The sequence below is a fragment of the Delphinus delphis genome, chromosome 16, assembly GCF_949987515.2.
Source record: "Delphinus delphis chromosome 16, mDelDel1.2, whole genome shotgun sequence".
NCBI classification, from domain to species: domain Eukaryota; kingdom Metazoa; phylum Chordata; class Mammalia; order Artiodactyla; family Delphinidae; genus Delphinus; species Delphinus delphis.
In genome coordinates this window covers 14,148,201-14,220,289 of record NC_082698.1, presented here as the reverse complement: position 1 = coordinate 14,220,289, position 72,089 = coordinate 14,148,201, and the positions used below count along the sequence as shown (strand labels likewise).

Sequence of the window (72,089 nt, the reverse complement as noted above, 5' to 3'; positions counted from 1 at the left end):
GAAAAGCTTCTCGGGTAATTCTAATGATCATCTTGGTTTGGGAACTGTGGTAGACTGAATAGTGGACCTAAATGTCCTAATCGTTGGAACCTGTGAATGTTGCAAAAGGGAGGTTACAGATATAATTAAATTAAGATTCTTGAAATGGGGAGATTAGCCTGGATTATCTGGGTAGGCTGTGAATGTAATCGCAAGTGTCCTTAGAAGAGGGAGACAGGGAGATTTGACTAGAGAAGAAAGAGAGAAAATGATGATAGAGGCAAGATGCCAGGCCTCTGGCTTTGAAGATGGAGAAAGGGGCCGAGGGCCAATGCATGCAGGTGGGCACTGGAAATGGGAAAGGACAAGGAAAGAGATTCTCCCCGACAGCCTCCAGAAGGAGCAAGCCCTGCTGGCATCTTGACTTCAGCCCAGTGAAACAGATTTTAAACTTTTGACCTTAAAAACTGTAAAAGAATAAATTTGTGTTGTTTTAAGTCACTATGTGTGGTAATTTGTTACAGTAGCTATAGGAAACGAATACAGGAGAAACCACTGCCCCGAACCATATCAATTTTAATAGTCCTTTGTTGCTAAACACAACTCTTTGAGCCACAGCTTCAAGGCCCTAGGATTTACCCTGTTCCCAAGGGTAGACGGACACAAAAGCAGCCTTGTCTCTAGAAAATACTACTGCCCCATCTGCGTTGAGCACTTTGCTCACAGTCACATTCCCTTGAGGATGCCATGGCTGCCCAAGAGAAAAGGCAGCAGTGTGGGACCCTGGCCAATAACTGTATCCCTCAAGCTTGGACATCAAGCCACAAGGATCCATCACACCCCTCCTGTGTGCTCAGCATTCTGCTGGCCACCGTGGGGAATGCAGAGAATCACGAGAGGTTACTCCCCATTCTCCTGCTGAGTAGAGACATTGCAGAATGATTACGAACACTTAGGTTGCATTTTCCAGGAATCTCAAAGCTGGGCTCCCCTGGCTACAAAGGATATTGTCTCATTTGGGGTTAGGACAAATGCATCACATTTAGAGGAAAAAAGATGATGTCAAAGCGTGGGCTTCCCAGATGTACTCTGATTAGAAGACCTGGAAATCAAGTCAGTTTTCCATAGTTAAAGTTTTCCATAGTTTTCCAGTTTTCCATAGTTGGTCCACTGCGGGATGTATTAATGAATTATCTGTGCAACATTTGAAATGTGGGTCTATTTTCCAAGGTAGGTGAGTGTGTCGGGGGAGGGGGAATCTCTATATTTTATCAGTACTTGTTCCTATCAGAACTCCACACAGTGAAAGAAAAAAAAATGGCAGCTGCATAGAGCTGGGATAGCATCTCGTTTCTATGACAACAGTGCCTGCTCTGCTCCCAAGCTCCATCTGGTATTTTCAGGCCTAACAGCCAGGTAGCATCTAAAATGCCTAGTGGAAAAAAGAAAGGCTTCGATAGAGATTCCTCAGATCTGGCACAAATGAACACAGCAACACCATGACCTTTTTAAGAAAAACAGTGAATTACTTCACCGGCAGCTGAGCATTATGAAAACAGACCACTTAGTACATAGGACATGCTCAACTCTATCGCATAGTATAAGCAAGCACAACATGCACATAAAATTAAAGTTGCTGTTGGGGCTGATGAGGGTGTTTTTCCTAAAGGCAATCTAATGAAACCCGCACAGGGTGATTCCGTTTTTCTCTCTTGCTCTTTCCCGGCCCCGCTTGGTCCTGCTTTGTGGAGCTGTGTGTGCTTTAGGTAATATGGATGCAGCAGCTCTTACCTGCCTCACTGACCTTCCCTCTAGATTTTATCCGTGTTGATTACCGTTCCCTGGTAGCTCTGCAGAATTTATGAGAAGCTGAATTTCAGCCCTCCTCCACGGGCACGTGCTCACAGACAAGCATGCTTTTAAAACACTACAGTGCAACACAGCCTTCTATCCCCATTTTGAACACAATCTAGTGAAAGCACTTCCTTTTCCTTCCTTAATAATACCGCCATTAAGAGCATAACGTCTTTACAAAATTACAATGTATCTAAAATATGATACAATATGACTTTATAGCTAGATTTATCTATAAATCTATATCATATACATATCTATAATATGTCATACAATATTTGGGACACACTTATGCTAAAAAATTGTTCATTGTTTATCAGACATTTACATTTAACTGGGCACCTGGTATTTTTATTTGCTAAATCTGGCAACCGTATTTATAGACAGGAATATAGGCCTGTCATTCATTTGATCACTTAGGTTCTGATACAATGCATCAAAATGTCAATACATTGAATTGAGTATTGGTTTCCAGCATTTTCTGGTTATTAAAAAGAATGTTTACATGTTCATTGCCTATGCAAAAAAAAAAAGAAAACCTGTTGTTTACACCAAAACTTTTCATACATTCATTTTTCTTTTATTCATCTAACACAGAGTTACTGGGTACCTGCTCTTTGCCTGGCACTGTTCCAAAATCTGGGAATCGGTGGTGACAAGACCAACAGGTGCTTCTTCATGGAGCTAACGGTCTGTTGTGGCTCCTGGATTTTATTTCAGGATGCTTGCTCTCACCGCATACAAGGCATTTCGATATACAAAGACCCACCAGATATGGTTCTGCCCTCTAAGATCAGTTGTCCCTTACCCGTCTTCAAATTTCCCCAAACCTCATCAAACCAATCCCATGTAGTTCCATGGGCATTAAATCACAGGGGAAATGTAAATTGTCATTTTTTCACTTGCTTTGTGCCTGAGTATGCAAGATGGAGAGACAATTGACCCTGGACGGATTGGCAATTACCTGGTGCGATCCCACCATCGGTTTCTGGGGTCTCCTCTTGCCCTCGCTGGGATCCATTCACTTGGGGGTCCTTACTCTTCCCCTCCTCAGTCCTTACAGGAGATCTGGACACACAAGCAATATTTGTATTCTTTCTCCCTCTTCCTTACTCCATCTTTCTATATTGCCCTCAACTCTTCTTTTCCTTTTAACTATTTCATCTCTTTGATACTGAGAACTACTAAACCAGATAGGAAAATTAAAGGTCTGCAGTATTTCAGAAAGTTCTTGAGATATGGACCCACGTTCCATTTTTCCTATATGATAGATTCTCTCCACTCGCATCTCAGTTTTTGACTATGACACACTCAGTTTTATTTTATGAGCATTCTAAGGTAACTTATTATTATATGATATTTTAAATATCTAACCACTGTGATCGTCAGAATAATGGCCTCCGAGGATATCTGCATCCAATCCCCGAAACCTCTATGTCATTTTACATGGCAAGAGGGACTTTGAAGATGTGATTTAAGCTAAAGATTTTGAGATAGTGAGATCATCTTAACTTTTCAGGTAGGCCCAAGGGAATTACAAGTGTCCTTGTAAGAGAACAGCAGGGAGGTCAGAGAAGGAGAGAGATTTGAGGATGCATTACTGCCTTGCATATGGAGGAAGGGGCCAGGAGCCGTAAGATGCAGGCAACTTCTACAAGCTGGAAAAGGCAAGGAAACAAATTTCCTTCTAGAGCCTCCAGAAGGATTGCTGAGTATTCCTTTGTTTGTTTGTTTGTGTGTTTTAGCCCATTAAGACCGGCTTTGGACTTCTGATCTCCAGAACTGTAAGATAACAAATTTGTATTTTACACCACTGAGTTTGTGGTGATCTGTTATAACAGCAATAGGACAATACGCCTATAGGTCCAGGCACTAAAAAATCAGAAATGACACTGAGCAGGTTCCTTGAGACACTTTGCTAAGCCAGGTGTCAACCTTTAGTTGCCAGATTGTGGAAGACATGCATGGTCCTTGTGGTGGGAGTTGACACTGGAGGGCTGGGGTCATGGTTATTTACCAGCCACTGTGGGAGTATTTCAATGTTTTTGCAGTTGGAACATGTGTGCCAGTGAATTTTTGCTGTGCATACACTTACGTACAACTAAATCTAAAGGATATAGAGTAGATTCTAGCATCATTCTTGAATTTTTCTTCCCTAGGGCCCTGATATTAACCCTTAACCAAAGGAACCAAGGCAATGATTCTAACAGATTTCTAGATTCTTTTCTATGTATCCTCCGTGGGGTTTTTCCTGAGTGTGGACTGAGATGCTTTAAGTCTTGCTTTAAGGCTTTTATTACTGAATTCTCAGTTGTTTGTTATTTCAATTCACTGTCTGAAATTTTCATCTGTAAGCATTGAGGTTTTCTTTTTTTAATCTCTCCTGTTTCCTTCTCTCTTTTACTCTGCCTCTCTATCCCCATTTGAAAACAAGTGAATAAGGGGGAAAGAGAGTCAGTGACTTTCTCAAGGTCACATCACTACTGATGTGTGTTATCAGCCAAATGGGCCCTGCACCCGGGTCAGCAGTCTCCATTTCCATCCAGTGATGTTTAGTCACTCCTCCACCAAGGCAACAGTGCTTAATGGTCATCTTCTTATTCATAAAATGCAATCATTCCCCTGCAGAGCCCTTTAATGGCCGTCCACCGCATTTTGAATAAAATCTGAACTCCTTCCATTGCCTTGAAGGCCCGGCAGGATTGCGCCCTGACCATTTCACCAACCCCATCTGTGATGTGATCCCACTGGCTTCCTCTCTGTTCTCCAGATGCCAGCTCTGTCCAGCCTGAGGGACTTGATGAAGCATAAATGTTCTGTCCACAGCCTGTAGAGGGTCTGTGTCCCACAGTCCCACACTGATAGGTTTTACACCATCGCTCACTCTGTGGGTATGGAGCTAATGAATGTGTGTCCTTTGCTTCCTGTGGCCCCTATGGGCGCATGCGTGCAGAGAGCTCATTCGTCCTCTCACTGTTTGTGGCAGAGCCTCGTACATAGTAGTTATTCAGTGAACACTTAGTGAATGACGTTTGTGGTCACTCCTCATGGCCTCATCCTAAAGTCCTGCCACCACGCGCAAGCCACAGAATTCCTAGTCCACCATGTAAACCACTGAGACAGGCTGCCAATCAGACACCTGGACTGAATAAAGGAAAGACAAGATGTCTGGTCAGTTATAGAAAATATCATAGCTCGTACTGAAAGGAAGTGGAAACTAGCTTTCTGACCCCTGCGGTAATCAGTTTACACTGTGAAGTAGGAGATTTGCATCCCCTTATCTACTTCTAGATGAGAATATTAGGTTTCATTCACAGCTACAGCCTTGTGGACTGAAATAGCATATTTTATGAGTAATAGCATCTGTAAGTAAGATAAAAGACATCAAAAGAAGAAAATGAAAGCATTTAAAATACAACAATTACCAAAATAAAATCATCTTTAGGACATGCTTCTCACAAGTTCTCTTAGGCTTTATTGATTTCTTCTAAGAATATCCCCAGGAATCTGTTTTCTGAGTGTTTGGATCCTGTGTGCACAATGCTTGCATTTATTCCCTTGAGGCTAAGGCACAACAGAGTGCAGGAGCTCGGCTGTTTCCTGCTTTTCTCTGTGTTAACACCTTCAGAAAGAAAATGGTAAAGGTAGATTATCCAACGGTTTAGGAGACCCGTGCATGTACGCGTTTTATAAGTAGAATAATGAGATATAACAAGTACAGAATTACAAGACTGTCAAATTTCAAATGAGGATATATACACAACTTCAGTAATTCTAATATTTTGCAATATTTCCTTATTTGTTTTCAGATATTTAAATTCCTTTCACTCTCTTTATTCATCTCCTTCAATTCTATTCCAGAACTGCTTACTATCACCTGTTACATCATCAGCTTATTCTCTGTTTAAAATGTTTCTTAGGGAGCTCTTTTATTTAAATGCTAATTAATTGTTTCCTTTAACCATCTTACACAGTTTCCGAATCCTATCATCGACGCACCTGCAATGTCAAACAAAAGATAAGGTTTCTGAGCCGTGTTAACAATGATAAAACTTTCCGAACTGTCTGTGGCATCCTGAAGGGAAAATAATGGCAGTGTTTGGCTTTTAAAATGTAATATTATTGCACTAAGGCCACTAAATTCATTTTAAACATTGGAAACATCAAGTAATTTTATCCTGATAAATGAGCAGTTTTTCAAATTATTTTAAGAAGATATAGGGTTTATGGTTCACTCTACCTACACATGTACAATATATGTATATATGTACATTTTTTCCAAACTTTCCAAAGAGTCACTGTGAATAATTCATAAAAAGTAGTAGAAATATTGAAATTTATGCCACATTTCCAAATAGTCACTATGATTAACTCACTGAAATTAATAGAAATTTTCATAAAAATTGTAAAAAGAGATTAGAGTAGAATATATTGATTGTTGGTTTAAATTTCGGCTTAATAACTAAAGAGTCAATTACTTACTAAGTAGCCATGCACTTAGTAGGTAGGCAAAGAATACATTAATGACTAAAGTAACTGGTAAGAAAACTAACAAGCAAGCAAACAAAAAGTCTTACATTTATCTTTTAATTCTTCCTACGTAATCCCTGGCCACTTAAATTTATTGTCATGGAAACTACAACTTGATAAAACCAGATTTCAAGCCCCTTGTTTATTCTTCTTTGCAATCCCAAATTCTTACTTGCCTCACGTGTATACCCAGTAAATATTTATTAAAGAAATGAATTGTACAAGGTGGAGAACAGTGGTTTCTAACTTTTGTTTTATTTTCATTTCCTGGGCCTGACAGTCTAATCTCTTGGGTAGGGCACATGGAGTAGCCCTCCTGGGCCTTGTGCTGGGCTCTGGGCTCTGACAATGTGAAAATCAAGTTCACTGCCTAAACTACAGCTTTCTTCTTCCAAAGACTTTGGTATTGAATGACTCCTAATGTGTTAATGGAATTTTTTCATGCAATATATTTTACAACCAAAGAAAAAAGTTTGCTTTTCTTAATCAGTAATTAAGAATTGACAGTTTACTTTCATTTCTATTGTAGAAGTGTCTGAAAATAAAATTCACACCTTTGAGCATTTATATTATATGTATATGATTTTATCATATATATGTGAATATCTATATATGTATGTATGTCTGCATATGTGTTTTCTCTACATCTATCTACCTATCTCTGTGTGTGTCTGTCTCTGTCTCTCTGTCTCTTTCCCTGTATCTATCTATCTATCTATCTATCTAATCTCCTTAATGGAGTGGAACTCTTGCAGTAGTTAAATTGCCTGAGGCCTGCTCTGTACCCTAGTTGTTATATCTTTTCTTCAAATTCTTACTAGAAAGTTCAATACAGAAAAAAGATAAAAGAGGAGTTGTTTTAACTGAAGTAGTTGAAAGCCACTGGTGAACAAAAAAGATCTTTTGTTGCAGCAGAAGGAATTAGGAGGGAGTTCTAGAATTAGCTCTGACATTAACTGTCTGTGCAATGTTGGGGAAATCCATCATCCTCCAGGCCTCAGTGTTAACGTCTAAAAAATAAAAGAACTGTGCAAGATATTTTCTAAAGTCCATTAAACCACTAAAAATGCTTTGATTGTAATATCAATAGAAATAAATCTTAAAATTAAAAAAAATCATAACTCTTTCCCACGACTTAACTTTTAAGGTTTGTTACAGTTTGAATTGTGATCCCCAATAAGATACGTGAAGTCCTAACCCCCCAGTAACTTAGAATGTGACCTTATTTGAAAATAGGGTCGTTAGAGATGGAATTAGCTAAGATAAGGTCATACTGAAGTAGGGTAGGCCCTTTGTCAAATATGACTGGTATCCTTATAAGGAGAGGAGAACAGACACAGAGGCAGAGACACAGCAAGAACGCCAAGGAAAAATAGAGGCAGGGATAGGAGCGATGCCTCTGTCAAAGGTTTTGGAATGCCAAAGATTACCAGTAAGGACAATAAGCTAAGAAGAGGCACAGAAAAGATGCTCCCGCAGAGGGCCCAGAAGGAACCAACTCTGCTGACGCTGATTTCAGACCTTCTGGCCTCCAGAACCGGGAATGGATAAATTTCTGTGGTTTTTAAACGATCCAGTTGTAGTACTTTGTTATAGCAGCCCTAGGAATCTAATAAAAATAATAAGAAACTAATACGGTACTTTGTATACTAATATGTAGCTGGTTAAATAAGCATTTACAACAAGGCATGATCCATTTTCAATTATTTTTCTTTATATCACACTTGATTTTAATTTGTTAAAGATACATTGTTACTAATCCAAATTCTAGAAATCTGAAAATGTCTTTAAAAAAGACCTTAATGTGTTGGTAATAAACTTTTTTAGGAAATGTATCTGTCTTGAAATATAACACAGCTGCTGAAATAGTCTCATTTTCTCCAGCCTCTTGCTTTCGGAGGCAGTAGATGAAGTGGTTAAGGGTTTGCCTTAAGAGACTATCAGGGTTCAAATCCTGATTCTGCCACTTCTTAGCTAGTATATGTGACCTTGGACAAGTTACTGAGCTCCCTCTGCCTCGGTTCTCTAATTGTAACGTGGAAATAATAAAAACATTGATCTTATTGGACTGTTGGATTGATTAAAATAATGAAGACATGTCAAGGTCTCAGGCAGTGGTTGGAACATAGTTATTAACAGATGTTAGCTGTTAGTCTCTTTGTTTCTAGTGTTTCTAACCCATTGCCAGACGACTGCATAAAGCAATTCTGACATGCCACTCACCAGCTAGCAAACATTACATGAATCCCCATCATATGCATAAAAATGTTAAACACTCCAAAAATTGGCGTCATCTGACTTTCTGCTTTTTTTCTCCCTTACTTGCTATGCTGAAGTTTCACTCTCTTTTAAAATCCAGCTCATGTTTTATCCCCTCCTGAAAAGCCTTCCCAGATTACCTACATCAAACTAGCTCTTTCTCCCCCTGCCATATCTCCATAGCACCAGCGTAAAGCTCTTATACACAGCCCACTAGGAGTCGTGCATGCTCTGTCTCATTTGGTAGATTATGACCTCCGGGAGGGCAGGACCTGTATCTTTCAATTTTGTATCCTCCATAGTACGTACCAGAGATTTTACGCTTAGTAGCTACTCAATAAGTGGTTGTTAACCTGGTTGAACCCACATTTCTTTTTTCTTTTTGGCAGATGCCCTAAGAAAATCATAAAATAAATGAATTACTTTTCTTCTTTTCATTGCAATATATATGCCCTGGGCTAGTGGGTATTTGTAAGCCTGGTTTAGAATTTAGGGAAGTCATCAATCTAAGAAAGGAAAGGAAATGCATTTTAAATCACAAGAGCAATATAGCCTTATATAAGGCCTTCTAGCAAAGCAATTATCGACGGCTCAATAACCCAGGTGCTAGTGTTATTATGAACAAAAATACGAGGTTGAGAGACAGTGAATGATCTCAACTTTTGTATTCCATGGGTACACAGTTCAATGAAACATGTACAGACGGAAAGTTTCGATCTGAGAATCATGTGGGTATCATAATGCAAATAATTGGCTTTCTTTCTAAAGAACATCTGTTGAAACTCTGAAAACAGTTGTTTATACTGCTGCCAAAATGCTGAAAAATATAATAATTCTCCAATGAGGTTAGAAATATCTGGAGGAAGAAAAATACTTTTTATGTAGTTTTGTTTTTATTAAATCCTGTTGTTGTTTCTCTAATATGGCACATAGGAGATGCTCAATAATATTTGTTGAATGAACAGCAGACACTCGTTAAACAGTTGTTGAATGAAGCATCTTTTTTGAGGCTTATAAGATACATTTTCAAAAAATAGAATGCCCTAGTTTTACCATGTCTTGTAGCATTTTTATTTGGCATAAATTTAAGTAATGTTACTCTTGCTCTGAACATTATAGAATATAATCAGCATGTATATCTATAAGAAAAAAATATCTTAACACTACAGAAAATGTATGCATAAAGCTAGATATATGATAGCAACATCTTAATATATTAATACGTTACTTTTACTATTATGAAACGCTTTTAAAATTTGAATTGTGACCTTGCATAAACATGTTTGCTTCTATAAATAAAATAAAAAATCCTGCTAATGCCTATAGTTGTGGTACCTCTAAGAAGACTCAAACTTGGGATTTAAAAGCACCGAAATATTGTGGGACGTGGAGAAGACTACGGAAGATGAAGAAGCCATTTTTCCCATGCCCCGTTCCCAGAATTCCCAGCAGCATTCTCTTCCATACTCCTGTGTGAGTGAGGCAACCGGGCTCCCTAAAGGCTGCCCAAATTTCACTCTGCCAAGTTTCAGTACAGAAAGAGCATGCTAAATAATAAATGTGAGTTTGAGCGTAACTAATAAAATTGGAATGTTAAAGAGCTGCATGCTTTTGAAAACCAGCCTCCTTGTGAGGATGCTCCCTGTGCAAGTCCACGGGAAATAATTCTGAAAGGAGTAATATTAATTAGTAATATAATTTATCTTCTGGAAGCTGTTTCCTTTGATGGCTGCTGTGGCACAGTTCATAAGCCTCCAAACGAGTGCTCAAAGAGAAAGGTTCACACCACAATTTCAGCTTTGTTTCCCAATCCTGAACGGATAAAAGAGTCAAATTTATTTCAACATATCTGAATTTTACATATGCATCCATATGATGGAGGATTATGAAGTTACAAAAATGTATTAATGAAGAGTTTTCAATGAGATGGTAAAACGCTTGTGATATATTAAGAGTGAAAAAGAGCAGAATCCAAAATCAAATCCATGGCCTCTGATCTCAGATTTCTTCATTTCAAATCCTGTTCTGCCACATACTAGATAGGCAACCTTGGCAAGATACTTAACTTCTGTGCCTCAGTTTCCTCAACTATGCTATGAAGGTTATAGTAAAAATCATCTCAAAAGGGCTTACAGTGTTCAGAATAGTACCTGGCAAATAAAATAACTACCGTTATTATTTATTTGCAATATATTCACAATATATTTGTAAAGAAAAAATGCAAGATGAGGAGAATTACCTGAAGGCAACAACCAAAATGTTATTACTATTTGCTTCTGAATGATATATTTATGGGCAACTCTTTTCTACTTCATTACACTTTTCAGTATGCATTCTTTTATAATAAAGTTTAAAAATTAAGTTTTATGCGTACATGGCTTGATGGAAATTTAGGTGGAAATTTGGAAAAGGTTAGCATTTATAACCGACTATACTACAGCATTAATGAAATATTAATTAAGTTTATTATACAGATGATGTAACAGAATTTACATTTACTATTTATTTTACTTAATACTAAATGTATTTTTAAAGTTTAGCCAATTTCAATTTAACATTCAGATATATAGTCAAATGTTTATTATAATCTTAATATTTTGACCTGCTAAAAATTAAAAATATTTTATTTTTTAATTAAAAAAATCCCATACCAAAGTCCCAAAGGTGCCTTTCATGTTTAAGCTTTAATTAGCAACCAGTTTGGTCTCTGACACATCCTGTGCAGATACTGAAGTGTTACTATTACTGCAGCTTGATTACAAAAGGCAATGATTAATTTTAAAGCAGACAAAAAAGATATGCCCTGATTACAAAGAAATGATTAAGGCGAATGTCAGACATTGCACATTTATAGCAGTCTTTCCCATCGTCAAAGGATAAGACTTTGCAAAAGTTTATATTTAGGATCACGGGTACTTTGTACTTTATTATAACACTGCGTTCATGCCTTGGCGATAGATTCCCGCCCAGCTCCAAGCACGACCTAAAGACCTTTGGGGGCCACATGGCCAGAGCAAAACAAAGCAAAACCCCCGAGCGCAGAATGGACCCAAGGAGACGCCGTAGTGTCACTTCCCACCAGACCCACACCCGGCGACCGAGGCGGTGGCTGCGGCTTTCCGCAAGCTCTGCAGCCCACAGAATTGTTTCAAGTACATGTTCTGCAGAGATAAAGTGCACTTTGAGGACCTTCTCCTCGAACAGGGGGGCATGGCGGGGGTGGAATGAGAGGAAAAGGCCGACCGCAGAAAGGGCAGGGTTGCTGCCCTTATGAAACCGCTCCCAAGCGGAGGCCTCAGGGCCTCCATTTTTTTTCCCCTGCCACCAAAACGAAAAAGAACCCGCATAGGGGCCAAGGCCTCGTCTAAGGGGAGCTGCGCTCAGCCAGGGGAAAAAGGCAGTCTGAGACAGGTCACAGGAGAAACGAGGGCGCCGGGGAGAACAAAGCGGGTTTGCCCTTCGTAACGGAAGCCACGGAGGCCCGGATCGCGGCTCGCGGCGCCCGGAGCCTCGGGGCCTCACCTCACCCCGCGTGGGCCCAGTCCTTGGTGTGGGCGGGGGACAGGCCGCTGGAGGCCGAGCTAGGAGTGGTCCTGGAATAAGCCTTTATTGTGCGTTTCAGGATCCTCAGACTCCGTTATAAAATATTTAAGCCCAGCCCGAGATGAGTCTGGAGTCCCTGTTTCAGCACATCATCTTCTCCGAGCACCTGGCGGAGGAGAATCGCCGCTTGATGCGACAAGGTCGGGCGCTCGCGGGGGCCTCTGGGCTTGGAGGCGGAGGGAATCAGGAGGCAGTGGGCCGAGCGGGGAGGGCAGGCGGCTTTCCACGTGGACGGAAGGACAGCTGAAAGGTGTCTTATCACAGGCCCCAGAAACGGGGACTCCAGAAAGATGGACGTGTTTAAGCATTTAATTTGTCTTACAGTCAGGTCGGAAATAAACAGATGTCGTGAAAACATTAAGAAAGCAGCAGAGGAGCTGAATGAAGAGAAAATCAAGTTGGAATCGAAGGTATTGACATGTAGAGCATGCTCATTATCACTTGAAAAAGTGTTTTCGCTTGACTTTTGGAGGATGCGTTGCTATTGATATTTAACTAGTTGTCCGTCAGTTACGAAGCACGCTATTGTGTTAGTGAGTGTAGTTCCATGTTGGCTGGTAATATTTAAAGCTCTGAATCTGGTGACGCCTTCCATCCTAACATGAATTTGTCCTAAAGAAACCAGTTTAAGTAATGAAGAATTCATTGACCGTGTTGTGGGATGGTTAACGTTTCAAAAGAGCGCAATGCCATTGGAAAAAGAATTATTCAATTAAGTAGTAGGTGCGGGAAATAAATTTTGAATAATAAATAATTTAAGAAGTGTTCTGTGTTGATATAACAGTTGAATGTAACTTTCAAACGAGTCTCTGCCATCTGTTTTTCAGTCTTCTACCACATTTTGGACGTGGCCTTCGTCCAAAAGGATCGTTTTTCCACTAGTACTTCACTTTTTATGCAGCATTTGTAAAGTTCTGTTATTTTACGTAGAAATAAGGGAATCTGATGGCTTCTTGAAGGAGGATTTTGAAGTGTAGGTAGAATTTTTTGAGAAGCAAAAAGAAGTAGTAGGAGAAAAGTATTTGGGGCACCGGGAGAATATGAACAAAAGGGAGGCGTAGCCAAGGCATATTGGGAAGAGAAAGCTCCCAAAGCAGAGGGCTGATACCTAGGTATTAATAGGAGGAAACCATTGCAGGTTTTTGACAATGGAATGGTGTGATAAAAGGGGTTTAGGAAAATCTCTCTGAGCTGTGGGAGGATGGGAGCTAAGAACGTTATGCAGGTATGTCACAATGAAGGTCTAGCTATGGGTGGCAGCAGACAGCCATACAAAAATATTTATTCAACTCCTAAAGATAAACGATGCGAGCAGTGTACAGTGGGAAATCTGTTTGAGGAAGTCTCTTTGCTAAAATAAGTCAAATAGACTTACCACTGTGAGAAATTTCCAGTTCTCTTTTTGGATAAAATAATCATAGATTCTTTCTCCACCTTGCAAGCTTCTTCTGTTCTTCCTTCCAAGTCTTGTTCAAACATGACCTGTGAGCCCTCCCTTGTACATCTTGGAAAATTTGTTTTATCATAGCATTTGGATACCACCTTACAATTAAACAACAGTACGTGCTTGTGTTTGTGTTTGTATCCCTCACTATTTTGTGAGCAATGTATTTGGAATTCTTTTCTTAACCATCTTTTATTCCCACAGCCTGTATTCCATGCCTAGCACACAGTATACATTAGTGTTTTGAATGAATTAATGAGTACTAATAGGGAGATAATAGGGAGAGTGCTGTCTTTTAAAATATCAATAGAATTTGGAAATATTCAGTGAGACCTTAGGTCTTGTTTTGCCTGTGAGTAGCAGATAAACTAGCTGGTAAAAACAATGCTAAAAGCTGATGGCATGGGCAAAGCATTAAGAATGTCATGATGTAGCTTAAATTTTTCTTTAAAAAGAATTAAGATACTTTCGGAATTGGTAACTAGAAGTTAATATAAGTAATAGGCAAAACATAGGCAGTTAGGTAATGCATAGCTAACACTTACTGAACATTTACTGTGTGCTGGGCACTGTTCTGAGTGCTTCATTTGTATTAACTCTTTTAATCCTGCCAGGGATCCTGGGATGAGGCACCATTGTTAATTCCCCTTTTTGGGGGAGGAAAATGAGAGGTTAAATGACTTGTCCATGGTATTATAATCTAAAAACAAACGGCAGTAATGAAAGTAACAGTTGAGTAACGACAGCATATTTTATTAAAACAGATTTTGGGGGCTCATCTTAAACTTTTTTCTTCATGAAATTCACATATAATAGTGTCTCTGAAGCTTTTGCCTCTAGTCAAGGGCAGTATTTCTAAAAGTGCAGTTATGTAAGTTTTTGTGCAAATGTATTTTCCCCAGATTGATGAAGATACTGACCTGATAGATAACAAATGTTAAAAAAAAAAAAGGTTTACTCTTCCGAATATCTTCTTTGGAAAAAAGTAGCTTTACTCTTTGTAATATTTTCTCAGTTAACAGTCTGTCTTCCTGAAAATGGAAATGTAGTCTGTTGATATATACATATACATAAAAAAGCTGATTCAAATAGTTATACTTAAGAGAAGACATAACAAATCCCTAGCATTGTTTAAAACATTTGCTGAAATTACTAATTAATATAGGCTCATAAAATGCACATATATGTGCATATTTGTGCATTTAATCAGCTCATATATGTGGTTAGTAATACAATTGCTTTCTACTAATAAAATTTACATGTGGAGGTTCACAGTTCATACAGTACTAATTTGTAATTGAAATAATTTGATTTATAATATAGTCAACATGGGGTGTGTGTGTGTGTGTGTGTGTGTGTGTGTGTGTATAAAGATTTTTAAAGTGGAGCCACAATTACAGTGTAACTGACTAATGAGAAGAACTGAAGAAGTAATCATAAATTGATTTCTTGTTTCTTTTATTCTCAGAGTTAATTATATGTCTGCCAATAACAATGAAAATATATTTACTGGAATATTTGACTTGGCATTTATTGACCAATTTATCAAGTAGAAGCAGCATAGGGAGAAGCTAGAACATAATTTGAATAGGCCAGTGCTTGAGCTATCTGCACAATGATACATTCAGAAAATAATTTGGGGCATTTATTTTGGAAGTGGCTCATGGTCAAAAAATGTATTCAGGAAGTACAGTATTTTTTTCTGTTCTGTAAAACCCAGGTAGCATGTAATTAGAACTTAAATGATAGCATTTGCCTTTCAGGGCTCAATGAGCCCTTTAAAATATATGGTTGCAAAAGTCTCAGATTATACAGTATGAGTACTTTGTGAATTAGAGAGCTATAGTATACCTGGTTAGGTTTGGTAATATGAAAACAGAAAGACAAGAACATGCTCAGGATTTACGTTAATGCTTACCAATATACCTAAAGCTTCTGATCATCAAGGAAAGGTTTTATAGTATCAGTGACAGAGAAAATCAAAATTAAGGACTCACAGAACATTTGTTGTTTCTTTTTAGCATCTAAAAGAGTTTTTTCCTTTTTTTTTTTTTCCCATACGCGGGCCTCTCACTGCTGTGGCCTCTCCCGCTCGGGACACGCAGGCTCAGCGGCCATGGCCCACAGGCCCAGCCGCTCCGCGGCATGTGGGATCTTCCCGGACCGGGGCACGAACCCGTGTCCCCTGCATCGGCAGGCGGACTCTCAACCACTGTGCCACCAGGGAAGCCCGGGTTTTTTCTTTTTAAAAATAGTAGCATATAGTTAAAATTGGGGCATTTAATCTTTATAAACATAAAACCTAACATAAAGCCGTACTCCCACAGAAGAAGTAAATGGAGGAAAGTCTGAGGCTGTTTTATTTTTTTTCTTCTCCAGTTTTAAACTATTGCATAAACATCATAACACTAATGAAATCATATTCCATGAATTTTTAAAGGAAAGTGATATTGAAATAAATAAGTAACTTAAGGTGGCTTCATTTACTTCTTTACTTCAAAATATACTCATTCATTTCTTTTTTAATTAATAAAAGTTAGGAACCCTCCCAGAACAGCAGGCAAAGTCATATCCGTTAGTACTCTATTACCCAATTCGGGAAAGAACAAAATCACAAATTATTATCATTTTAATATTGAAATAGAGCTTTGTAATTGAGATTTTTTCCTTTTTTTAAAGTTTAATCAAAGAAAAATTTATGTCCTACTTGAGTTTAATTTTACTGTTGATTAAAAGTTACATAAAAACATAGATAAAAGAAAGGCATTTTTCGGCTTCTCTGGTGGCGCGGTGGTTGAGAGTCCGCCTGCCGATGCAGGGGACATGGGTTCGTACCCCGGTCCGGGAAGATCCCACATGCTGCGGAGCGGCTGGGCCTCTGAGCCATGGCTGCTGAGCCTGCGCATCCGGAGCTATTATGAGTAATACTGCTGTGAACATTTGTGTACAAGTTTTTGTAGAACATATGTTTCAATTCTCTTGGGTATTCCACCTAGGAGTAGAATTTCTTGGTCATATGGTTCATTCCAGGTTTAACTTTTTGAGGAAATACCAGACTCTTTCTATAACAGCAGCAGCGTTTTACATTCCCACCAGCAATATGCAAGGATTCCAGTTTCTCTATATCCTCACCAACACTTATTTTCTTGGGGGTTTTGGTTGGTTGGTTTGTTCTTTTGATAGCCATCTTAGTGGATGGGAGGTGGTATCTCGTTGTGGTTTATATTTCCAATTCCCCAATGAGATTAATGTTGAACACCTTTTTAGATGCTTATTGGCCATTTGGCACATCTATTCTTAACATGAGCTACTTAATTATTGGTCATATAATTGGTTGCAATTCTTTTACGGTGGGGCCTTGTCTCTGAGAAGTAGTAATCTCTCTTCATATTAGTAGAACTGAAATTATTGTATTTCCAAATTAAGTAAAAAATTATTACATATAGCATTTGTTGGACTCCTTTTTCTCAAATTTGTTTTTATGATCTTAAGAAAATAAATCTGAAGAACATTTCATGGTAATAGCGTTTAGAGCAAACTGTGTAACAGTATGCCAGATAGGCTTTCTATATGCGAGTGCTTATAAATCACAAAAGTTGCACACTTCCTGGCTTGAATCCACACAGTGGAAAATCTACTGCACTGTTTCTAATTGTTAAATCTACTAGTTTGCCTCTATTCCTTTTTTTAAAAGAGCTACTGTAAATAAATTGTTTACCCTAAAATGTTAGAAAAGTTTTGAACAGAAAAAAAAAAAGCTTCCTTTCCAGGAACTGAGAGAATGGTCTTTTAATTAAGGACAGTAAGTTTGCAGCTCAGTATGCAGAAAGCATGAGATTAACATTTAGTTTGCTAGCCTCGTAAGAATATGCAGCACAGAAGAATGCCTTTTTAAAAGTTTACCTTTTGATTTGTGATTTCTTGGAAAATCAGTTAGCTATGTTCTCTTCTCCTATTCATTCACTCAACAAACATTCGTTGAGCAACTCCTAAACAACACCAAGAGTAATTGGCAAATAAATTATATAACAAGTTTCTGCCTTAGAGAGTTGACATCAAGCAACTTCAACTATATAAACCTAACTGTGAACTCAAAATTCTTGATGTTCTCACTTTTTTAAAATTGTGTAATTACTTTAAACTTCCTCTATGTAATTCTACAAAGAAAGCCTTATCACATTATCTAAAATGTGGAAATAGATGAGTTCATCATATATTTTCTGAGTGTAGCACTGGGCATTTTCTAGTAGCCCACCTGACTGGGGATAATCTGATTTTCTAGGGTGTGTACCTTTGCAGTGGGTTCTTTTATTCTTGAATATACCAACCATTATTTGACCTCAGGGCCTTTGCAGTTGCTCTTTCCTCTGCCTGAAATGTTTCTTCCCTCAGCTGTTAGTGTTTTATACACACTCACTTCTTTTAGCTCTCTCCCAGCAGGGTGGCCAACCATTCTAGTAGAACGTGAGACTTTCATTTCTAACACTGGGACAGTCCCATGCAAATTTTGATGGTTGGTTACCTTACATCTAGGCTCAATTGCCACTTTAGAGCTGTAGTTCTTAAAGTGTGATCTGTGATCCACGGGCGTCCCCAAGACTCTTATACGAGTTTTGTGAGGTCAAGCTATTTTCTTAATAATACAAAGCTATTATTTTGCCATTTTCACTGTGCTGATATGTACGTTGATGGTGCAGTGGCAATAGTGAGTAAAACTGTTGGCACCTTAGCACAAATTAAGGCAGTGGAAACAAACTACTAGTAGTCATTGTATCCTTCATTGCCACACACTCACACTAAAAAAGCAAAACCCACCAGTTTCACTGTATGCCCTTGATTAAAGTGTAAAAAATATTGTTTTGAAACTGACCATGGTGTGTATGTGATTTTAATATTGTGTGTTGAAATGGAAAGTTCACATAAAGTACTATATTCCAAAGTACAGTGATGGTCTCAAGGGAGAGTGTTTGTATGATTGTCTGAGTTGCAGTATATGAACTAGCTATTCTTTTTCTGGAATACCATTTTTACTTGAATAGTTGACAGATAAGTGTAGTTATTTAAACTTGAGTATTTGGCAAAATTTTCTCAAAACTGAATGAAATGACCCTGACATTTCAAGGCAAAAGACTGATATTATTATTTTGCCAATGATAATATTCAACCTTTCAAACAAAAATTAGAGTTTTGGAAGACTCAGATTTGTCATTGTAAGCTTGACAGTTTCCCAGTACTGAAAGACTTTTCTAATGAGTTTGTTGGTGATATTAATAAGTGTTATTTTTTAGTATTGTATTAAGAAGTGTATCAACATTTGGAGAATCTGAATAGTTCAGTGAAGGAATATTTTCCAAATAACCAGCACATAATTTTACAGAACTGTGCATGGATAAAAGATCCACTCAAAGCACAAAATAGACCAATTGTTTTTATTGTAACAGAGTATGAAAAATTTATTGAAGTGGTTTCAGATTCCACATTGCAACCAACCTTTCAGGAACTAACACTTATAAAGTTCCTTAAGAATATGCGTAATTGTTTGGAAGGGGCATTATTAAAATAACCCCCCCATTTCCAACTATACATCTATGTGAGGTCAGGTTTTTTTCATATGCTTCAACCAAGAAACATATTGCAAAAGGTTGAATAAAGAAGCAGATATGAGAACCCAACTGTCTTTTGTTAGAAGAGATCTGCAAAAAATGTAAATGCAACTCTTCTTTTTTTTGTTTGTTTTGGAAAATATTTTTTCATAAAAATATATTTTAACATACAATGGATTTATTGTTATTCTTAAATGAATTAAGTGTTTTCAAAATTTCTCAGTTTTAATCTTTGATACTGAAAATATTTATAGATATAACTCAAAAATCATCAAATAAAAGTCCTCAATAATTTTTTAAGACCATAAAGTCATAAAGACCAAAAGTCATAAGATCAGAAAGTTTGAGAACGGCAGCTGTAGAGGACCCTCCCTTAGCTCCATATATAAAATAATATGACCTCATGCCATCAGTATCTCTATCCTTTATTCTGCTTTATTTTTCTTTGTGGCACTTAATTTCTCTTGATATATTTGTATTGATCTGTTTACTGTTTGTCTCTGCCCAGTGGAATGTAAGCTTCACAAGGAATACATATTCATCTATTTTATTCACTACCGTTACTCCCAGTATCTAGAACAGTGCCTGAATCACAGTAGGTGTTAAATAAATATTATTGAGTGAATAAATTAATTTTTTTCTCTTAGAATTCTCTGTTTTCTGTTTTCCTTTTCTGTGAATTCTGCTTGTTTCATCTGATGGCCTTCTCACATGGTGGTACATTTGCATATGAGCTTTAAAATTTTTTATTTTGAACTTATCTTTAGCAGGGCTTTTCTTTCTTGGGAGTCCTACATAATCTCTTGATAAAAAAGATGTTCCTAAGGAGCAGTTTCACTGCAGCTGCCAGAAGCTTGCAGATTTCATTTGTTCAGGACCAGTTTTCATGTTAATTTTTGAGCTCAGGATTTCTGAACTGCATGGCTGGGAGACATTTGACTGTCACATCCATGAACAATTCAAGCTTGGGTTTGGGGTTTCTTGGGTATGATTCTTCTTCCACGTATGGATCAATGGAGGCAGCTCACTTTTATGCTGCATCTCCAAGCCAGTGGATGGAGTTTTGTTACTCTGCTTGCATAGCCAGCATGGGCACTTTTTTTTTCTTGCAGAAAACAAAAGCAACAGTTTAGCTTGAAAGAGTGATAGTCGTTGAAGTCTTTATACTCCTTCCCCTGCCACATTTCCAGGCTGAGAGGTAGTCCCTGCCAGCAGTTTCCTTCCAGGCATATATATATTTTTTTTTATTGAGGTATGGTTAATTTACAGTGTTGTGTTAGTTTCAAGTGTGTGTGTGTGTGTGTGTGTGTGTGTATATATATATTATTTTTCAGATTCTTTTCCATTATTGGTTATTGTAAGATATTGAGTATAGTTCCCTGTGCTATACAGTAGGTCCTTGTTGTTTACCTATTTTATATATAGTAGTGTGTATATGTTAATACCAAACTCTTAATTTATCTCTCCCCTCTTCCCCACTATCTCCTTTGGTAACCATAACTATCAATCTCATTCTTGACATGCTTCCATGTCTTGGCTATTGTAAATAGTGCTGCTATGAGCACTGGGGTGCATGTATATTTTCAAATTATAGTTTTCTCCAGATATATGACCAGGAGTGGGATTGCAGGATCATATGGTAACTCTAGTTTTTTAAGGAACCTCCATACTGTTTTCCATAGTGGCTGCACAAATTAACATTCCCACCAACAGTGTAGGAGGGTTCCTTTTTCTCCACACCCTTTCCAGCATTTATTATTTGTAGACTTTTCAATGATGGCCATTTTGACTGGTGTGAGGTGATACCTCATTGTAGTTTTAATTTGCATTTCTCTAATAATTAGAAATTTTGAGCATCTTTTCATGTGCCTGTTAGCCATCTGTATGTCTTCTTTGGTAAAATGTCTATTTAGGTCTTCTGCCCATTTTTTGATTGGGTGGTTTTCTGATATTAAGCTGTATGAGCTGTTTGTATATTTTGGAAATTAATCCCTTATCGGTAACATCATTTGCCAAGTATTTTCTCCCAGCCCCTAGGTTGTCTTTTCATTTTGTTTATGGTTTCCTTGGCTGTGCAAAAGCTTATAAGTTTAATTAGGTCCCATTTGTTTATTTTATTCCTAACTTTATCGAATGAGCCCAGTATTTCCCTTTGGCTTTGACTTTGAGTATTATTTGGGCATTTTTAAAACCCTAGCCTCCGTTGCCTGTATCCAATCTCAAAGATACCCCTTGGACTTGAATTCTAGCGTGATGATTTCTGGCATGATTATTTCTGTCTCTTGCTTTTTGGCTTACCTATGTAAATGACATATATTTTAAGTTAGTTATGTTTTATCCAGCATTTCTCTGTCTTTGAATAGAGAGTTGGTCTTTCCCATATTTGTCTGGATTGTCACATTAACCAGAATTCTTCACTGTAAAATACCTTAGTGCTTCAACTTCCTCATTCTTGAGTTCCTATATTTTATTTATCTTTTGGTCAATCTATGTAATTGTTCAAGTAATTTTTCAGGAAGAATATGTGCATGAACCTGTTTTGTTTCTTTTTTCTTCCCTGGTTGCTGTACAAATTGTTTTTTTATCCTCATGATTCCAAATGTGTGCACAGATAAACAAATTTGTGTATCTGTCAATTTTGTCTAGTCCAGGGATAAGTCTCCCATTTTAACTGTAGATGTTATATTCTGGTTTATTTTTCAAGTACGCTTATTTCTTATAGCTTGGATCTTTGTTCTCTGTTCTCTGAATCTATTATCTTCTGTTATTTGCTAGTTTCAGCAGTATTGGACAGTTTTTTATACTTTATATCACCGATTCCATCTTTTGCAGTGTTAGTTCTATTATTTAATTCTCTCTGCAAATTTAAGTTCTGTGTTGCTGTCTTTTTTACATTTTTAAAAATTTCCTATCTTTTTATCTCAGCTTGTATTTTTTTCTTATTCTCTTATGTCCTTGCTTGCTCTTGTTTTTTAGTGGACTTATCTTTGTTTGCATCCTCTTGACATCAAGTAGTTGATTAACAAAAAAAATTTTTGTACTTTGTAGAAACATTATTATAGGTGTATTAATACTCTTTCTCCATAATCTGTCAGGCACTTCTCTTTTTCTCTTCTGTGACGGTATTTTTGTAGAGTGTATGTTGTTATTCTGTGAGAACTGTTCAGACTTAGGTTTTGCCAACAGTCATAATACATAAATTGTTCTTTGTCCCATTCTTGTTTTCTTGAGTTCTTGAAGAATGAACTGTCTTCTTAAAACTAAAACTGTTTGACAGGTTGATGTGAATATCCCCAACCCAATTTCTAGTGTTATTATGGAATACTGGACTGAGGTGTGATCTTTTCTTGCTCGTGTGCCAAGTTTTCTTATTATGAGGAGGAAAATATATGTTTTAAAGAATCTGTGACGTTTTATAGATCTTCCATTAAAAGCAGTACATGAAAAATCACTACCCTCAGCATTACATTGTTTTATATCCCGACAGAACAGGAAGATGTAGTAATAGGTAAGGTGAGGTCCTGCCTCCTAAGTTGCCAAATTGCACGGAAGTCACCTTATTTCAAAGTAGCTCCCCAGCGAGAGTCTTTCAGATTAAGAAGTATCATTACATGGGCTTCTCTGGTGGCGCAGTGGTTGAGAGTCCGCCTGCCAATGCAGGGGACACGGGTTCGTGCCCTGGTCCGGGAAGATCCCACATGCCGCGGAGTGGCTGGGCCCGTGAGCCATGGCCGCTGAGCCTGCGTGTCCGGAGCCTTTGCTCCACAACGGGAGAGGGCACAACAGTGAGAGGCCCGCGTACCGCAAAAAAAAAAAAACAAAAATAAAAAAACAAGTATCATTACAGAATGTTCTTGGCCTATCAGTATTTGTACTTTACCCTTCTTTCCCTAATCAGATTAATATCTAGCTGAATCAGCAGTTCTCTAGAAATGGGAGGGGTTTTTTTGAGGAAAAGGCGAAGAAAAATTTTGGAGATGGAGGGTTACTTTGAGAAGGGTAGATGTAGGTTATCTGTAGACTTTGGAACACCAGATGGGTTCAGCAAAGGTGTATGGAAACAGTCAAAGGCAAACTGGCTATTCACAGCTGTGCCTGTGATCTCGATGCTGCAGGAAAAATTTCTCATATAGCCTTTGGTACTTGTGTGGTCTTATGAATTGTTATTGCCTGAATTAATACTTCAAGATAAGTTGAAAGGTTGCCTACCTCAGCTTCTTTTTTTTTTTTTTTGCGGTACGCGGGCCTCTCACCGCTGCGGCCCCTTCCGGATGCGCAGGCTCAGCGGCCATGGCTCACGGGCCCAGCCGTTCCGCAGCACATGGGATCCTCCCGGACCGGGGCACGAACCGGTGTCCCCTGCATCGGCAGGCGGACTCCCAACCACTGTGCCACCAGGGAAGCCCTGAATTCTAGCTTTTTATGTGCTATAGATATTACCCTTTCTTTGTCATTTGTTGCAAATTTTATTATTTGTAGCTTGTTTTTTTATGATTTTTTAAATCAAAATTTAGAATGTTTATGTTGCTAGAATTTTTAATCCTTTTGTTTGTTTCTGAAATTCATTGTTTAAACAATATCTTTTTCCAGTACTTTTACAGTTTTTTTTCTTTAATATTTTAAATTAAAATGATTCTCCATTTTTGCCTGGGTAAATGTCACATGTTTCTCATTGACTATGATATATATGTGTGTGTGTGCGCAATATATATATATATATGTGAAACTGTATATTTTTGTGTGTTTTTAGATATTCTATATTATTCTGTTAATCTATTTGTTTTGGCACCAGTATCATATTCACTTAATCACATTAACTTTAAAATATCTTCGACCCTGTGGAGTGACAATTTTTTTTTCAGGAATTTCCTGATTCTTTTTTTTGTTTTGTTTTGTTTTCCTAGATGAATTTGAGATCATTTTTTCAAGTTCCAACAAAATAAAAGTTGGGGTTATAATTAAGATTATACTAAGTTCATTTGGGGAGAACTGATATATTTACAACTCTGAATCTTCACATTCAAGAATATAGCATAAGGGCTTCCCTGGTGGCACAGTGGTTGAGAATCTGCCTGCCAATGCAGGGGACACAGGTTCGATCCCTGGTCTGGGAAGATCCCGCATGCCACGGAGCAACTAAGCCCGTGCACCACAACTACTGAGCCTGTGTGCTAGAGCCCGTGAGCCACAACTACTGAGCCCGCATGCCACAACTACTGAAGCCCGCACAGCTAAAGCCCGTGCTCCACAACGACAGAAGCCACTGCAATGAGAAGCCCGCGCACTGCAACAAAGAGTAGCCTCCACTCGCTGCAACTAGAGAAAGCCCACGTGCAGCAACAAAGACCCAACGTAGCCAATAAATAAGTAAATTTATTTAAAAAACAAGAATATAGCATATCTTTCTATTTATTTATACCTTCTTTTATGTTCCTCAATGCAGGCTTTTTCATATAGGTCCCACATACTTCATGTTAAGTTTATTTGTGTTTTGTTTAGTTTTTGGTGTTGTAAATGGGATCTTTTCCATGCTTTTTTCTATTTATTGTTGGTAAATAGAAAAAATACTAATTTTTGGTATTTATTTTGTTACTAACCTTTTTACTGAACTCTTCTCTATTTCTAAGTTTCTCAGTAGATTTTCTTGGATTTATTAGGTACACAGTAATCACATTTGCCCAAACAAACAAGAGTGAGAATTGTGTGCCAGCTTTTTAAATAATTGTTATCTCTTGTTCCTATTCTTGACATATTGCATTAGTAAGAACTGCCAGAACAGACGTAAATAGCAGTGGTCTTATCAGGCATCCTGATAATCCTTAATGAAAAGATGAGAGATGAGCCAAGACTTGACTGAGATGAAGGAATGAACCATGAGGAATCTGGGGAAAGAGATTTCCAGGCATAGAACATCCAGTGCAAAGGCCTTGAGGAGAGAGTGAGGCTGGATGTTCGGGGAATAACAAGGAGGCCAGTGTGGCTAGAGAGGAGTGATTGAGGAGGAAACTGGTAGAAGATTAGATTAGAGAGGGAATAAGAGTGCAATCATGTAAAGCCTTATAAGCCATTAAAAGGACTAATATTTACTAATATTGAACCTTCCTTGCTTACTATATTAGGATTACTGTGTCATAGTGAGTTATTCTTTAAGCATTGCATCTGTGGTTAAGAAATGTATTTATAAAAAATAGATCTATTTTTTAAAAAGTTAATATCTGCAATTGATACAGTATTCATTGATGTACTCTAGTGTTGAAACATCTTTATCACAGTCATAACAAACGCATTCTTTCCCCAGTTGCTGTGATTACGAATGTGAAATCTTCTGCCTAACTTTCATGATGTTTTCTTATGTAGTGTTGCCTGTTTTACTCTTGGGCAGAGCATTTAGTCAGCAAAATACCAGTTCCTAAAGCCTGAAATTATTTTAAGCAACAGCAGCCACAACAAAGTGTAGATTGTACTTTGCTTACTTGGACCCAAACATTAATTTCAAATCCTCAGTCATTCTCAACTTTCAAGTTATTCTGGTAGAAAAATACCTAAGGGTGCCCAAGCAGCAAGAGTGGTGCAGTCACAAATCACGGCTATGCTGAAAACTGACCTAGTTGACCAGATAAGTCAGCTGACTGGGGAAACTATAAGCTCTTTTGAAAAATCAAATATCCCAGGAAAAATAGGACAGGGAAAGGGAAAAAGAAATGTTTATTTCTGAGAGAAGTAAAATTAACCAGAGTGTTGGCACTGTTATAGTTAAAGTTTTCCAAAACAGCAATATTTTCTGACAACGCTTGGCTATTTGATTCTAGCATATAACTTTAAGGCTGCGTGCAAATATTTTCATTTCATTTGTAGTCAGAGGAAGGAAAGAGATTAGAAAGAGAAATTTGAACCTTCCATCCTTTTCTTTTTATCATTTGTAGCCCCTTGAGATCCCTGGGTAATTTAGCAGATACAGCCAGTAGTTTCTTAAGTTTTTATTTATCATGGATGTCCAGGCTACCATGGATATAAGATAGTGCCTCAATTCAAACCTGACTCAGATAAGTTCAAAAATATCTTTTTAAATCACAATTTTACATCTCTTCTAGTATCTTCCCAATTCTGATTCCTACCCATCACTTTTGAGACAAAACAAAGGTGAGAGAGATTTCTGATGATAATTTATTCTGTGAAATGACCTCATCTTGTGATCCTATCAACATCTTCAGGTTATATTTGGAATATTTATACATCAGTAGGTCTGGTTTTCAAAAGCAAGAATGTGAAAAATAATTTAAGAAACGAGTTGTGATAACAGGAAGAACAAAAGGAACAATGAGAAACACATTCTGCAAATAGGTGGTCTTGAAAAGCTTTTTTTAGTAGTGAGAGTTAATAACTTATAGTAGAGTGGAACTGGATAAATCCTAAGGCGTTTGTCCCATTAGTTCCATTAAAATAGAAGGTCTAATAATATTAGACCCCATGTAGTTTCTGCAACCATAACTTAACTGCCTTCCTCAACTTGTGAGTCAGCGTAGGCAATCTCTTCTTTCTTGGCCTTCCTAACTTGAGCTTTTCCAAAGTCCTGCTTCTTTCTCTATTACTCTCTTTTCCCTACTTGCCAATTCCATTATGCATTAAATGTTTTCATCACAGATCCTAAGTAAATTTAAAAATTAATGTTACTGTAATCTTTCTGTAGTTATTGATTCTCTGGGGCTTTTTAGGTCTTGATTAAAAGAGGAAAATGTGTGAGTAAAAGATAAAGACAGAGTGTAAAACAGTAAGAATGAAGAGTACACCAATAATAAGAATGAAAACAAAAAAGTAGAAAAGACCTCAAAATGGATAATTTACATAGAATTTTAGGGAGGAGGAAAATTATAGCTCTACCCTTCTTATAGATCTTTTGAACAGCAGTCTGATTTTCATTTGGGGTATATAGGTTTCATCTTTTCAGGTTATGGTAAAACATTCCAATTAAATGCCAATATGTCTAATATCTCTCCTTAATAATTGTTATTTTTCCTTTTAAGAAAGAAGACATGAGCTCAGTGATAATTATAGGTCTTAGTGATAGCTGGAAACAGAGCACCTTAATTTCTGAGTCCTTAACATAAGGCTTTTGTGAATTCGAGTGATAAATTTGCTTGTGTTATTTTAAAATTCCTTAGTTTGATAAATAATATTTTCTCCATTTTTGGTTTTCAATGCAGGTTTGACTACAGATCAGTGGTAGAAACAGAATCAGAATTTAGGAATTTTGATTCTGAAAGGCATATTACATGAAATACCTAATTGGATTAAACCAAAATTTATCCAGCCTGATATTTGGTCTCAAAGCATTTTTGTAAACATTCATGGTATTGTTCATAATTGCAACTCAGAGCTAGGAATATACTGCAAGCAACCTTTTCTCAATAAGTTCTGATGGACCTAGTATTTGGTAATTTTTCTGTCTCTTAAACTTATATACTTTCAATTTATGCTGTTGTCAGAGACTGAAGTCCCTTTTTAGTACCAAAAGTATCTTTTTACTACTTTGAAATAGTTCTAATATTTACATATTAGTATCATGATTTAGAAGCAATAAAGTCAGAAGACCTGAATTTTAGTCCTGGGTTTGCCCCTAATTAATTATATAACCTTTCTTAAGGTATTACTTCTCTAGAACTCATTTTATTCTCATTTATATAATATATACTAAATAGCGCGGAAGTATTTTCTTATTCAAAATAAATGTGATAAAATTCATGATCATACTCTTGTTCACCATTGTTACCAGTTTCTATATAATTTTATAGATCAGACCATATGTTTTCTAATTTCTGTCTTCTCAGACAGTAAAATACTAACTGCCCATTCTCCCTTCCCCCAATTTTGAAAGTATTTTCTGAATTCCTTTGGTCATGTAAATTGCACCTTTCTAATCTTTGTTGATGTCTTTCTTAAGATAAAGTTGATGAAATCAGCACCAAGTGCTGAAGGTATGGGCAGATGGGCTATGATATTAAATAAATTTAAGATCATATTTTCTGTTTTATTTCAGCTGCTTTCTTTTTAATGCCAGTATTTCTAGGGCTTTTTAGCCATACCATTTCAAAATGTCTTTTAGGCCAACCTTTTGCCTCTGGACTAAACTATTCCTAAGCTCTTTATTATTCAATATCTTCTGGGACAGAGATTTCACAACCTGTCTCTAACCTTGAGGAAGTTCTTAACAGCTAACATAAATCATGCTTTCTGCAATTTCAGTTGAATTTATTTCCTTTTCCTTTTCTCTGTGGAGATGGGAACAGCCCAGATTTGAAGTGATGGTTTCTTATGAGGGCCAGTACTGAATGTAGTGGAAAGATTATTTCCAGTCTGGCATCATTTTTAGCTTTTATATATTAAAGCTTCCTGACTTTCATTTCAATGTTCATGGTCTCAAGAGATGCTATTCTTTACAGCCCAAATGAAATAACAGTTACATATCTAATATTAATGTTTATTTTATCCTTTGCTAGTTAGAACCAAATGAGGTACTAAAATAAAAAATGAGTTCTCAAAACCCATTTGAAGACTTTAGCAGATTTGTGTTTTATTTGGTATAACTATAGTCATGGGACTAGGTTTTTGCCTGTGGTTTTTAGATTTTATCTCATAATTTGATTATTCATGATTTATTCATCCATATCTTTCATGTAAGTGATGAGAATAGAAATTTGTTCTTTAAAACAAGCTGTCTTAAAGCAGATTTCAATGTGTGTCATCAAAAAGCTTTAGTACCTAAGGTACAAAATGTGCTAGGTATTAGAAAGGAAAAAGTAAACATATTCTCTGCCCTTGAGGCGCCTATAGTCTTATTAGGGGAAGAGATTATAAAAACTATAATTATAAAGCATTTATAAAATAATTTAAGATAGAGCATATAAAGTAAGAGGTTTAATGTGAATTTTATTTTGCATTTTAAAGATTAATGTAAAAATTTTATACTATACAGATCTGTTCTATTAACTGAGGTACCCTAAGATGTCTAATTGTTTCATTCTGATTTCTGTCTTTTTTACTTTAAAGATTCAGCAGTTTTCTGAAAAAGCCTTCCTCTTACAGCTTTTGAAAACTCATGAAAATGCCTTAGAAAGACAGTGCAGTGAAATTACAAGCCAAAGGAATATGCTTCTCCAAACGTTTGTAAGTCTCCAGCCACTTAGAAAAATTTATTTCACTAACTCTATCAAAAAGTATTAAAATATACTTAGGTGTACTTTTAGAAAAAATTATCCGTATGCATATTGGCAGATAGTCCTGTTCAGATATGGAAAATTATTAAGTGCTATTTTAAACCAGTTGGTAGAGTAATATAGTTTGAAAGAATTTTATTGGCAGCATGCCGTATAGAAATTATTTGCAATTGTAATAAGCATAAAAGAAATAGTGAAATTGATTTGAATTGCTCAGGCTTCAAGACCTTGGTTTTAATGCTTTTGAAAGGCAGAGAGGTTCACACTTTAGGCATATTAATGGATGTGGGTGAAAAGATAGATTTTGTTTATCTTTTTATCATAAGTCAGAGCCAACAGACTCAGTAGTTTTAAATGATAAGGACAGTTTAGGAATATGATTTGTAACTAACTGACATTTTGAAAAAAATGCATTTTAAAATATTAAAAATATATATCTAAAGTCAGAATCAACCACCAAATGGTTATGAATGACATGGCCAGTTTCCAAATGTAGCTTATAATTAGTTACATTTCTTAGAAAAAAAATAGGAAAATGTAGTTATGTTTAGGTTCTACCATTGTCAAAATGTTTAGGTACTAGCATTGTTTAAAGTTTTTGTAAATTCTTATTTCTACTCCATATTGACATTGCATGAAATGTAGCTATTATTTAGAACTGAATTTGAAATGAATATATAATTTTACCTTTATTGTCTAAATTTTAAAAGGTTTTCTTGGATTTCCTTTTTTGTTTTTCTTTTTTATCCTGTAAGACAGTAATTCCTTTGAGTGTAGACTTTCATTTTCAACTTTGGTCATTTAATTATTTTACCACCCATTTTGCAATGAAAAAATGGCATACATGGCTGTAAGTTTAATTCACAAACAAACGCAAACATAATGATGGGTGGTAGAATTTCTACCTCAATAATTGTCCTAAAACATTAAGGGTAAATCTTTCACATGAATATAGTTGGTTGTTACTATGTAATAACTTCAGTTTTTTAATTAATATTGCTGGAGTAGTAAAGCATTTTAATCCCAGGAAGTATAATTTTCTATTTTGTTGTTAATATTTCCAAATGATTGCATTTTAAATCACTAAGGAAAAATATTGTTGCAATTAACACCTATATTTGTTCCTTTGTTTCCATTTTTCAGGAAGCTACAAAGAGAAAAGTGACAGAGGAGGAAGAAAAATTTATTAAGGAAATTACAGACTTCAATAATGAGTATGAAATAACAAAGAAACGAGAGCTTTTGATGAAAGAAAATGTCAAGATTCAAATATCTGACTTAGAAAACGAGGCAAACATTCTGAAAATGGGTATGAATACATAGTACCACCTCATTTATCTAATATTATTGAAAGTAACTTATTTTGAATTAATGGTTTTTCCAGAAATCTAACTTTTTCATAAGTAAATTGGGTTATTGCATAGCTATTCTTTTGCTTTTATCTTAATGGTATGTATCTTTTATTGTGAGCAGTCTCAAATTCTTTAGAAGTAGATGTGACATGAGCATTGGTCATTTATTTAGCAATCAAATCTGTTTACTATCTGTTGTGTGTTAGCTACTCTTTTAGGTCCTGGAGATGTAAAACTAAAAAGTGAAGGGATCAAATCCATAAGCAAATGTTTATAGTAAAATGTGATAGAAGCTATAATAAGGGTAATACTGTTGCTGTGATCCTCATTTTACCATCAATCCAGTTTAAACTAGGAAACACGGTTACACAGCGAGGTGGGGAGAATTTCATTTCAGAAACAGTAGTATGCAGGTTATTGCAGTTTGTGATAAGATCCTGAACTAAAGAAGTTACCAAAGAGAGGAGACAATGAATTAAAGAGATGTTTAGGAAGAATGATAGGGCTGTATCACTGATTAATGTAAACAGATATATAGAAAGTCAAGCATGAATCACAGTTTTCAAACTTAAGAGATTGGGTAGAATATGGTACCAGGAGGAAGAGCAGAGGTGGAAGTGAACTATAGCCTTTTCTGGACAAAAAGATTAAGTTTTATTTCAGGTAGTTTTAGTTAGAGATGTCTATGGGATAAACAGGTGGAAATGCCCAGGTAGCAGGTGGAAATTTGGTCGTGAAGCTGATAAGAGAGATCAGAGCTAGAGTATTGGGTTTGGGAATACAGAGGAGTTGGTGACATAATTCAAAGGGAACATGTAGAGGGAACATAGAGGAGGACCAAAGACCAAAGGCAGAAACTGGGAAAGCATAGCATTTAAGGAAAGGAGGAGAAGAAGAATGAGACAGAGATGTCAAAGAAGGCAAGGGGAGAACCAGCAGAGAGTAGTATGTGATTTGGGGCAAGATGCTTAAGTTTTCTTTGCCTCAGTTTCCTCATCTGTAAAGACGGAGGATAATAATAATGACCTTAACAAGGTTGTTGTGAGGATTCAATGAAATAATATTTAAGTACATAGAATGCTACCGGGAACATAATTAAATCCTTAAAAATATAGGGATTATAGTTTTTAATTAGTTTAATTTTATAGATGAAGGAAATGAGGTTCTCAGAGATAAATTGCTTTGGGTAGAGATTGTAGGACAGAAGTTCTTAACTATAGGCACACATCTGGGAATTTTTAAAAAATATATTAAATGCTTGAGTCTCATGTCAGATTTACTGAATCAGGATATGGAACATAATTTTTTTAGTCCCTTAGATAATATTCATGTTTGCTGCTATTTAATGATCACAGGTGTAGAACACAAGTTTAAATAGGTATTAACCTTAGGAGATACTCTAAAACTACCTTTCTTTAAAAGGTCATGGATATGACCACTTCTATTCACGATAGTATTGGAAATTCTGACCAGGTCATTTAGGCAGAAAAAAGAAACAAAAGACATGCAAATTGGAAAGGAAGAAGTAAAATTATCTCTGTTCCCAGATGGCATAATCTTATAGGTAGACCACCTAACAATTCCACAAAAAAAAACAAAACAAACTAGCAAAACAAACAGCTTAAGCTAATAAATACAGCAAAGTTGCAAATTAGTTGCATTTCTATGTACTAGCAAAGAGCAGTCTTTCAAGATTCCACTTATAATAGCATCAAAAGGAATAAAGTACTTAGAAAAAAAATAACCAAGGAGATTAAAGACTTGTACACTGAGAACTATAAAACATTACTCAAAGAAATTAGAGAAGACCTAAATAAATGGAAAGATATCCCATGTTCATGGGTTGGAAAACTTAATATTGCTACTATGGTATTATTATCCAAAATAATCTATAGATTCAATGCAATCTCTGTCAAAATCCCAACAGCATTTTTTTCATGAATAGAAAAACCCATCCTAAAATTTGTATGGAATCCCAAAGGATCCCAAATGGCCAAAACAAGAGCAAAGTTGGAGGACTCAAAATTCTTGATTTCAAAATTTAGTAAAATGCTGTGGTAATCAAAACAGTGTGATACTGGAATAAAGACAGACATATAGAACAATGGAATAGAATAGAGAGCTCAAATATAAACCCTTGTGTCAAATGATTTTTGATAAGGGTGCCAAGACCATTCAATGGGAAAGGACCATCTTTTCAACAAATGCTGCTGGGAAGACTGGATACCACATGCAAAAGAATGAAGTTGGGCCCTTACTTTACACTATGTATGAAAATTAACTAAAAATGGATCAAAGTCATAAACTTAAAAAAATAGTGAAGCTCTTAGAAGAAAACATATGGGAAACACCTCATGACATTGCATTTGGTGATGATTTCTTGGATACTGAAAACACAGACAATAAAAGAAAAAATAGATATACTGTACTTGGTCAAAATTAAAATCTTTTGTACATCAAAGGACACTATCAAGAGAGTAAAAACACAACCCACAGAATGAGAGAAAATATTTTCAAATCATATCTTTGATAAGGGATTAATACCCAGAATATTAAAAAAAAAACCCATAACTCAACACTAAAAAAACCGAACCAAACCAAAAAAAACCCAGTTAAAAAATGGGCAAAGGATTTGAATAGACCATTTTTCCAAAGAAATGTCCAGTAAGCTCATGAAAAGATGTTCAACCTAAATAGTCATTAGGGAAATGGAAATCAAAACCACAATGAGATATTGCTTAACACCCATTTAGGATGGCTGTTATTTTAAAAAAAGTCAAAATCTCCACAACGTGATATTCACACTGTTCAGGATGCAATCCAAAATTCCTTGACCTGTGAAGTATCAGTGAAACATGCCCTAATGTCAAAAGAAAATAATGAGATGCCAGAACCACAGTGATCTAGATATTGGAGTTAAAAACTTGATAGCAGCTTTATTAACTATGCTCAATGAGTTAAGAAAAATGCACTTGTAATAGATGAAAAGATAGGTAATCTCAGCAGAAAAATATAAAATGTAAAAAAGAATCGAATGAACATTTTAGAACTGAAAAATACAATATCTGAAATTAAAATGTCACTTAATAGCAGAATGGAGCTGACAGAGGAGCCAATGAACATGAAGCTGGATTAATAGAAATTGCCCAATCTGAAGAAGAGAGAAAAAATTGAAACATAAAATAGAAACTCAGGGACCTGTGGGACAATTTCGAAAGGTCTAACATGCAAATAATTAGAGTTTCTGAAGGAGAGAGGAGACAGAGTGGGGCAGAAAATATATTTGAAGAAATCATGGCAGAAAATGTCTTAAATTTGCTGAAAAATATTAATTCATAGATTCAAGAAGCTCAGCAAATCCAAACAAGATAAATTCAAAGAAATTCATGCCTAGGGACATAATAATAGTGAAATTGTTGAAAAGCCAAAGATAAAAAAATCTTGAAAACAGGGAACAATTAATCAAATGACCATGTACTTGTCACTAGAAACCATGAAGTCAAGAAGATAGTGGAATAATGAAAGTGTTGAAAGAAAAGTAAATCTCTATATCCAGTGAAAAATCCTTCAAAAGGTAAAATAAAGACATTTTCAAGTAAAGGAAAATTAAGAGAATTCTTTGCCACCATGACTGAACAACCATGACTGAACAACCAGAAATGTTAAAGGAAGCTCTCCAAGTAGAAGTAAAAATGACACCAGAGACAAACTCATATCTTAATTAAAATAATCAGAAATGGCAAATAAAATACAAGTACCTATGTTTTCTCTTAATTTTAAAAAATACATATGATTTCTTAAAGCAAAAAATATATTGTCTTGTGGAGTTTATAACGAATGTAGAGGCAATTTGTATACATGTATGTCATATGCATATATGACAACTATAACATAAAGAAATGGAAAGGGGGCCTGGTAAGTGTATCTGTACAGTTCTATATAACATTCAGAAAACCAGGAATAGAAGGGAACTCCTCTATAAAAATGACAGAGAAAAAAGGTCCTTGATGCCACAAATAATGTAGGAGCCCCCTATTTTGTGTTCTTTCTTTCAGAGATATGAATTTATTTTAACAGATTTGCTTTCCTGGTGCTTGATACTGTTGGTTCTTTATGCTTTCAAAATGTCTCTAGGGTTTCCATATTAAATTTAATCTCCATAATGGCAGGTACTTCGTTTTGTTTAATGCTCTATCTCGAACAGTATAAATTAGATAATTATAAATTGATGACTGCTTCAAAAGGAGAAGTACAAACTGATATGAGAACATGTAAGGGAACCTAACCTGGACTAGGTAGTTAAGGAAGGACTACCTGAGCAAGTGACTTTCAGACTGAGATCTGAAGTGTCATAGGGATTAGCTAAATGAGAGGTTTGGGTCTAGATGTCAGATAGTTAGGTATTTAACTTAAGAGCTCAGAGAGAGGTTTGGGCTAGAGCTATTAAATTTGGGGAATCACCCAGGGAGAATGTATTGAAAGAAAATACTAGAACTCTGAGTAACACCATGACTTTCAAGAAGAAGAAAGCCAGCAGAGTGTGAGAAAGAGCTTCGAGAAACTTAGGCACATTCAAGAAAGGATACATTGCTCTGTGAAGTTGGGATCACCTAGGGGAGAGAGTATTTGAGGTTGTATTTGAGAATATTTGGCAAAGCTGCCAAACTGTCAACCATAAGGACTAAGAAGCAGCAGTTGGATGTCCCTGGTGATCTTTAGGAAAAGCAACAGATTGAGATAATTAGAGAAGAAGGGCAGAAGCCGGGTTGTAATGAGTTGAGCAGTGAGGAAGAGGAATTTGTGACCATGAGCATAGATAAGTCTTCGAAGAAGTTTCTCTGCAGATAAGATAGAAAGTCCAGTAACCCAGGAGGATGTGAGGTCAGGGGAGGGATTTTAGTGGGAAAGTGGGATTGTCCTTTTTTCATTTTTCTTTTTTGAAATGGGAGATATTTGAACATATTTAAATATTGATGGATTGGAGCTAGTAGGGAGGTAGAGTTGAAAATTACAGAAAAGCTAAATTCCCAGTGAAGATGGGTAACAGTACACAGGTGGTGGGACTGGTGGTGATTCAAGAAGAAAACAAAATAAAATAAAAATAAAAGTTAAGAAACAACCTACATGAACAACGACAAGGGCCTCTAATAATCTGAGTATGTTATCTGTACTTTTATGAATGTATTTGTGTGGTAAAAATCTACTAATGAAATTGCTAAATCAAAGGGAAATATTAAGAGACTTAATACTAAATTACACTCCTTATAGCACTGAATTAATTTTCTTACCAACTGCATAGGAAAGTGCCTGTTTTCCTAAATTATTATCTCCTACCATTACCAGTCTGGGCATTATCAATGACTTTAATCTTTGCCAATCTGACAAGTCAAGATGTTATTTTCATTGTTGGTTTAATTAGCATTTCTTTGATTATTCACTATGTTGAATTTATCTGAATTTATTGACCATTTATATTTTTCTTTTTCTGTGAACAATCTGTTAATATTCTTTGTTCATCTTTATGTATTTTTATTCTTACTGATTTATATGAGCTTTTTGTAAATTAGTGAAGTTAGCCCTGTGTCATGTGTTATAAATTTGTGTCCTAGTTTATTGTTTACCTTTGACTATACTTGTAGTATGTATGTATGTGTCTCTGTGTGTGTCTGCATATGTCTGAATGCCATATAGAAAGTTTAAACTTTTGCAGTCATCTTCATCAATCTTTTCCATTACGGCTTCTGGATTTTTGTCTCCATCTTAGAAAGAGTTTTACTGTTAATCATGACACCAGATTGAAACTTCCTCTCTTTCTTCTCCTTCTCTCTCTCTCCCCTCTTTTTTCTTTCCCTCCCTACCCTCTCCCTTTTGAGATGATCATATATGCTTTTCCCACTTTAATCTATTAACATAGTGAACTTTGTTAATAAATATCCTATTATTAACCTTACTTAGCTGTGGTCTCTAATGTTTTCTTTAAGATTTTTGCATCAGTATTTATAAGTGAGATTAATCTTTTTGTGTGTGTTATATTGACTTAACAGAAAGAATGTAAAAGCTTTCTTCTTTCTTCAGCTGGAAAAAATGTAAATACTAGAATTATCAACTCCTTCAAGGTTCAAAAGAATTCACCTGTGAAACTGTTTCTGGTGACTATTTCTCCCTGTTGGTGCTGGTGGAGAAAGGAGTTACTCAGATTTTAAGCATACTAGAGCCATTTTCTTCTCAGAGCAGTTTTAGTTTCCATTTGTCTTCTGTACCGTCAGTGGTTGCTCTTCCATTCCCTTTTCTAATTTGTACCACCATATCTGTTACTTCCTGATACTTGATTTTTCTCTTCTCTCTTCCTTCTTCTGCTGGCTGTCCCCTCTGACCTTTCCCATTGAGCTTTTAGACCATAACTATGGTTAGTCAGCCAGTTACACTGGGTTTTGAATAATCTTCATCTTCATCTCTCCATAGCTATTTTATTATTTTCTGCTACTTAGAGTTTTCTTTCCACTGTCTGATATCTTCCTTGATTTATTAGTTTTTAACTTCAGATGTGGATGCTATTCTTACCCCTTGAAGTTGCCAAAATATTAACACCCATATATTTTTAGAAGGAATTACTAGTTCTGGACTATTACTGTGAGCCTCTTAATTTAGTTACATTATGTTTTAAAATATCATGATAAACATAGCAAACCAAGTTCCTCAACTTGTTTTGCCAGCCCTACACAACCTAGTGGTTCTCCACCTTCTAGGGATACGTTATGTGTATGCGTGTGTGTGTGTGCACACACGTGCATGTGTATGTGTTATAATATTACATAGATGTCCTGGGAAGGCCTCACTGATGAGGTGTGTTTTGAATAAAGCCTGAAAGAAGTAAGAGAATGAGCCAAATGAATATCTAGGGGAAGAGCATTTCAGACAGCAGGCTAGCTGATATAAAGCCTACAAAGGGAGATTGTGCCTAATCTGATTTTGAGGGAAAACAAAGAGCCTAATGTTGTTGTTGTTGTTTTAAATTTATTTATTTTTTATTTATTTATTTTTGGCTACATTGGGTCTTCATTGCTGCGTGCAGGCTTTCTCTAGTTGCAGTGAGCAGGGGCTACTCTTCGTTGCAGTGCGTAGGCTTCTCATTGCGGTGGCTTCTCTTGTTGCAGAGCACAGGCTCTAGGTGCGCAGGCTTCAGTAGTTGTGGCTTGAGGGCTCTAGAGCGCAGGCTCAGGAGTTGTGGTGCATGGACTTAGTTGCTCTGCGGCATGTGGGATCTTCCCGGACCAGGGCTTGAACCTGAGTCCCTTGCATTGGCAGGTGGATTCTTAACTACTGCGCCACCAGAGAAGTCCCAAGAGCCTAATGTCTTTAGAGTAGAAGGAGAGGTCGTGAGGTCAGAGAGGTGACAAGATACAGCCACTATGGAAAACAGTACGGGGGTTCCTTAAAAAACTAAAAATAGGACTACCATATGACCCAGCAATCGCACTACTGGACATATACCCTGAGAAAACCATAATTCAAAAAGACACATGTACCCCAGTGTTCATTGCAGCACTATTTACAATAGCCAGGACATGGAAGCAACCTAAGTGTCCATTGACAGATGAATGGATAAAGAAGATGTGGTACATATATATACAGTGGAATATTACTCAGCCATTAAAAGGAATGAAGTTGGGTCATTTGTAGAGTTGTGGATGGACCTAGAGAGTGTCACACATAGTGAAGTAAGTTGGAAAGAGAAAAACAAATATCTTATGTTAATGCATATATATGGAATCTATAAAAATGGTATAGATGATCTTATTTGCATAGCAGAAATAGAGACAAATGTATGAATACCAAGGGGGAAAGGGGGAGTGGGAGGAATTGGGAGATTGGGATTGACACATAAACACTATTGATACTGTGTATAAAATAGACAAATAATGAGAACATACTGTATAGCACAAGGAACTCTGCTTAATGCACTGTGGTGACCTAAATGGGAAGGGAATCCAAAAAAGAGGGGATATATGTATAGCTGATTCATTTTGCTGTACAGTAGAAACTAACACAACATTGTAAAGCAACTATACTCCAATAAAAATTAATTTAAAAATAAGAACTCAGATCGTTTAAAACCTGTGGGCCATTCAGAAAACTTTGGCTTCTACTCAAGTGAGATCAGAAGTCATTGGAGAATTTTGAGCACAGGAGTGAAGGGTCTCACATATGTTAATAGGATTTCTTTGGCCTCAGTTGAAAATACACTTAATGGAGGTAAAAACAGAAACAGAAACCTAGGGAAAAGTGGCAGTAATCCAGACCAGAGATAATGATGGCTTAGTTTAAGACTGTAAGCAATTGAAATGGTGAGAGGTGTTTGGATTCTGGATAAATTTTGAAGATGGACAAGTAGGATTTCATGATGGATTAGATGTGGGGTGTGAGAGAAAGAGAGGCATTAACAGTTGACTCCAAGTTTTTTTGGCCTGAGCAACTAGAAGCATTGGTATTTGGTATTCAATATATATTTGTGAAATTAGTAAATGTTTATTTATTTTGAACATCTGATAATTCATAGATAAAAGGGTCCATCACTTTTGGCTTCAAAATAATGACTATAATGATTGTCACAACATTTTTCTCAAAATGTCCCCCTTATTTCTTTCTTTCAGTTCATGAATCAGTTTTTCTTGGATGTTAGATAAGAGGAAGCATATGACACACCTTGCTTGCTAGTATTCTTTAAAGATAGGCAATGTATGTGCAGTTATATGAGAAAAACAACTCACATGTCAAACGATGGGAATGAATTTTCATTGTCTTACTTTGGTTTAATATTCATAGCCATAAAACCTAGCTTGATTAGAACTTCTTGGATTTTAAGCAGTGGAAGGAAGTAAAAAGTTATCACCACATCAGTTATACCTCAATAAAGCTATAAAATAAAAGTAATAACAAAATTAAAATGAGGCAGTAGAGGACTTCCCTGGTGGCGCAGTGTTTGAGAGTCCGCCTGCTGATGCGGGGGACACGGGTTCGTTCCCCGGTCCGGGAAGATCCCACATGCCGCAGAGCGGCTGGGCCCGTGAGCCATGGCCGCTGAGCCTGTGCGTCCGGAACCTGTGCTCCGCAACGGGAGAGGCCACAACAGTGAGAGGCCCGCGTACCGCAAAAAAAGAAAAAAAAAAAAAAATGAGGCAGTAGAAAAGTGGGAAAAAAGTTATTACCACAAACATTGTGTTTATTCTTTCTGTTGTGTAAGTGTCATAGGAATTGATGCACTTGTCTTATTTTTTGGGAGGGAAGAAACGGTCTTGGAACCATGCCTTCTCCATTTAGCCTAGAGAGTTAGGACTAAGAAAAATAATACATTCTCTACCTCAAGAATGTTTAAGTCCAAAATTTCTCTATCACTCTTGGCCAAGTTTTACAAAGATATTTTAAATCATAAATCATATCATAGAATGTCTGATAAATCAGTTAATAATGAATAAAATATAGTTTCACTTTTTAAATCTCTTAAAGATTGTAATGGTATCCTGGAATACTTCTCTTAATTATTAGCATGTAGTTATGTTTATATTTTAAATATTCATTTATTAAAGGAGCAGAAGCATAAATGTGAGTTTATTAATTTTTTTCAAAGAACTGTTCATTTTAAATTAATTGACAAAAACATGGATAATAAAAATTTTTAATTCAATTATATGATTTATTTGAGTTCAGTTCAGCACACTCTCTTGAGCACATGCTATGTGTTCTGTATATATGACAAGCACTGTACAAGAATTGGAGTTTAAAGATAAATGAAAGCTCCTGTTTTTTTTTTTTTTTTTTTTGCAGTACGCGGGCCTCTCACTGTCGTGGCCTCTCCCGTTGCGGAGCACAGGCTCCAGACACACAGGCTCAGCAGCCATGGCTCACAGGCCTAGCTGCTCCGCGGCATGTGGGATCTTCCCGGACGGGGGAACGAACCCGTGTCCCCTGCATCAGCAGGCGGACTCTCAACCCCTGCGCCACAGGGAAGCCCGAAAGCTCCTGTTTTTAAGGAGCTTATGGTCTACTATGGGAGATAGACAAGTAAAAGGATAATTTAAATAGTATGTGGAGAACTTTCACTTATAATCAGGAAGGAGCACAACACAAACAGCTAGAACTGAAGAAAATATATTAAAAACTATTTTTACATATTGAGGAAAAGAGACTGTTCAAGACTATGATTACTGAGAGAAGGGAAACACATGAGGTATGATTACCCTAGCTTTTTACCTGGATGCAATTCTTTGACAGCAGGACTGAGAGGGGGAACTTAAGCAAAGCAGAGTGGTCTGATTGAGTTGAGGATACAAAGATTGGAGTTCAGGGAGGCTGAGTTAGCTGAAATTTTCGGGACAATGTACTTGAGAGGAAAGAACTACACAGACAAAAACCTCCAGAAATCTTCATAGAGGTTGCTTTGAGCCTTTGGCTATATATTACTCTGTGCATACGTACAGGAAAACCACTAGGCTGAGTGAAGAAAAACTGCTGAGGAGTCATAAGGTCGACAATTCTAAGAGCTCACACAGGACTGGGAGACATTCATGTTCCATCCTGTCAGAATAGAAAGATCTCATTAAACAGAAGAGTCCTGCCTTAATAGCAAGATTAAATTAGCCTTAGACTTAAGGCTCTTCTGGACACACTCTTTTAAAAAAAATCTTAAAAGCAAGGTTTGGACCTAATCATGTTACCTAACTGCCTGCTAAATAACAAGCATCAGCATGCTTTAAAGGAAGAGATCAAAATTCAAACATTCAAGAAAATAGTGAACACAATGTCTAGTACCCAATCAAAAATCACTATACATGTGAAAAAGCCAATTATAACTCATAGCAAGGAGGAAATAAGGTCAATAGAAACATCTCTAGAAATCATAGAGATAATGCAATTAGCAGAGAAAGACTTTTAAAATTGTTCTTATAAATATACTCAAGACCATGAATATAATGAAGAGAAAAAAGAGATAAAAATAATCAAAGATTCAGAAAAATCATTTGACAATATTCAACACCCTTCCATGGTTTTAAAAAAAAATTCAATACAGTAGACATTGAAGGGACCATTCTCAACCTGATAAAGTGTATCTATGAAAAACCCATGGTGAATGCTATTAATGATGAAAGAATGAAAATTCCTCACCTAAGATTGGGAAAATACAAATATCCACTCCTACTACTTCTGTTCAACATTTTGCTAGAGATTTTAGCCTGGGCAATCAGGCAAGAAAAAGAAATAAAAGACATCTAGGCTGGAAAGGAAGAAGTAAAACTATCTCTATTTGAAGATAACATGATCTTGTGTATAGAAATCCTAAGGAACCCACCGGAAAACTATTTGAGCTAATAAACAAGTTCAAGGTTGCAGGATATTAGATTAATATATACAAATCAATTATATTTCTATATACTAACATGAACAATTTGTAAGTTGAATTAAAGAACATTCAATTTACAATCAAAAAGTAAAATACTTAGGAATACACTTAAAAAAAGTTCAAGACTACAAAAATCATTGTTGAAGGAAATTAAAGAAGACCTAAATAAATGGAAAGTCATCCCAAGTTGATGGATTGGAAGATCTAATATTGTTAAGATGGCAATACTCCTAAATGTGATCTACAGATTCAATACAACCCCTATCAAATATTCTAGCTGGCTTTTTGCAATCTGACCCTAAAATTCATAGAAATGCAAAGGACCAATAAGAGTCAAAACAAACTTGAAAAAGAACAGAATTGGAAGACTCACACTTCTGATTTCAAACTTAGAACAGAGCTGCTGTAATCAAGACAGTGAGGTGCTGGTATGAGTATGGGCATATAGATCAAGGGGATATAATTGAGAATCCAAAAATAAACCCATACATTTATGGTCACTTGATTTTTACACATATGCCAAGACCATTTGCAAAAGAATAGTCTTTTTAAATAAAGGTGCTAGGATAACTGGATATCCCCATGCAAAAGAATGAATGTGGACATCTACCTCATACTGTACACAAAAACTAAATCAAAACAGATCACAGGAAAAAAAAAAAAAAAAAAACAGATCACAGACCTAAATGTAAGAGCTAAAAATATAAAACTCTTAGAATAAAACACAGTTGTACATCTTCATAACTTAGGATTAGGAAATGGTTTTCTAGGTATTCACAAGCAACAAAAGAATAGATAAATTGGACTTCATCAAAATTAAAACTCGAGTTTCAAAGGACACTATCAAAAAAGTGAAAAGACAACCCACAGAATTGTAGAAAATATTGGCAAATCATGTATCTAATAAGGGACTAGCATCCAGAATATATAAAGAACTCTTACAACTAAACAGTAAAAAGAAAAATAACCCAGTTTTTTTAATGGACAAAGTATTTAAAAAGGCATTTATCCAAAAAAGGCATACAAATAGCCACACATGAAAGACGTTCAAAATAATTAGGAAAATGCAAATCAAAACCACAATGAGATGCCACTAGCCTGGCTATAATAAACGAGTAGATAAGAGTGTTGGATAGGCTGTGGAGAAATTGGAAACCTCATACATTGCTGGTAGAAATGTACAATTATACAACTACTTTGGAAAACAGTTTGACAGTTTCTCAAAATGTTACACCTAGAGTTACCCTATGACCCACAATTCCACTCCCTGGTATTTCAAGATAATTGAAACCATATGTCCACGTAAGAACTTGTACAGGAATGTTCATAGCAGCATTGTTCATGGTAACCAAAAAGTGAGTAGAGTTTTCTAACTTCATTGGGAAGCTCGTTTTACTTAGTAATATGACACTATTTTGAATTCTCATTCAGCAGTCTAACCTTCAACTAACTTGTTCTTTTGTATCCAGTTGTTGCTTAAATAATCCTGGTCAGTTTATTAAGAAACAGTTCCTATGTGGCCAAGGGAAGCTGTTGGGACTGAAAATTGACCATATACTGCTTAAATTTTTACTACACAAGAAGAACTTAATCATTCCTGACATACATAAAGCAAAACTTAAAATAGTTAAAATATGTTTTTTGGTTTTTGTCTATTTGTTTCTAGAAATGAAGTCAGCGGAACATGATAGTGGCCAGTTAAATGAACTTCAAAAACAAAAGAGTGAATTGATACAAGAATTATTTACTTTGCAGAGAGAGCTTAAAGGTATTACCTTTATGAGTTAGTTTATTTTGCTGATGAATATTGTTATATATCTACTATAGGGTAGTATTATCCTTTCAAAATGTATTCACCTATTGGGATGTAGTGCTGCTATTGATGTAAAAAATGAATAGGTAAAGCACTGAACTGATCAGTGTTAGATCTGGTATTTTTAATGTCACAAACTTTGTTAAGATCTTTTTTGTGTGTGCCTTTAATTGCTATATTAAAGTAGAAAAATAAAAATCACTAGTACATATATTTTACATGAAGCACCAAAATTGAGTATTGTTCTTATGAATGCATAAAGATAACCTTTATGTTTAATTTTTTAAAGATTGTAAGAATTTTCTTAAATTGTTTAGGTTTTGAAGATAAAAAAAAGGAAGCCGTTTGTACTACCAAGTACCTAGAGGCAGAAAAAATAAAAATCAGTGAAAAGCCTCAAAATGATGCTGAGTGCTTAAGGTAAGAATTGCCTATTATACTTTGGTATAAAATCTGATAATTTTCCAAGTTGTCAAGTAGATTGCAGCATAAAACTAAACACACAGTTGCTTTTTTTTTTAAAGTTTGTTTAAGAAGTTATTTCCTTCTATGTGTATTCTGAAACATACTAATAAGCAAACACTTTACTGGCTAGAAAGTGCTACACATAAGTTTCACAGATGCATCAGGTTGATAAGGTTGAAATCAATTTTATCTTTTCATATACCTCATGGTCTCAGAGTTATTCATATCCTAACAGATTAAGATATAGTATTGTTTCCACAACTCTCTTTTTTATTATCCCTAACTTTCTGGAGTGAAATTATTTTTGGTCCTTCTAGATTTCAGGGGAAAAAACCACAGTCTACTGTTTTACTTGAAATCTGTCACTCTGGTTTGGGGCCTAAAGATTGAAAATGTATTTTCTGTACGGAATATTTAGATTTTTTTAATGCATTTGGATAATGAAAGAATGGCTGAGGTTTGAAATGACATAATTATATACCAAAGGAGGACCCCCCCAGTTTATTAATTTCACTGTTATTTATTAATAATTCAGTGTTATATTTGCTGGCTTAATTTTAAAGAACTTTCTACATTTAATGTAAGAAACAGAAACCTCATTGCCAGATCTACAAAGAGGCAAATGAAGACTTCTTTCACATAAATCATATAGGAAATAAGTCCACTAGAGCTGAACAAATGCTTCATATTAGCAGTGTATTGCCTTAGGCCATAATTTTAGTAGATTGTGAGAAAATATCTGCAATTTAATTTTATGTTAAGTTTTATAAGCATGAAATATCAATCTCTTGGGTGCTATGTTTGATGCAGAATGAGTTTCTGTAGTGACAGTCTGCTCATTGATTTTTTTTACACTTTTAAAAATGGTAATGCCCACTGGTATCATTATAGTTAGTAGTAAAGGGGCTTCCAATATGAACTCCAGTTTTGTTTATCACTCAATCATAAAAATTTGCCCTGGATTAAAATTAAGCACACAAAGTTTGTTAGACAGAGCTTTTCCTTCACAGATGGTGACAAAGGAAATTTGGATAGAAAGAAACATCAATCAATATACCTAGTCCGTTCTTTGCATCTTAGCAGTTATTGAATGAAATGCCAATATTTATCAATTCCCACTTTAAATTCTTTAATATGTGTAGCTTAGTTTCCCTTCTGGTATGTTCCATAAAAGTTATTTCAAGTGTGAAGAGCAGAGTCAAAATACTAAGTGTAAAGATTTTTGAAAAGAGGGCCATCAGTCTTATAATTAGCGCAATAACAAGGAGCTAATGATGGCAAAAAATGATATGACATTTACTGAACATCATTAAGGCCAAACTTAAGTTGGTTTAATCCCTAACTTTTGGAATAGAATAATCTTTTTCATCTGTGTGTTCAAATGTATACTGAATTCTATAGTAATTGCCTTTATCTTAAATTTTCAAGTTTAACTACTCTTGGTATAGATGCTATTTTTAAGCAGGGTTTCTCAGCCTTGGCACTGTTGAGATTTTGGGTCAGGATATTCTTTGTTGTGGGAGAGCTGTCCTATGCAGGATAAGATGTTTATCAGCATTCCTGGCCTCTACCAACCAGATGCCAGTAGCGCCACCCACCCCCAGTTGTGACAAACCAACAATGACTCCAGATATTGCTCAGTGCCCCCTGGGCAGAGACGGGTGGGCAAAATTGTCCCCAGTTCAGAACCAGTTTTATTTTAAAGTTATTAAAATTGTACTTCTACTTTTATTAAACTTTAACCAGTAAGAAAGCAATTACTGGGTTACAAAAAGTTACAAAAAATTAATTACAAAAAATTAAAACTTCATCTCTATGAACTTATTGTTTCTACTTTTTGTAATTAGAAAATTTTGATGCATATTTTATTCTGTCTATATTATTGAAATTCTTTTGTAATGATTATGTTTTTATAAAGTTAATCTGTCATGTCCAGGTTGCTTGTTGGACTCTAACTTAATGCCATCCATTAATGGAGAGAACTAGTACTTTATTTTTTTAACACCTTTATTAGAGTATAACTGCTTTACAATGGTGTGTTAGTTTCTGCTTTATAACAAAGTGAATCAGCTATACATATACATATATCACCATATCTCCTCCCTCTTACATCTCCCTCCCACACTCTCTGTCCCACTCCTCTAGGTGGTCACAGAGCACGGAGCTGATTTCCCTGTGCTATGCGGCTGCTTCCCACTAGCTATCTGTTTTACATCTTAGAACCAGTACTTTATATTCACAACAGTTTAATGGTCTCTGCTTTAAGTAATCTTCCCCTATTTATAAATTACAAGATGTTTGTTTATTTGAAAGATTCTAATGTGAAGAGTGTGGGCTCATTAATTAACACATGTTAAAGCAACTAACTTATAGAATATTGCTATGATTAATACCTAAACCAGAGGTTGTGTTAATTTCTAAGAAGCGTCCCTGAGGGTTGTATAACGTACCAAGCTAGTTTTTTCATGTAGTCCAGGGAGGACAGAAATCTCAGGGTCTCGAGAGGCAGAAAGCATAGAGGTTAAGATTACAAACACCTTTGAATCCCACCTCTGCTATTTACTAGGTTAGTGACCTTGGACAAGCAATTTAACTTGTCTATGCCTCATTCTCTACATCTATAAAATGAGGTTAATAATGGCCCTACCTCACAAAACTATAGCAAAAATTAAATGTCTTAATATATATAAAGCCCTTACAACAGTGCTTGGTACACAGTAAATGCTCTATAATTATTAGACATAATTATAATTGTATAATTACTTATGATTTCATTTTTATTTCATATTATCCATGTGAATTTCATGCCTTTCAGGCTTCTTTCTCATTTTTTTCTCCTGCCTGTCCTTTAAGTGCAGAGGCTCCCTAAAGGTTAGTCATTGATTGTTTTCTTACTTTGTACTCTCCATGGGCTATCTCATCTGGTCTAAAGTTTTAGTTATCATCCATAGATAATTTCCAAATCTTTGTCAGTAATGCCTCCTTCCTAAGCTCCAGTTCTGAATTCCCAAGAATTTAATATAAACGTAGAAATAGATCTGAAGTGATGCTGTCCTGATTAAACAAACAAAAACGTAATCTGTGCTATCTCCCTGCATTTCTATCACACACTCTATTCTACTAGCACATCAGAATACTATTTGTGGAATTCCAAATATGCCACAGGACTTCACACCTCTGTATCTTTCTCTTTTTTCTCTATTAGTTAAAAATCTGATTTAGTCTTCAAGGCCTAGCTCACATGTAATTTTTCCTGAGTAAACCCAAAATGTAGCAGGCATGTTTGATGTGTTCAGAAATCTCATCATTCTCACCCTACCCCCGTCCATCACCAAGTTTTGTTGCTTTTACCTCCAAAATATTTCTTGAATCCTTCCACTTCTCTCTCCATGGCTACCATCCTAGTTCTAGCCACTACTCTCTCTCACCTGGATCACAGTAACAATCTCTCTCTGCTTTCCTGTCATCCACTCTTGCAACCTTCATTGCATTATAAATTGAATCGTGTCAGCCCCCTTATTAAAATCATCAGTGGCTTCATAATGAACATAATAAAACCTAAAGTCCAAGACTCGTCACAATATGGTATATGACCACCTCCCTGATGTTATTTTCAACCATGGTCCCCTTCTCACTCTGCTCCTTAAAGCACTCCGAGCTTTCTTCCACCTAAGACCTTTATCTATGCCTTGCTTTCCCTCAAGTTATCTGTTTGCCCCTTGCCTGCTTGTCTCCTACCTGGTGGGACATGCCCTATCCTTTAGATCTCAGTTGAAATACTTCCTCAGAGAAGGATCCCTGTGATCTAAATTTTATAACCTGTTGTTTTTCCTAATAACACACTGTGTTTTTACCTTGATGGCACAGATTCCATTTTGTAATTACATATTTATGTGCTTCATTTTATTTATGTCTATGTCATCATGTGCTCAGTTAGGGGAACGATCTTGTCTACTTTGTTTACCATTGTATACTCATGGTCTAATACTTGGTACAGAGGTTGGCATATAGTAGGTATTGAATAAATAAATGAAGGAATAAACATAATAAATTATGAAAGCGTTCCTCTACTGTTCCTTTCTCTGTGTCCATAGAGAATATGTTTATAATTCTGTCATATCATTGATCATATTCTATGATATTTATGTGTATCAGTCTCTCCCACTTAACTGGGAACTCCCTCTACTTCTTCTTCATTTTTCTATCAGTGTCTGAATCTAACATAGTCCAGGGTACTTAGTGTTTAATAAATATTTGTTCCAGTGATTGAGTCTACATATTTTATTTTTACTACAAAGAAGATAAAAGTTCCTCATCTTTTTTCAGTGCAAATTTGCAAAGACATGGTATATATTAACCCCTGAGATAGCCCCATGGAATTCTTCTTTCCACTCCTGGTTTTTTCCTTCCATGAAGAAAAAGCTTTACTGGTTTAACCCGCCTTGTTGTCCCCCCCAGAACTCCTTCTTTCTTATTCTATGGTGGAGAGGAGTGATTCAGTCTGATTGGTGAGTTTGGAAGGATAAACCGAAGCCCAGCTTTCTTTTCCTTATCTCTCTGGAGTATGGCCTGCCTCAGAGTGTATATTCCACTCTGCTCCTCTATCCCTTAAGTTTTACAGTGATAGGACTCCATGAAAGAAAGCTTGTGGCATCCAATTCTGTCTCTAATGGTGTGAGTTACATTAGTCTAATTCTGGGGTTCAGTGTTAGTAAATCCTTTGCATGCAGATATAAGCCACATTCTCCAGTCACTGCTATATTAGTAGCAAACTTGACATCTTGACCTTCCTTATTTCTCAGATGGGCAGAATTCAGGTAGGCAAGAATAGCAGTATATACTGGACCACTTCAAACTCCCAACACCTATTATTTTTTATTATTACTCAACACCAGGGTCACCAAAATACAGTTCTTCATCATGACTTTTTATTTACTGCAATAGTAACATACCAGACAACTTGAAACATTTCAGGCATTTTTTTACCTACAACACTTCTTCTTAGAATGGTTTTACACTTTTTATAACCAATGTTTATGCTTGTTTAATACAGCAGGAAGTTTGTTTCAGAAATGAAGCTACAAAGTCAGTAGCATGGGATTTTCTTTCTGAACATTTGAAGATAGAGTGGTTTTGTGAACAGTATGTTTGCAATGGAAACAGCACAAAAGTTAATATACACCTGCTACTGAGAGACTCTAAATGCATTTATATGAAGTAGTAAATCAGTGCTGTTGCCTCTTCAGTGAAAAGGTCATCCAGTTAAGTTAGTCATAGATGTCACATTGATGGTGTTTTATTAGCTAGTAAAATTCTGGGGGAAAAAAAGACAGAAGTTCCCCTTCCTCTTACCCCATCCTTTTAATTTCTCCTTTTTAAGATTTTCTATGGATTCATGCATTTCTTTTTTATTTCATGTGTTATAATACATTATTGTCACTATTTTTGATGCTCAAATTGTCCCAGATTTGGCTGGAGGCAGTCACTTGAACTAAATTTTTGTGTCTTTTGACATTTTCCCATCAGTTTTTGGTCACTTTCCTTCCTTCTTGTGCAACAGAATATTCTAGGCTCATCTTGTATATTATAATACCTACCTCAGCCCTGGGACCAATTATTTCAAGGAGTCCTGGTATCTTTTAGTTGGTACTGGTTTTAGAAACTAAAATTAGCATGCTAGATGTACTCGTTACTACTGGGTGTCATTGCTTCTGAATACTTTAAACGGACAGAAATAAAAATACCATTTTTTTAAATCATGATTTTTTTTTTATACTGATCCCTTCCATTCACATCCAAAATGACAGTTTTTTTTTTTCCTCTTCCCTCCATTTTCTATGTATATCTTCTTTCTTCTAGTGAAAACTCTGGTTCTTAACAACATCAATGTAATTATCCATTTCTTACAATCTTGTAAAATAATTTTAGAATTACTAGCAGTGTACCTTCACTAACAATAAAAGTAGTAAATAAAATTTAAGATTCCTTTATAATTCTTATTGCCTTACAACATATCCCACTGAGGGTTATAGACTACTATGTTTGAAAATTACTTGAATTAATTCTTTTTTTTTTAATCTGTGATTATAAATTTGAAAAACAGGTTTATTTGTTTCTGTTTGTGTTTAACTCAACTGTTATTTTGTGTTAAACTTTATGGTCTTTTCCTCAACTTTATTTATTTAATTTTATTTGTCAAATATGTAAATAATCATCAAGATTCAAAAGTCAGAAGTATATAAAAAAGATATACCCAGATGAGTTTCATTTCATTCCATATCTATTCCACCCCATTTTCACTCATGCTGTAGGTGACCATTTTCACTAGTTACTGGTTTATCCTTTCTGTGTTTCTTTTCATCTTTATCTTCATTCTTTTTATACTGTATAATACTCCATTATATGGATGTGCTATAGTTTATTCGGCGATCGCATAAGAATGGACACAGGTTGTTGACAATATTTTGTGATTACAAATAATAATGCAACAATAACTTCGTGCGTATGTTGTTTGTTTTTATAGGGTGTATTACTGATGTGGAATGGCAAAGTCAAGAGGAAAATATAAATGTAGTTTTGTTATATACTGCCAAATTCTCCTCCTTTGAAGTTTAACCATTTTAAATTCCCCCATCAATGTCTGAGTACAGCTGTTTATCCACAACCTTATGAAGAAAGTGTGTTATCAAGTTTTTGGAGTTTTACCAATCTGATAGATGAGAAATTATATACCTGTGTAGTAAATTTTCAAGTCTTTATTATGAGTGAAATTGACCATATTTTTATCACGAGTAATATTAAGCACTTTTCAAATGTTTAGGGATGATTTTTATACTTTTTTCTGTGAAGTGACTGTTTATGACTTTCCCCCATTTTTTAATCAGAGTTTTGGTCTTTTTTCCCCTTGATTATAAAGTCCCTTTACATATTAGAGAGATTACACTTTTATCTGTGATGTATGTGGCAAGTATTTTCTCTCAGATTGTCATCTTTTGACTTTACTCATGTGTTTTGCTATGCAATTTTTTAAATGTAATTGAATTGAGTACTCATTTATATTTTGAGCCATAGTGAGAAAGTTCTTGGCCACAACCAGCTTATAAAGGAATTTCCCTATTCTTTCACTTTGTCCTTAGATAGTTTCATTTTTTACACTTAAATCTTTGATCCAGTTAGAGTATATTTTGGTGTATGCTATGAGATACAGAGCCAATTTTAGCTTTGACAATCCATCTATAGCCACATAGCACATAGCTATCCGGTTTTTCTAACACAGCTTATTAAAAAGTCAGTCTTTTACAGTGGTTTGAGGAAGCTCCTTGAGCATATGCTAAATGTCCACTTGTCCCTTTTAAGCTATTTCTGTCTTCTGTGTTCCACTGCTCTATTTATATGCCACTACTGCACTCTTTTAATTATAAAGGATTAATGGTATGATTTAATATCTCACAGGGCTAGTCACCTTTCTTTGTTTTCTCTTTTTTCAGGGCTTTCTTGGAAAAAAAAAATTCAAGGGCTTTTCTAGAATGTTCTTTTTCTTTTTTCATATGAACTTCAGAATCAAATTCGCCTAGCACCAGCGGAAAAAAGTGTTAGTATTTTTATTAGGGTCAAATTAAGTTTCATTTAACTGGGGATAGTTAACATTTTTATGATGTCCTATCCATGAAAAAGTCATGTTAATTATTGCTGTTGACAATGAAGGCTACTTATTTTTGTTTGCTAATTTTGTATCTTGTCACCCTACTGAATTATTTTATTGTTTGAGTTGGTTTTAACACTGATTCATGGGTTTTCCAAGTATGTTTTCAAATTACCTGAAAAACGAGATAGCTTTATTTCTTCTTTCAAATTCTTGTTCCTCCAGTTATCTTTCCTAGACTAATTTTAATGGCTGGTTCCTTACAGAATTATAGAGAATTAAAATTTCTTTCCAAATTCTATAGTGTTAACTTGAAATTCCGGTAATAGAAGCTGCAAATCTGGCACTATTCATGTAATAAAGAATTATTATAAAAGTTTACTAATGAACTAATTAATAGAGTGAATTTTTCCTTTAAAACAGACTTAAAAAAGAATTAGAACTTTATAAGGAAGATGACATGCAAAGTGTTTATGATGCTCTCCAGACAGAAATAGAATTTTTGCAGTTGGTAAGCCATAATTGATTGTTTAACTTTTGTTCAGCACTTCTTTTTACTTACTGGTAAGAATGGTTTTACTGGAATACATCTCACTGAATTAGTATTGTGCCCTTCACATGGATTTGCACTAGATACAAAAGAACAAAACAGGGCTTCCCTGGTGGCGCAGTGGTTAAGAATCCACCTGCCAATGCAGGGAACACGGGTTTGAGCCCTGGTCTGGGAAGATTCCCCCATTCCGCAGAGCAGCTAAGCCCGTGCGCCACAACTACTGAGCCTCCGCTCTAGAGCCCACGAGCCACAACTATTGAGCCCACGTGCCACAACTACTAAAGCTCTTGCACCTAGAGCCCATGCTCTGCAACAAGAGAAGCCACAGCAATGAGAAGCTCGCTCACCGCAAGGAAGAGTAGCCCCCGCTCGCCACAACTAGAGAAAGCCCACGCACAGCAACAAAGACCCAATGCAGCCAAAAATAAATAAATAAAAAAAAAACCAAAACAGCAACAACAAACAAAACTAAGGTCATGATATAAATCTGTGAAATGTTTTGAGTCTTGGAGATTTAGATGCTGCATAAGGCAAGTTATATCAATATATAAAGAGAATATGTACAATTTCAAACTAAGTTAAAAAAAATCAAACCTGACCTCACAACATCCCCTTGACTGAAACTGTTATTAGAGGATTAATGCACTGAAGAAGTTTAACTATCATAATGCTTAAAAGCTTTTTGTTTTTGATAGCCATAAATTATACTTTGATTATATTTGATCCTAAAACTTTCTTATTACAAATTTTTATGATTTCCAGAACTTTGGATTCAATTATTGGAAACTTATTTTCAGATTGTGTGGGAGCACTTCAGATTGCTTTTAACCTCTTACTTTGGTTGTTTATAAAATGAACACAGTATTTGTCATGCTCTATTTTAATAGAAGACATATATAGCTAGCTTTAAAGTATGTTAAAATATAGTTTTAATTTAATACACTACATTTTCTTCCATATTTATTTTCTGGAAATATTTTCTTATTTAAGATTATCCAATAGGTATGTTAGGATTTATATTTTATAGGATTTATATATTTAGAAAAACTTTCAATAGTAAAATTTAGAAATGCCCAGTTATTGTTGTGCTAAATTTACATGAATTTTATGTAATTCTTTTATTGAGAATTTCATTTCTCTCATGAATAATTGTATGTTTTCATTTCAGACATTGGCACAGAAAGATCTTCAGGAAACTAAAAACTTGTAGAGAAGTGATCAGCTATATAAGATTTGATCAAGCATCTTAGTATCAAATCTTTGTGGTAGATACATGAATGATACCCATTTCTTGCGGAAAACGTGAGGTTTAAAATGTTCAAAGTTGTTGATATCTAGAATTGATATATTAGCACTTAAAAAAAGTAAGTTTTTGGTCTTGTTACCTGCTGAAACTTAAGGGTTTTTATGTGGTTTGATTTTATTTCTAAAGGAAGAAAAAAGGAGAAACAGATACTGTGTTCTCAGGCTCGTTATTCCCCCCCGACCCTTAAACTGATCTATACTTTCTGATGTTGTTCATTCTTTGTTGCAGTCTACCTCAGATCCAATCAAGTGTAGGAAGAAAAGCTCAGATTATTGACCCAATTTTGTCAGTGCCATTTGCACCAACAAAGATGCTTACTTTCATTTTAATCCTTCTGTAATCATAAGATGTCTTTTGACAGAGGCCTTCTGAGGCCTTTCATCTACAGAAGCCAGTTTTCTCCACTTTTCTCTAAATGTGTCTACAGATTTAAGTCTGGGACACCTGCAGCCACTTTCCAGCACTTTGTGCCTGCCAGTTTTCTTCCTAATGCCAGTGTTGGTTAGAATGAAATAAGTCATCTACTCGGGGAGGTACATAGTCTCCTTATGGCCATCAGGATTCATTTTTGCTGGTGGCCTAAAATATTGCAACTGAAAACAGTGTACTTATGTTTGGATCAATCATGATATTGCCACCAAATTTCCAAAATCACATCTCTTTCTGCTGTTAGCAGTCCTAACTAGGAAGAAAGGTGTATTTTCACCTGTTTCCTAAAAAAGTATATTGAAACTATTCAACAAGGCCCTAAAGTGTGGTAGGCGGGGGAGGGAAACAAAAGCTACTTTAAGGATATAACTTAAAGTTCTGAGTGCAAATGTTTTCTTTTATGATTCTAGTTGAATTAGTTTAATATCAAATATGAGATGTTTACAAATGTCTTAGATCTATTAATGTTAAGGTAGTCTTGTTTCAAATCAAGTCTTATTAGGGCATAGCTTTTTGTATAGGTTGCTTTACATCCTTATTTTTTTAAAAAGTAGCAAAGTTAAAACTCTCCTTTGAGATGTGTACCAATTGCCATCTGTTTAAATAATTTGTATTTTCAAAAGTTATTTTTATTTTGATTCTTTAAATATTTAAGAGTAAATTACTTTTGCTTAAGAAGAAAAACAATGAATGGTACCAGAGAATTGCAGTCTGTTTTATATGCAAATGCAGAGTGGGAAATGGTTACTGGAATTAGTCATGACTTCAGTTCTGTCTTATTTTAGTCCATTTATCTAACCACATTCTAAGTTCTAAGTCTTCGGAATATTTATTATTAAATGTGTATCACATCATTAATACGCAGGCTAAGTTTACCTGTAAAGCCTTTTTCACAGTAATTTTTGTTCATTATTGGTTTTGTAGCTAAAATATCAATGTGAATTAGAGATCTGCCAGCTATTTGCACAACTAACACACAATGGCATATATGCAGAATAAACTCTTACTGATATAACAGTCTTGTCATGTCTTCACATCATATAGAATATCTAGATTAATATTCAGTAATGAATCAGAATTCATATGAATTGAATTTGAGACAAAATGGGAGGTTCATAAAGTATTTTCATTATTTCAAAATGCTTAAAATGCGTATTTTAGGATTTAAACTATTTTTTTCAAACAATCGAATGATTGTTTTGGCACTGCATGGTAGAGTAATACAGTGCACTGCCCGTGTAATACCAACCAAAATAACTGGGACTATTAGAATCAATGTAATCAAAGGCACAAGTTCACTGAAAAAAGGAAATACAACAATCAATAGAAATTGCAGTGTACGAACCTACACTGTCAGTATACCAGCAGATTAGGTCTGCTTTTAGTTTTTTTAAGAATTCGTAATTCATACAACTCTTAAGTAGGAAAAATAACTGAAATTATCTAAGTAAAAGTGTGTCTCAGACTGACTTTACTCTGGAAGTAAGACTTTGTCTATATAAAAAGGCAATTTTTAAATTAATGCTCATTCATTAAATAAATTCACTAAATTTTCCCTATACTTAATTATAACCAAAGCCTAACTAACCCAGAGTAACACTGATACATCTCTGAGGTTCCTGGCATGCCACCATAGTTCTATACTCTAATGGAAGTTCTTTCAGAAGCAACTTCCTAATTATCAGCCTTCCACTGGGGATAATACTAGGATGTATAGATAGTTTGCTGCGTATTTTTCCTGCTGATTAATGGAGCTATTTGCCTAGGGGAAAGACAGCAACAAAATGATAGGATGTAGAGCATGACCACTGGACTGGAAATTCCTTTCTTTATTCCCTGGCCTAATTATTGAAATGGGAGGAAAAAGCAAAGAAAAGGAAAAGTTTTAAAGTGTGTACAGTCAGGAAGATTTCTAAAGTACTCATTGTTTTATCAATAGTAGTGTTTTCTTCTGTAAAAGAAACAAAAATTGAGGAGCACATTGTCTGCCTATCTTTTTTCTCTTGAAACGTGTAAAACCATGATGAGATTCTTAAAGTCCAAGATAAGTTTGAAGTCATTGTATTGTAATGAATTGGAATCTAGAAATGACTCTAAAACAGAGTCAATTGAGATTTGGTAATTTATTGTAGAGTAGAAATTATGCTAAGAAAAATCTATTGAGTCTTTTACCAGAAGGGCAATCAGTAGCTGCAGATATACAGACAGCATGCACTAGACAGGCCCTGTTCTAATCTATGCTGAGGACAAAGTCCCTTTCTATTTCATACCAATCAATCATACATAACTGTGTCACATTGTTATGAATATGTCATTTATTTGCAGTCCAGAAAACAGTAGCAGTTCAGTGACATGATTAGAAATAAATATGATATAGTTTTTAATGCTGGGTATGGAAGGGTAAGGTGTTCTGTCATTCAAATATTTATTTATAGTATGAAATTTGATATTTAAAGTTGTTCATTATACTAAAAAATATTTTAGTATTTGAAGCAGATTATTTTAGTTCAACTTCCATGTTTCTTCTTGACTCCTCTTCTCTCCTTTGTCATCCTGAAAAACTTAAATGAAGCAGATACATTTGCCTTTCAGAGTCTAGTTCAGAGCATTTTCTGTCAAGGGAATTTTTTTCAAGATGTGAACTAAAAATGAAAAATATTTTTTGTCATTAGCCTGAAGCAGGGATTAGGTCTTGGAGTTTTTAAGAACAAATTTTTCTTTTAATGGAAGAATGGGAAGAATGAAGTTATCTTTGAAAATGTTGGAGGTAGGAAATGAATAATTAGTTGCATTTGTGCTTTCTAAACATTGTATTTTCAAGTTTAAATAAGTTTTTGCTTGGCCTGTTAATGATAAAATCATCATACCAGTGAAGAAGCTTTATTTTCTTATTAACTTAACGTTTGACAAAAGAATAATACTGAGACAGCATTGACTAATATATGAATGAAATAATGTGATAACTGTCTTGTCTCTTAGGGAAATTCGGGATTTCATTGCTTTGTTGTTATTCATTGTACTGAGGGTCACATTCATTAAACATGAGGAAAATTTTTTAGGGTAATGCTGTTTGTAAGAACATATTTACTTTGATTGGAGGAAAAAAAGAAAGCATAACAAAGAAAACCATGACCGATGGTAAAATGCTCTCCTAGCTGCTGCTATGAAAAGTATCAAGAGCAAAGCTGTCAGAACTGAATGCTCATTTAAACAACTGCTTTTGGTACATAGCGAATTTATCTTTAAAAGACCTTTGTGAAATTGACAGCAGCAGAATTCAAATGTCTAGGAAAATAAAGAGTAAATAAAAATGTGAAATTAATAACAATGACTGATATAAGTAGCTGTGCAAAATGAGGCCCATAGCGGGGGAGAAAAATGATTTTATTTTTTTCTTACAACCAGAAAAGCTGTACTATTCTGTTAATTCTAGGTTAATTATTGTCATACTTGTAATAAATTGTCATTCTAATTAGTTGGTAAATAAAATCTTGTTAAAATAAAATCCTCTCAATCTACGTTTAATAGATACAAATACAATTACTAATAAATATTTCTGGATAGGGCTTTGTGATTGCTGAGAGAAGGTGTAAATTCAAACCACCATGACATGATGTGGGCAGCTTTCGTGACTTTAGACAAAGAAGCTCCTGGTTGGGCATGGGTGACATGAGAGCAATCATAGAGTCAGCGTAACGTCACCTCTAAAATCTGGTGCCAATTAAAATTTATAAAATGAAGGTTATATTTATAAAAATATTTTTATCCAATAAAATCAAAGATCTCTATTGAGATTCTAGTTGGAGACCAAGCATATATCCCAGTTTTTTTCAGGAAGAACTGAGATTTTGATTAATGATCTGGTTCGTGTGAGGTCACAGAGGGCAGTGGCCCTCTTTATTTACTGTTTAATTGCTTGGGCTTCAGTTCCAAAAATCTTAAAAATACATTGCTTTTGAAAATATGCTTACAATAAACTTTTAGACAGCAGGTAAATATTAGAAGATAAGAGAAACTTGAGAATTATTTAAATCACTCTTTTGGTACCAGAAAACATGGATTAATCAGAATCAGTGAATGAATCTTGAATTAATTAAGAATATCCTTTACACTCCATGAGAAGAAAGAGGCAAATCAGTACAAAACAGACTCAAATCAAGTACTATTGAAAATTCACCGTCTGGGTATCTCTTGAAATTAATACGTATTCACCCTACTTTACATTTTCTGCAGATTTTTTTTTCAGTGCTACCCTGTGGTCATTGATAATTTAAGGTGGTAACCTGAGGGATGGCATCTTCTTAAAATATCAAATAATATAAGGCAGGAATATGGACTAATGGAGAACTTCCAGAAAGATCAACATGTAAAAGAATCTCTGATTAACGTAAAAGTAGCCCTCTTCTTATTTCTTTCTTTTCCCTATCTGTTGTTCCTTCTATCCATTCTTGCATCCATTCATCCTGGCTCCTAGCTACCTCTTGGAACTCACGCCATACACTCTCCTCCTTGCACTTTCCTCTCTAGCCGCACTGCCGTTCTTTCTGCTCCCCAAATAGGCCTGACTCACTCTGGCCTTGAGATCATTTTGGAAGCTGTGTTCCCTCTGCCTGGGACGCTCCTCCTCCTGATCTTTGTATGGCTGTCTGTTCCTGTAGTCCAGGTGTCAGCTGAAATGTCACCTCCTGGGAGAAGCCTTCCTTTAAACAGTCAGTCTAAAGTATTCACATCATCACATTATCGCACACTCTAGTTTAATTCTCTTCATACTATTTGTGATTTCTGATCTCTTTCTTGTTTGTTTGTTTCTATTTATCACTACTAAACCACAAGTTCCATGAGAGCAGGGATATTATTTGTCTTACGCACCACTTTTTTGCAGAGCCTGGAACAGTGTCAGCATACAGGAAGTGTTCAATAAATGTGCGTTGAAGTATGACTTGAATTAACTTGTTCATTTAACCCATATTTATTAATTGAGGATTTATTGATTATCCAGTTAAAGAAACTGGGTTCATTTATTTTTGATTCTCTTTCTTGGTTGAGTTACCATATCCCCTAATTTTCTTACTCTTTCTGAGCCTCTGTTTACTTAGTTGAAAATGGTAGTAATTTCAGAACCCATCTATATAGAATAACCAATAAAAGCATTCAAAAGAGACTGGAAGAAAATAATGATCCCATATTCCATCATGGGAAAAGTTTGTGAGTCTCTCAATGGCAACTTACAGCTTTCTATTATCAAGCTTTTGATTGGCAGGTAATGATTATGAATGCTTACTTTCCACCAGCTGCTAGAATAGGAAGTGAAAATTGTAAGTTGCTTGCAAGCCATGAATGTGCATTAGAGTAGCTTAAAAGCATTATTTCTCCATGGTAATAGAAAATTTTGAAATGTGTTTGCTTTCAACTGTGATTTATTCGGTCTTTCTTGTCTGAAATACAAAGTTTAAACAATTCTGTTTTTAATTCAGCATCATATTTAGAAAAATGTATGAGTGCCATCTGCTGGATTTCTCTGGTACCACCTTGAACAAGATGATAAAATTGTAAGAGTGACCCTTCCTCCCTTTCCTTCTTCCCTCCTTCCTTCCCCATTTATGTAAGTATAAATTTAAATTTTCTCTCTCTATATATTTTCCAATTGCTCCATACATAATTTTCAAATACCATGTATTTGATGCTTATTTTCAAATTAGTGTCACGTGTACCCTTGAGAAAATATAAAGTTTAAGGGACATAAAAGTGAAATTTCAGTAACATTACAGTACTGTTTTTACTTTTGCTAAACTTAAAAGAGCCTTATTGGTTAATCAACACATTTTCTTTATTTTTGAATTAAAAAATATAAGTAACAGACTTTCACCCTGAGACCACATGAAAAGTTGATGTTAGTTTAAGTTGTTGATTATTTATATAACTTCTGGGTGTGTTAATCTTGATTATTTAGTCTTTGTCTTTAGTCTTCAAATATTCATTCATGAATTATTGGTCCATCAAATAAAGTGAAGTCATTCTACTTAGGATCTTTGGTAATTGACCTGCCAATCAGCTTTATCACCAGGTATGTGTTTCCTTTAAAGCTTTACTTAAAAATTCCTATCTCCTTATCATTTAACATCTATAGAATTCATGATGTCAGAATTCATGTTGTTTCATGAATTAAGTGATTGGAGTATTTCCTAGTGCAGTGCTGTTGATGAAGGGAAATTGGGCTGAATGTCTGTTGACTCCAAGAATATCCTAATAGTTGAATATTTTACAATACTTCATGTGTCCAATCCATCAGCAAATCCTGTTGTTTGTACCTTCAAAATATATGCAGAATCTGGAACCTCTCCTCATTATACCATGGCTACTGCCCTGGTGTAGGCTCCCTGATACTTCCTGTCTTTCTTTTCTGCTTTATTTATGTCTTAGCACTTATCTGATATATTTTACTTATTTATGAATTCTGTCATATTCACCATCTATCGTTCCGACTAGAATGTAGGGGATTTTTGTCTCTTGTTCACTGCAATCTCCCCAGTGCCTCAGACAATGCCTGACACATAGTATGTACTCATATAGCATATTTCTTACACAAACGGATTTGCTTTGAGTTATTTTCCTCTTTCTCAAAATATTTTATAAATTATATTAGTAGGGACATATTCTCGGTGCTTTTGTCAACTCTAAATTAAAATGTCCAAATAAGTATAACCTTCTTATCCTTTACATACAGTCAGTTTGACTATCTCTCCGTATATTTTAAAGTGAAAAATTAGCACCTACTATCAGGATATCATGATAGTTGTGGCATAGGTGACTAAGATATGGTCCTTGTGCTTAAGGAACAACAACAGCAATACTTGGATGAACAATCCAACAGTTGGTTTAACAATTCACAAGAGAGGTGATGAGAATCTCACAGATATGGGGAAGGTAAATTCCGGAATCATAACTATGTACCAGCCTAGAGAGCAGTCAATCCAAATGAGAGCAGCCTCCAGAGAGATGTTTCCAAGAAGATTAAATTGCTAGAATACCTGATATGTTGGAACTATTGAGAGAAGTTTTAAACAATTGGGATAAATTTTTTGGTATAAATCAGTGGCAAGTGCATAGAAAACTAAGCAAATGAAAGAAGCAAACCGCAAGGATATCACTAACTCCAGGGAAAACAAAAAGTTGTGCAAGGAAGGAAAAGTAATACTAATCATAATACTAGACAGATCATCTGTGGATATTTTCATAACCATATTAGTGTAAATACTGAATATTGATCTAACTAAAAGTATAACACAATGTTTCAAGGATGGGAGTGGTGTGAAATGTGTTTTTGATGGTGGCAGGCGTTTTGTGGAAAAGAAGACTAAATTCATATCTTCCGTATTGGGAAATCAGTAGATAATGCCAAAACTGAAAAAATAAGTAGCAGCATGAGCGTATCATTTAGTGACATGAAGGCAAATCCAAAAGTAAACAGCCAAAAGAGTTGAAATCATTGCTTGGGAGTAGTGGTGATAAGATGAAAAGGGGAGCAGGGAAGGAGGTATTGTTAGTCTCCATTATTACAAGTAATCTTTCTAGAACTATATTTTGGAAAGTTTGCTTTGTTTATTGACCATAACTCTAGACGTGACATGCAAAGCAGATCTTTATTTTAATATAAATCATAAATCCAGTCGTGTGCTAATAAACCAGCTCTTGGGGTGGGAGTGGGTTTGGGGAGGCCTGCTTTGTAATGTGTTGCAAAGACTTCTACCATGGCCAATTTTGAGCTAGCAATAGTTTAACAGCTAGCTTCCAAAGTTCCTAAAATTTAACAATCACTTCTTTCAAGGCAGTGTAAATCAACTTATAAAGACTTCAATAAATGTACCTGTTTTTTCTAAGTAAAAGTCCTCTCTGACTTGCATGAAAAACTCAGTGTTGCTATATAAAACATGGTTCTATATTTTTCTTTGCTGTTGTTTTTTTTCTTTAAATTTAAATCAATTTTTGAGTTGTAATTCACATACAATAAAATGCAGTTTTTAAGTGAACAGTTTGATGAGTTTTAACAAAGGTAAACACCCATGTAACTACCACTCAAAGGAAGGGATAGAACAATTTCATCATTCCTGAGAGTTTCCCATGTCTCCTTGCAGTCAGTTCTTAGTCCCACCCCTGTCTCTGCCTCAGGTAAACACTGTTTTGATTATTTTATTTTATTTTTTTACTGTAGATTAGTTTTGCCTGCACTTGAGCTTTATATAACTGAATTATACAGTGTTTACTCACTTGATTCTGACCTCAGACAATGTCTTTTAGATTCACCTGTGTTGCATATAATGGCAGTTCAGTCATTCAGCGTACCAAGTATTTTATTATATGTATACACCTCAGTGTTTAAGATTTTATGCTGCATATTGTGTGGGATAACATTGTAATGAATTTTGATTATGACATCTTCTATTAAAGAGTGTTTCATTTTATCCCAACAGTCATTTAGATTGCTAGGAAATTCTTTTGATCTTGTTGGTTTTGGTTTTATTGTTTGGGCGGTTCTATTTTCATTATGAACTTAGTTTTAGGGCAGGGCCCTTTCTCTAGGGTGTGGTCTGTATACTAAGGCGTGGCTTTCCTGAAGGTCTTAACCCCACCCGTACTTCTTACCCTGCACCCCCCACTCAGGCCTCTTCTCCCACCCTGTTGGGTAGAAGCCTCCTCGTAAGTAGCCCGCCCCACAAATTACAGCTGCTTTGGCTACCTGGAACTTGAGTCTGTGCCTTCTCAGCTCAGGAAAACCACCTATCTCACCTCTCTCTACTTGGGACTTACCTCGCTGTGCAACAGAAACAAAATTGCCGCAGGCTCACCTACCTGTGGTTCCTGTCTCAGAGGCTGTGATTCTGCTCTGCCTGTCCTCCGTGCCTGAAAAAGTTGTCTCATATATTTTGTCCCATTTTCTCCTTGTTTTCAGTGAGATAGCAAGTCCAGTGCCCATTACTCTGTCATGACTAGATAGAAGCAGAAATGTATAGAAGAATTTGACTTTTTAAGTTATAACTTGGATAAAACTAAAAACTGAGGAAAAACAACTAGCATCTTTCCTTTTCATTGCCTCTTTTGAGAAGAGCCTTCAAATGGTAACTGAGCTCCTAGAGAGAGAAGTGGTGCTTCATCCACTGTTCACACTCCAGGGCCGAGCACTGGACCCAGCACTGTCAGCTGTCAGTGAATGATTATGTAAGTGAATGAATGAACAAATGACTGAATGACTACACATGCAACAATGCTAAAAACTTTGAAAAATATTAAAGCATGGTATATTTGTCCTTTGATCTCCTCTCCCCCACTCCATAGGATCAAGGCAGATAAGGGACTGGTTAGTTTAGCTGGAGGCTAGGTATAACTGGTAATAGGTGATAAGGGGGCTAGTCTAAGGACCATTGACTTGTTAAAACAAGGAATTAAGAGTTTTTGTTCCTTATAGAATGGAAGGATTTTTTTTTTAAGTTTCTGCTCCTACAGCAGTAGCCACCTGTGGCCCTGGAATCCTGGCCTGCACTTGGCCTCTGTAGCAACACCTCAGAATTTGTCTCTTATTAAAGAAAGGTGAGTGTGTGAAATGAATCTCCTTGGAGGATGAGGTCATCAATGTAATCTCATACCTCTGCTCCTGGAGGAAGGTGGATATGGTTAAGACCTTGTCTGCAAAGATTGTGTGCTTTAGCAAAACTTTGCAGGTACCCCACGGGTAGCCTGGAAAAGGCATGATATCCCTTTGGAGGTAAAGGCAAACAGCAGCTGAGAGTCTGCTGAAGTAGGCACTGAACAGAACATGTTAGCCAGATCTATAAGAGCAAAATATTTATAGTTGTTGACTGAAGTCAGTAAGTTTAATAATATTGGGTATTGAGTATGAGGCCTTAATGGATAGGATGCCAGCGTTAAGTAGTAATCCACCTTGGGACGCCCTTTATTTTATTCCAGGTTTAAGAACAGGTGAAATTGGGCTGTTAAATGGAGAAGTCGTGAGAATGATCATCCCTCCGTTAATTAGGTTTTATATAGTAAGTTTTTATCCTTGAAGGCTCTGTTTTAATATGCATTGGGTCATATTAACTATTTTAACTGGGAGTCCATAAGGTCTCATTTATTAAGCCAATTTATAAGTCTGAGAACTTACTTTGATATTCATTTATTATTCACTGTGTTAGAGCATTTATACCCAATATGGGATATTTTAGGGCAATGAGTACTATGATTATGGGAAATTTAGGCAAGGCTACAGTTGAAGTGAGAAGGCAGATTCAAATGAGTACATACTGTATAATTCATTTATATCGAGTTCAAGTCCGGGCAAAACTAATCCACAGTGAAAAATAATCAAAACAGTGGTTACCTGAGGCAGAGGCAGGGGTGGGAGTAAGAAACATACAAAGAACTCTTAAAACTCATCAAGAAAGTAAACAACCCGATTGAAAAATCAGCCAAAGACCTTAACAGACACCTCACCAAAGATATTCAGATGGCAAGTAAGCGTATGAAATGATGCTCCACATGACAGGGGAGTTAATGTTTAGTGGGTACAGAGTTTCAGTCTGGGTTACGAAGTTCTGGAAATGGATGGTGGTGATGGCTGCAAAACAATGTTAGTGTACTTAATGCCATTGAACGATGTACTTTAAAATGGTTAAAATGATAGATTTTATCATTATCTATAATTCACCACAATTTTTAAAAAATACTCATTGAAATGAACACTGGATTTTGTTCATTGAACAAAATTCAATGAACAAAATTCAAATGAACATTGAATATTCAGTTAAGTCTGAGAAATACTTTAATGGTTCTGGTATTATTTAGTTCCTTGGGGGAAAACATCTTCCAGGTGGCCATTCCAGAGCTGTTGGCCCATCTGCACACTGTACTGGGTATTTGAAAGTTGGATTCCTCAGCACCCACGGCCGGAAACAACCCTGGTAACTCTATAGTTTTTTGCAAAGACCAATCTGTTAAAAAAAAAAAAAAATGTGAAGGGAGGTACAGGTAAGGGAGCAGCCTTAATGACTGTCCTGTGAATTCTCAGTTTACTTGAGACAGCTGAAGCCAAGTGAGGCACCATCTTCTTGTCTTCACTGGACAGACTTTGATTTTAAAAATTAAATGTGGGACAATTGATACTGGAGTGATAAGAAACCCGGTGAGCCTTAAGGGCAATTTTCTTCAAAGTGATAATCCTTGTTATCTACATCATCCATTCCACTTGACTAAATGCTGGAGGCAAAGGACAGTTCAAATAATCACAGACTGCCCAATATCAGCATAGACAAAACTGATTCACTCATTTAGACTCTGGGTCAGAAACCATCTGATCTAGTGATCCGCCAGTTGCAGGTAACTACTATACAACTATGGTTGTGTCACAAAAAGTCTATTTTGTTGTTGGTGGCTGAGAGCCAAAGATAATTATTTTGTTTTTCATACCTTTCAGGTGCACTCCTCTGTAGGATATTGTGGAAATTGGGGAAGTGTGGATTATACTGATGTATCTCTATCTCTGTCAGCAGTTTTGGGGTTTTTTTTCCCCCCTGTAAATTTGCAATGCTTGGCTCTCTTGCCTCTTCCTGGTCTCCTTCCTATTTGGAGAAAAAAAATCATTGGACACTGTTCTGGCTATGAGGGGTCATATTCCTGAACCTGGATATCCTCTTCTGGATACCTCCTCTCTACCAAGGTTCTGACACCTGACTTCGTGTGAATAAGACTGGGATTCTCCTTGCTCTTCCTGTCAGAAAGTTCAGGTCCTGTTTATCCAACCACCTGTTTCCTACTCCCACCAGCCTTAACTATTTACACTAAGACTCCTACAATGTCTTCTCTCTGTCCACTACTTCAAAGCGCATGCATCCTCCTTGTAGTCCAGAAAGCAACTTGTGATCAGTGTAAATTATATAGACATAATTGTTCTATATAAAAGTTCTAGAATAATGTCTAGAACTTCTCAACTCTGAGATAGGATCAAGGGCTTCCTTTATTTGGTTCCATTGTGAAGATGACATTGTCCTTTAAGAACGAGCATTTGCTCCCTCAGCACCGTCTGATTTCTTAGTGTGAAGCAGAAGAAATTGTGGCTTGTGTTTGCAATGTTGTGGCACAAATTCAAGACTCAGTACCTGCTTGATATTCCAGAAAGCATCTCTGTGCTGGTGAATTTAATATCATGGAGCAACATTTTTCTAGTGGGCTATAAAATAATTCAGCAGTAGTTCACATTTATTGAAGCAAGATATGGTAAAAACTGAGGCGCTCGAAAGCACTAAACATAGGTGCTTAGATTCTTATTTGATGGATAACTGGTGGTCTCTCAACATGTTCCTCTAGTTCTATGTTTGGGACCTTTCTCAAGGGACTTGGTGTAGTCCAACTGGGGTCGTCCCACTAGTCTGAGGCCCTCTTTTTCCATTAACTTAATTGGTGCCCGTTGTTTTCCGCTTAAAACAAGAGAGACATATTTCAGTTTTCAAGTAAATGGTGTAACGTCTGAATCCAGGTGGATTATACAGGTTTCTTTTCATAAGCTCGCAGGTCCCTGAATTATATTTTAGGAAATTTGTGAATCATTTCTTTCCCAGACACTTTTATAAGCTGTCCCCCTGCCTGAGTTGCTGTTGCCCTTCTTTGCACTCTTTCTAGCTACATCAGATGTGGTGCTTATCTGTGCAACAGACCATGTGAGGAAGTAGTCACCGTTGATTGACTCCCAAGAACTGCAGTAGACATTACCAAGTCATGGCCATTTCGAGGGCTACTGCTAATGTTTCCCTGCCTTAAGGTATATGCCCTAGCATAGACCCTCTGAGTAAAACCCTTTTATAGTCAAGGTCACATGAATATTCGTATCCAGTCATGAAATTTATTATACTATTGCTAAGTTTTCATCCTAATGGCAGGTTCACACGAAGTGGCATTTCCTGAGAAAATATTCATATGGTATCCTTGGATTTGTAGGTAAAGCTTTAGATGCTACATAGCCAAAGCCATATCGGGCTTGTCTCCTTGTATTATGATGCATGCAATTCCTGTGTTCTGCTGACTCTGTGGGCAGTAGCTTTCTCCTTGTGTAATACGGACGTTAGTATTAGGATATATTTCTTTAGTTATCGTGATGCTTGGTTATGTGGTCTCACTGGCTGGGGAATTTACTTGGGCTGAGTTCAGTCAGAAAGTATATGAGGAGGATTTTATTGGTAACTCCATGTAAGATTTTGTCCTATGTTGTCTAAGAAATGCAAAAAATTTAACTGTTGACAAAAGATATATAGGTCTTTGACCTAAGCAACTTAGTTCTTGGTTCCACTTGTGAAGGGGTAACCTTTGAGCAATGTCTGATGTTACGGCTCTGATGAACAATGGTACTACTATAAGTAAAGCAGTAACGATGGAAAGCCTTATCAAAATTCATGAGCAAAGGGCTTCCCTGGTGGCACAGTGGTTGAGAGTCTGCCTGCCGATGCAGGGGACACAGGTTCGTGCCCCGGTCCGGGAAGATCCCACATGTCGCGGAGCGGCTAGGCCCGTGAGCCCTGGCCACTGGGCCTGCACGTCCGGAGCCTGTGCTCAGCAACGGGAGAGGCCACAACAGTGAGAGGCCTGCGTACCGCAAAAAAAATAAAAAATAATAAAAAAAAAATACATGAGCAAATTCCATAAACTGCTCAGAGACATCTGTTTCTTTGTGCAAAGGAAAGCCATTAAAGAAATCCTGGGACATATACTGATCAACATCTAACTCATCAGTACATCCCAAAGTGCTCATTTTAAAACAAAGGATCTACTTAAGTACCAGATGGAGATCAGGAATGATGAGAATGAGTTGATTATGCCCTTCTTGGTCCAGTTTTCTTTTCAACAGAATCCCACCTTTGTCTCCAAAAAATAGGTAGAAGGTAACCCAATTCTTCCATTTACCTTTTTATTGGATAAAAAGCAATTCTAACCCCACCTTATTCTAAAATATTGCCATATGCAACACAGGAATTGAAAGGGGACAAAAATTCTAACAATTGATCAAAATGGTCTTTGACATGGCAAAACTTTAGTTTCTACTCCAATGGTATTTCTTTCATCCCTATCCTGTGGTCATCAGAAACCAACCCAAACTTTCAGATCTCAATAGATGAATGCAAATTTTTGAGTTATTTTCACTAATTATTTTCTGTATTTAAAATCAATAACAGTAATTATTCTTCTTTGGGGCTTACCTACAGTCCTGGTTAATGAGATGTTGTCTTCATTTCTCTTCTAAAAAGACTTATGGCCATGGCTACAAATAGAATCTCAACTAATGGCCTTTCACCCATTCATTAATTCCTTCAACACTCTTACTAAACTCTTCCTAATTCTCTTGCACTCTGCTAGGTGTTGGAGCTAAAATGATAAATAAAACAGGGCCCTGCCCTTGAAGAATTCACAGTGTAATGGGGTAGTTAGGCTTGTGCACAACCTCGGTGCAAACTTGGTTCCTGCCAATTAGGAGGTTGCAACTGACAGGTGGCAAGAACACATTATCTTTGTTTAAGAATTGACTAGACTTGGTTTAATTTCCTGCATTCCCCTACTGCCCTTCTCCCCACACCATCCCCTCAATTAAAAACAAATGGGAGTGAAATCTTCTTTGGAAAAGGCTCCTCATAGTCAGCTGTGGAAAATGACATGACATTCGAGAGCAGGGAAAAGATTCCATTTTAGGTCCACACTTGATTTTGTAGAGCCAAGGGGAGATAACCAGTGAGAGCTATCAATTCTGTGTAGTGTTAAAGCAATCAGACGTTTGGGATTTTTTAGTTTTATTTATTTATTTATTTTTGGCTGCATTGGGTCTTCGTGGCAGTGCGTGGGCTTCTCATTGCGGTGGCTTCTCTTCTTGCAGAGCATGGGCTCTAGGCGCATGGACTTCAGTAGTTCTGGCTCGTGGGCTCGGGCTCTAGAGTGCAGGCTCAGTAGTTGTGGCCCATGGGTTTAGTTGCTCCGCAGCATGTGGGATCCTCCCGGACCAGGGATTGAACCCGTGTCCCCTGCATTGGCAGGCGGATTCTTAACCACTGCACCACCAGGAAAGTCTGCAATCAGGTGTTTTCATCCTGTGTTTCTTAAATGACGGAATCACCTTTGCTTAGCGTTAGGTATTTCATACTTTACTTGCATATTTAATAAACGGATGTAAATGCAAAAATGGACGGATTAAATGGATGGAGCTATAAATCTAAGCTTTTCATTTGTGAGAATTTTCGGTTTGAAACATAATGCAGACATTTAAAACAATTTAAATTATAACCACTTTTATGTGTGATTATTTAAAACAAAGATATATCTGTGTAGATTTTTAGTTTTACATGGATATAATAGCAGATATTAAGGCAGAAAAAGAGAAGCGCATAGGTTATATGACATATTATTCTTTTTCAAAAAAAAAGAAAAAAATCTTAGCAACAGCAGACTCTATGAAAATAAACTAACATTGAAACATTAGAAAGCCTACCTTTATAATTTGATATTGATAATATGAAAAAGCGACAAATTGAAGTTGTAGAACTGCAAAACAATAAGTAACTGAAAATTAAATACAGTGATGTTGGAATGTCATAACTGAACACTTGTCCAACAATAACCCTCATGTAAAGAGAGTCTATACATGTTAAGTAGCCCTGGTGTTTGTAAATTCCGTTTTTGCATATGAAATTGAGTCAATCCGATTATTGCACCTAGTTAAAGGATTTGTGGTTTAGGTTTACATGGTCTGATGGTGATATGTTAGGTTCAGTGATAAGTCAAGAAATAATAAATTATGAAAGAAAACTTAAGTAATGAAATATTTCTACTTTTTCAATGTTATTTTTTATTTTAAAGTTTCATGTGTCTCTAAAAAAACCGTACCTACCTGTTTATATTAATACACATTCAGAAAATATAAAGTAAATGTGGTTGTTTTTCTGACACTTGATTTCTCTCACGTCTCATCTGCTTCACTTATTTCCGTGACTGGCTGGCCCTTGTAAGCATTTGAATGAGTAACCCCTAAGCCTCTATGGGATGCGCAGTCATCCTTTGATGAAAGATTGTATTAAAGGGAATGACCTGTATGGTGTCTATAAACAGATTCGGGAAGCGAGAGTTTGTCAGAGTGTCTCCAGCACTGTCTAGGGGGGACATGTACCTAACCAGTGGCCTCAGGGATATTGTTACTGTGGAGATAGATGCATCAGTCTTTTCTTAGGTGGATAACAGTGACCATAACTATCATTCAACTAGCTATCCTTGATCAGATGCTATGCTCACCAAGTAACAGGAACATTATTGATCTGGCCTAGGGGAGAGACCATAATTATCAGGCACCAGAGTATCTTTTCTCCTTAGAAGTGAATTTTTCCTTTACACATTAATAAATTTGCTTTCCAGTTTACATAGCAGCCTCTTGTCAGTTTGGGTGGCTAAATCATTTGCTAGGGCCTTATCGCCCTTAGGTGTAAGAACAGAGTAAGTGTCTTGACCCATAAACAACAGACCAGATCCTGCTACTTATTTATTTGTAACTCAGTGTTCTAAAAATGGTTGGACCATACCCATTACCGTTCAACTGAATTTATGTATGAGTATTTAGAAACAACATTGAGAGGCTCCCCTTCCACAATAATTTAGAAATAAAAGTAATCTTCGAAAGCCCACATAAAATGGATGAGCTTAGGCATTGGTGAAGACTTCTGGAGAAATTTGGGGATTATTTAAAATGCTAATCAAAATAGCTGGTGAGTAGTTCCAGGAAAAGATGTTTATACTAATGCTTTTTTTTTTTTTCTGCTGTATTTTAATCTAATCCAGTGGCTTTACATTTTGAAAAATGTACCTAGCAAGCTAGTTAAATATGAATTTACTGTTAATAGAAGTTACATTAAGGAAGATTGTAGACTGAGCTGCAGGGCTCCCAACCACGGCCTGCAACTGCCAGCGCTTCACTAGATGAGGCACAGGCCAAAAGGGTAATGGCCCTGGTGGGCTTTTCCTCAATAAATTAACGTGAGTTTACATTCTTCTCAGAGAGAATTGGTGTTCTCTGACGTGCACCCATTAATATAAGTTAAGAGACGAAGTAGTTTAATTATATATCACGCCACATAAGGCTTTATAACTTGTACCAAGACTGTCAATATTGGATTCAATAAAAGTTGAGTGACTGTGAAATAAGATTCTGAACAATTAATTTTAAAACCAGAATAGTATGAAGAGCAAATGGAAATTATAGATGTATGTAAGTTTATTATATTAGTCCCATTTTTCTGGTTTGTATTATATAAAATAATTAAGTTTTACTTTAAAAAATCCATCATGATTATACTGGAAAGAATGTTCGTACATGCCTTTCTAGGAATAGTTTTAAATGTGCTGTATTGGCTTTTTAAAACTGGTTGAATTCTCAGAAACATGTTTTAAGTAAATTAAGAATGTTTGTTTTGGGACTTCCCTGGTGGCACAGTGGTTAAGAATCCACCTGCCAATGCAGGAGACAGGGGTTCGATCCCTGGTCAGGGAAGATCCCATATGCCGCAGAGCAACTAAGCCTGTGTGCCACAACTACTGAGCCTGTGCTCTAGAACCCGCGAGCCACAGCTACTAAGCCGGCGTGC

At 36.0% G+C, this 72,089-nt stretch overlaps 1 protein-coding gene across 2 annotated transcripts; it reads left to right on the top strand.

The window, feature by feature from the left end:
- The first annotated feature begins 12,259 nt into the window (after positions 1–12,259).
- CCDC172 (coiled-coil domain containing 172) lies at positions 12,260–53,920 on the top strand. 2 transcript variants are annotated; one of them, XM_060033553.1, is made up of 8 exons: positions 12,260–12,365; positions 12,550–12,635; positions 29,353–29,433; positions 30,627–30,792; positions 43,897–43,998; positions 44,361–44,463; positions 52,574–52,661; positions 53,872–53,920. In XM_060033553.1, the coding sequence occupies exons 1-8, from the start codon at positions 12,287–12,289 to the stop codon at positions 53,911–53,913; spliced, it is 747 nt and encodes a 248-aa protein (XP_059889536.1). In that variant the 5' UTR covers positions 12,260–12,286; the 3' UTR covers positions 53,914–53,920. The 2 variants fall into 2 exon arrangements, with proteins under 2 accessions (XP_059889536.1, XP_059889535.1); XM_060033552.1 differs by having other exon boundaries at positions 29,317–29,433.
- Positions 53,921–72,089: the final 18,169 nt, after the last annotated feature.

What these genes read in the sequence shown, in the direction of transcription:
- CCDC172 (XM_060033552.1), top strand. Translation starts at nt 12,287, where the DNA reads ATGAGTCTGGAGTCCCTGTTTCAGCACATCATCTTCTCCGAGCACCTG. An exon ending in TTTGCAGAGAGAGCTTAAAG is followed by an intron (nt 43,999 to 44,360) that starts GTATTACCTTTA and finishes TAAATTGTTTAG; the next exon opens with GTTTTGAAGATAAAAAAAAG. An exon ending in AAATAGAATTTTTGCAGTTG is followed by an intron (nt 52,662 to 53,871) that starts GTAAGCCATAAT and finishes TTTTCATTTCAG; the next exon opens with ACATTGGCACAGAAAGATCT.